Below are 72,089 nucleotides of genomic sequence, written 5' to 3'. Positions count from 1 at the left end.
ATGAAGTGTAGTTCAATTATAGACTTGATTTGTAGAAATGATATGGGTCAGTCTATTCATTTTTACTTCTTATCTTGTAGGTTAGACATGGTTTTATGAGGAAGTCCAGAGTTACAACTTACCATTTAAAGAATTATTAACAGAAAATTATAAGAATAGGAAAATCCTAGTTCTGTACTTCTACCCTCTAACATTGGTCATGAGAAGAAATATAATTTGTGCCATTACGTTTAGAAAATACTGCACGATTCCATCTCAGACTCATATGAAAATTAATGATCAACATAGATAGTATATCTGAGAGGGGATTTTGGATGTCCTCTGAAGACTCTTATGTTTACAAATATTTGCTTTAGAGAAAACTCACATGTTAGTTAATATAGTTGCCTAAATGATGTAGTCTGTAGTTCCACACAATTTTGTTTCTAGGTCCATGTCAATACTTTTATCCTTTTCTCATAGATCCGATTTCCTAATCATTTTCATTGACCTACTCTGGACACATTCCATGGTTTCCACACTCTCAGTAGTAGGAGCATATACACTAATAGTAATCTTTTTCTGAGCAAAGCTGAATGGAATCCCACTTGTTTTCCCCTTTAGTGCAAGGACTCTGTGGGACTGTCAAGGAGAAAATAAATATTTGTTACTTTTGGTAACAAAAAAAGTATGTATGACTCAGCAACACATGGGGAGCAGATGTGTTGAGTAAGAGCCCATTCCTATGCATCAAACCTGTCACCGAGTGAGGCTATAAAAAGAGAAAAATTAGAGAAGAATAAGCTATATCCCTGATTCTGTTCAGTCTCATTGAAACTGGAAATAGTAAAATTTGAGTTTTGAATGTAACAGTGATTCTGCTCTGTATAGATGGCTGGCCAACACATACTTACATGAGCCATTCAGCTGGAAAACAGCTGTTCCTTCACCACTCCCCCAACCATGCACAAAAGCATTCTGAACACTGAGGTTCCGCTGGATGTTAAAGCACAAAGAATTCAAACGGTGGACATCTTGCTATTGAAGTTGCCAGATTTGCTTTATTATGTTGACCATCACTGCTTTTTCCATTCTAGCAAGTGAGCTGAAATCTTATCATCCTCATCTCCGAGAAATTAAACTTGTTCTGGCACTTATCACTGTAGAGAGTACTGAGCTCCCAGTTCTCCAAGTTGACCAAATATTAAAGGAATGTTCTACTAGATAGAAATGATCCCTAGCAAATTGGTCCCATCTTTTCCCAGGCAAAATTATCCCATTTTGGGATTGACAAGAAATTTATATTTGAATTAATAACTCTAAGAATTCAAATGTGGAAAGTTAACTAAAGGCCTCTGCTTAGGCAGTTAGTACCCTTCTGCCAGGTGAGGATTCCCTAGAAATAATATATTTGTGATTTCACAATGTGACTTTATTCAAGCTCATATTAGTACATTGATTCTTTTATTAGGGAATTTTTTGGCATAACATTTGTAAAATTTAATAGGAAATATATGTTCTTATCTCTTTTTAATTTGCTGGATGTATGTTCTATAAATATTAGAACTGACTGTACAGAAGGAAGAGCAATTTGAAAGGTCATATGACAAAGGCCTATTATATTACTTGTCATCTTGAAGTCTTAGAGCCAGCTTTGGTCTTCTTTGTACATGACAGAATATTACTACATTGCTTGTAACATAATATACGCAGTGTATATTTGTCAAACAACATTAACAGTTCTCTCACAGATAGCCACTATTAGAAAGAAATTTTGAAGCTTTCTCCCAAAACCTAATTCAGGAGTGTTCTCTCTTCCAATCTATGTCTCAGTCACTTCCTGAGGAAGTTTTGTTCAGTTGTAGCCTAACAGGAAAAAATTGAGAAGGCTAAATATTAAAAAGGGTATTTTTTTGTTTATTTAAGCAGATTGCAAACTTTGTCTTTATCATTAAGTTAAAAATTTAACCTGTGACCTGATATCATATAGCATTTGTTCTGTTTCAAAGTTGAAAATAGAGCAATAGCTAAATGAAATAACCATGGTGATTATATTGTGTGATGGAACATATTTGCTTTTTGAAACCAATCAATAGCTGAGACATTGTTTTGATATCTGCAATGAAAATTTGATGAGGATTTTTTCTATATTTTGCAATTTAGAAAATGCTGATTAGGAGTTCCCGTCGTGGCACAGCAGAAATGAATCCAAGTAGGAACCCTGAGGTTGTGGGTTCAATCCCTGGCTTTACTCAGTGGTTTAAGGATCTGATATTGCCTTGAGATGTGGTGTTAGGTCACAGCACAGCTTGTATCTGGTGTTGCTGTGGCTGTGGTATAGGCTGGAAGCCGTAGCTCTGATTCGACCCCCAGCCTGGGAACCTCCGTATGCTGTGGGTGCGGTCCTAAAAAGCAAAAAAAAAAAAGAAAAAAGAAAAATGCTGATTAACTCATTTTATTTCAGTAGGTGTCTCAACTATAGGGTAGAATTGATTAGAGTGACATTTTTCCTTTTGCTCTCCCCTCCGTGCTTTTTCTTTTCCACTTGGTTGCCAAGACTGCTTATTCACTGAAAATTGCTAACACTTAGACCTCTTGTTTGAGAATGCCTTACTGATAGACATGGGAAGGACAGATAAGTAGCTGATGACCTAACTAAACTGCATTGTAAGGAAATCTAGCAGCCAACTTTGTCAACAGCAGATACCTGAATTATTATCCTAGAAAGAGGAGTTTTTGCTTCTGAGGCCCAAAGAAGGTAAGCATTTTATAAACTCTTTATCCAAATGCAATAAAGTTAAGGTCTGTAAACCTTCCGTTAAGCTACCACCAAGGAAATTTTTGTTTTATTATTTTTTTAGAGAAATCAAAACAACAAAACTCTTTACAAAAATAGGCTTTTCCTCCTATGTTTTTTTTTTAACCTGTTTTTATAGTCTTCAATTTTTTAGTTCCTTTTTAATATCTTTAGACATCCAACCTCTCTTCTCATTCATTTTTCCTCTCTCTTTTTATCTTAGGCACAAAAATCTCCAAAATTAATATCTCTCTCCCCTAATTTAATGTACCATTCCACTGGCCTTACAGATACTCCCCTTTTTTGACTATATGGAAAAGGAATGTACCTCTTGTTGCATACTGTAATACAAAATAATTGTCCTTGTACAAATTAATTACATACCTTGTAGAAACTGCTTATTGGCATAAATACCTGGTTCAAATCAGAAGTTTTACTTGCAATTTTAACGACTGTTTTCTTTTACTCTTAAGAATGGATACCCTTGATTTTTCACTGCCTCATTTTTAACTAAGTTTTATTGTGAGGGGTATATATTACTAAAACTTCCTGGTAAATTCACATGTGATTTCTTTTACTTTAATATTCTGTAGGGTATAATGTGTATTATCACCAGTTTCCCATTTGTCATCTGTCTTATCCCAAACCAAGTCTTGCCCATGTTAAAAATTCTATAACTGCCATCATCTTGGAAATGTCATGACATTCATGGATCAATAAAATCCTTTCCCAGAGAGGATGAGAAATATATGAAAAGAGCTTACTGAATTCAAAGGGTTTCTTTTAAAGGGTCGATGGATGAATAAGAGATTTGTATGAGGATGATTTCAGAGAGAGAGTGTTGGATGAGAGTAGGATGAAACTGACAAGGTAGGTTATCATAGTGGTAGAATAGGGGAGAGAGGAAGTTCAATTTGAGATGACTACAAGGTTTTTTCATCCTAGAGATTATTTTCTTTAGAGGAATGCAGGTGAAAGGATGAAGGACTGCAAGGTACAGAGGCTCCTCAGTAGCCATCACGTCTCTGCAGTTTACTAGGCCATACAAAGATATAATGAGGTGCTTTGTATGCACTGTGCATGAGAGAGAAAATCAGCTCACCAAATGACTTTTTTGGGGTGATGACTTACAGGCGGGGGCAGTTTTGTGAATTTGAGGGAATGTAAGATACTGGAAGGAGCACTGTGAGTCCAGGGAATTGAATAGAAAACAAAAAAGGATTTTGATGTCCTTGCCCTCAATGTCACCCTAGAGCAAATAAGGAAAGGGAAGAATAGTATGATAAGGCTGTGACATCAGAAGAATGAGCAAAGTAATTTTACAATTATTAGTTAGAAAATCATTAAAGTCTGATGTTTAATAGGTAACTGAAATGAAGAAGGTAAGCAGAATGTCAAGGTCCTTTTAAAGAGCTTAAAGATTATGAAACAAATCAAAGGTTCTGGCAGCTTCTCAGACACTTGCAGGCTGGAAAATTCACAAAGCAACAAGATGTATGGGATTTTTCTCTTTTTCTTTTCTTAAACAAAAGCAAATTTGAGCAAAAGGGTACAGTGCGTATGGTAGCAATGCTGCCAGATATGCATGATGAGAGTTTAAACTTACCCATTTTCTGAAATCAAATTTAAATATTTTGGTTTATTACTTTCCATGGATTTAAGTAGGAACAATTCAGATAATTACACTTTTTCAGATAAGTAAAAAAAGAGTCAAGGTCAACCAAAAACATAAGGTGGTCCTAAAATCCAACAAGATATTCTACAGGAGATAAAATTAATATTCTATAATTAAAAATTACAAAACACATTTTCTCCTCCTAACATATTATTGATTAATGATATTTTACAAATTAATTTCTATATTGTTGGAAGAATTTATAAATTTAAAAATTGAGTCAAAATTTTTAATTTTCCAAGATAACATAAATATAAACAGAAATTTTTCTTTTCTGCTATCCAGTAAGTTGGAGGTTATTTTTATTTCAGAAGCAAGCCTATTGTAAGACATGAAAGCAACTTCCTATCCTTTTGCTTCTTCATTAAAAATAAAGCTGTAGGAAATTTTGTTAGCGTTTTAATCCAATTTGAATCAATCTACATTATAAATGAAAAGTTACTTATTACTGTGTTATATACGGCAGAAGTATTTGACTTTAATAGGTACTGTAGTATGTTTTGCTTCTTAACTTAAGTTGGGAACTACATTTCCAGAATACCTTTCTGCATATGGGTCTGGTTCAGATATGATAGCAATAGGAAGCTATGCGAAGTTGGGAAGGTATATATGGAACAGTTGCCATTACTCTCTGAAAGTCATTTTGTGGTCATATGCCATTGCAGAAAGCTGTGAAGGTGCTCATTAGGTTGTAGTTTGTTTTTTCTTTCTGATTCCAGATGTCTAGCTCTTCTCAACTACTGTCCTCTTGACCAACAGTGGGTCCAGGTTTACCATCAAATGTATAACTGTGGGATAACTGAGGTGGCAGCTAAACACAATTTACAACATTACATAGATCACTCTATGAACTCTTCCTTGGTGGGCTCACTCTTAAGGTTAGAAGTGCTTGGCTTAGTAGGTTGGTAGATTGGTAACTCTTTATCTGAACATACATCTGCAATATCCAGCCTTAACTTCCCTAGTTCCTCTCATAGTTCCACATGTTATATTATAATCATATAATTAAACTCATTGGTAACTCTACTTCTCTGACTATTACAGACATTATACTATTGTTCCTTGTTGGAGATAACTATGCAGATTGCATTATTGCTTAAAATTATTTACCTCTTTCTGTATCCAAACACTTTTCCTATATTCGAAGCCACCATTACAAAGTGACTTTGTAATTACTCCCAATAGAGACAAAGCATTGTTCCCTACTTCATGTTGGGATTGGCCAGGTACTTTGTCAAATAAAATGGTGGTGGTCCTGAAAATGTGTGTTTCCAGTCTTGAGAATCCATGTGTTCCTCTTCACTCCTATTGCTGTTGCATTGAATAAAACATACTCTGGAAATATTCTCACATCCCAAAGGGTCAGTCCAGATGTTTTGCAGCACACAGCCTGAAGCAGAGCAAGAACAACTGAATCACAAATATCTGAGAATGTTAAAAAATGAAACTGAGCTTTTGTGGTTGTTATGCGGTAATAGCTAAGTAATACAACAAAGAGGAATATAAGTAGTAAATTCATTGGTTACTTTTCACAGATTTAAGACAGTTGATCATTGTGGCAGATTGTGTTTTCAAAAATGGCCATAGCAGTATTTCTGATTCTCTAGGCTCTTTCAGAATCTTACCATGCTCCTGCCAAGATTTGGAATGTATTTGCCCTTTCTTGATAGTGGGTGGCTACCACTGTAAATTATATGGGGTTGAAGGGTTGCTCTGTGATATCCAAGACTAGATCATAAAAAAATGGTGTGACTTCTACCTAGTCCTCTGACATTGAACTTTTCAGTTCAGCAACCATGTTCCGAGGAAGCCCTAACCACATGAAAGGCCATTTGTAGATGTTCTAATCAGTAGTACCAGCTAGTCTCAGCTGATAGCCAGAATCAACTTTTAAGCCTTTGCCAACGTGAGGCTTCTACCTGAAGCCACAGATACGCACAGAGAGAAGCCATCCTTGTGATATCTTCTTTGGTTTCCTGACCTACAGAATTTGTGAGCATAATAGAGTTATGCCACAAAGCTTTGAGGCATAATAACTGAAATAATAAAAAACTATAGGCATAACTGATATCAAGAATCTAGATTTGAAGATGTGACTATTCATGGCTTTGGTGGGAAGATTGATTATTCATGTTTTTCTATGTAAAATAAACAAGTATTAATTAACTCAGCTTTTCATAACTTTTTCCTAATTTACATAAAAATATTTTACTACAATATTTTGTAGCATAAACACACATAAATTATTTTCCAAAATATTTCAGGAAATTCATGCTATATTTTGTAATATGTATGGAGTTTTAATTATTTGACACTGAGCACCCGGTAGAAAAGCCATTATTTGCCACATCACTCTCATACTTTCATGACCTATTAAATAGAAGCATATTGGGATTATATTTGTGACAATAATTTTTTTTTCTGTAGAAAATCTATCCTTTTTTGTTTGTTAGCATTAGCATAGATCATTAAATCTTACATTGACTTCTTGTACTATTTTGTTTACATCTTTACTTCTTTTATTCATTTTAAAATAATTTTTCAAAAGGATTTTATTATTTACTAAATACCTGGGGAAAACACTAATATAGACCACACTTCCTGCTTTCTAGAATTTTTTAATGATTTTTATTTTTCCATTATAGTTTATTTACAGTGTTCTGTCAATTTCTACTGTATAGCAAAGTGACCCAGTCATACACACACATATATATGTGTTTGTATATATATATGTGTGTATATATATACATATACATATACACACAGATATATACTTTTTCTCACATTATCCTCCATCATGTTCCACCACAAATGACTGTATACAGTTCTCTGTTCTATACAGCAGGATCTCATTGCTTATCCACTCCAAATGCAATAGTTTACATCTGTTAACTCCAGACTTCAGTCCATCCCACTCCCTCCCCCCACCCCAGGTTTTTCTAACAAAGGGAACAATAGAATCATACTTAACTTTAATTGAAGATGCAGATGATTGTTACGAATTCATTTCCAAAGGATTTTACTTAAAATGATTTAATAAATGTATTTGTATTTATAATCTATATTTATCATTTATATATTTTTTTCTATGTATTGTATATCTGACACTATACTTGGATCATGTTAATTTCTGAGGTAGGAAAACAAATCTAATCACAGACTAAAGGCTTTATGAACTAGATATCATTAGATCTGTTATAAATGGTGATAGATAAGTGATATATGATCTCACATATGTGAAATCTAAAAAAATAAAGATTTTTTTTTTCTGATTCTAAAGTGGCCATTTTTGAACAAGAGAGTGACATGATCAAGAAGTATCATCAGCCTAATTTGGCAGAGTGTGTACAGTAGTTTGGAATAGAAGAAACTGAGACTTCAAAGACGGTTAAAAACCTAACAATTTCGAATAGATTTACATGGCGATCCTGCTGAATAGCATTGAGAACTATGTCTAGACACTCATATTGCAACAAAACAAAGGATGGGGAAAAATGTATACGTATAAGAGTAACTTGACCCCCATGCTGTACAGCGGGAAAAAAAAAATAAGTAAAAAACAAACAAACAAAAAACCTAACTAACTCTAGGTGATGACGAGAGGAAAGGGCATTTTACATGCAGGGAATAACAACAGCAAGCGTTAGGAATATATAGGTGATTTAGGGACAATTTTGATGAATAACTTGTTTGCTATAGCAAAAAAATCCAGAGGACCATGAGAGATCATACTTAAAAGTTAGTTTAGGCTAGACCACTAGGAACCTTTAATGATGTGGTACAGACTTCAGAATTGTGGTGGTAAGAGTATTGATGACTTTATAACCCTACTACAAGTCCTATATGCAAAGATTATGGGATTATCAATAGTTTGGGGAAAGCATTTAATATATATTTGTAGATCCTGAGATTTAAAAAATACAAAATTGTATATTTTATAGTGCTATGATGTAAAAAGATGAATAATGTTTTCCTAAGATGTTAATTATACAACTTTTAAACTAAAATTTTGCAGGGATTCAAAATCCTTTCTTTTATGAAGTTGAGTTTTTTTTCTGAGTTATTAGAAAGTTGGGAGAAAAATTTATAAGTACTGGTATTATGTACTTCTCCTGTTTCCCACCCTAACCTTCACAAGTTTACTTAAAGTCATGTGAAAATATTTGGTTCAAATAGCAAAATACTTGTTCTTCCATCACATCTTCACCCATCAGAAGTAATATGTTTTGCCTTTGACTTCTCAATCCTTTGCAATTCCTGTAACATTTCAATTTGCACCCTATTAATAGGTATTTTCTCATCATAAGGCAGATATTAAATACATAATCATTTAATTATTGCTGCATTTATTGAGAGGTCAACACCTCATTTGAAGAGTTTATTTTTCATTGATTTGTATTGACTAGTTTTTTATGCCTTGATAAAACTGAACCAGTGGGGTAATGCCCAATATAACATAATTTTTTTTCATTAATATCATCACTTATTTTTACCACTTTTAAAGTTATAAATATTTTCCAACAATTACAGAAGTATGAAGAATAATGTAATAAATATTATATACCTTTGTATTGCATATCATCTGTATATTGTCAAATCTTAACATTAACAACATTTGCATTGGCTAGGATTTTAAATAAATAAATGTTAAGTGTGGAGATATTAGATATTTTTTCTCTTTTTGACCTTATGTTTTTTGCTAGGTTTCTTGTGGTGTCCCCCATCATATTATGCAAAATTTAGAAGTATTCATTCACCCAGTGAGCCCAGAAGAATTTGCATTCAGGTTTTGGAGCTACTTTCCTTCTTTTCTAGAAGTTTGCTCTTCAAGTTGTAGTCAGTTTGATTGTCTCAAGTTCCAATCTGTATTTTCTTATCCCAGAAAAATCACTGTTTTCTTTTAAGACAATATTTTCTCCTGTGTTAGTTAACTGGAATATATCCTCAGGGGAAAAAAAAACGGATAAATATTGACCTCCTGTTGTGTCTGTGTTATGTCAGGATTAATAGTCCCTCCAGTTCCTGCCCATAAGAGTTCTTCAGTGATTTGAGCATATATATCATATAGCTTTAATAATTTTGGTTGGAGATCTATTCTAGTACTATCTATTATTCTGTAATGGCCAAAATCCAAGCTAAATAGCATCTATTTTAAAATTACATTTACCCATTGCTTGTTACCTGTTGATAGAAATTGAGTATATGAACTTTTTCATGAGTTGTTTATAGGAAAAATGAAGAACTTTCTTATTAGTTCCAATATTTTGCCTTTATGTCCTCTGGTATTTGTGTGTGTGCAACTCTTTTTTTTTTCCTATAAATAATGGCAGCTTTATGGTTCATTTATAGTCTTTTTACTTAAATGCATTTTCCTTTCTTACTAGTTTTCTAGGACGTCTCTTTTAATGTTGAGTAGATGAATACTATCACAAGTTTCTTCTCCACCTTATTTATGATTTTAAAGGTAATGCCAATCATCCATTTTCTGGCAAAGACAAAGCTTTTACAAAACTTAAAAGATTGAGCTAATACACATTATGCTCTATGACCATGATAGTTTTAAACTATAATAATAACAAAAATATAACTACAGAACCTCTCTAGAAATAATACACTTGTAAGTAATCCGTGAGTCAAAGAGGAATTCAAAGCCAAAATTTTAAATTATTTATATCAAAATATGAATAATGATACAATATATTAAATACACATTAAAGAGAGAACAGATAAATTTACTATATTACAGCTAGAAAAACATTAGTACTTCAAAAATAAAGTGAAAGAATAAATATAAGAGCAGAGGACAATCAAAGAAAAACAAATGTATAATACAGAATATCAACATATATGAAATCTAGGTCTTTGAAAAAATCAGTAAAATCAATCTAACAAGACTAAGAGTATAAACATAAATCACCAATATCAAGAATGAAAGAGGAAATAACCCCAATTCTTACATCAAAAAGATAATATTATTATGAATAACTATGCACTAGTAAATTTGACAGTTGCTTATTGAAATTCTAGAAGAAGAAATAAAAACACATCTGTATAGTCTGATATCTATGAAATAATTGTATTTATTAAAAATCTTTCAATGTTTTCAGGAGTAACTGGCTTTTATATATATAAGGAAAGAAATAACATTAATTTTGTACAATCTAAAAGATTAGAACAATATTGCGACCATATTAGCTTGATTCAAAAGTGTGACAGATTGTGAAATGAAAATTTTAGGGCAGTCATCTCTCATAAACATATACACACCTATTTGAAGATGGCATGATTGTGCGTGTATGGAGAAATTCCTAAATACTCTGTAACTAAAACTATTACAAATGTTAGGTGAATTTAGAAAGTTTGCCCAATACAAGTCAATGTAAAAAAATTCAATTTATTTCTATATTCTAGCAACAAGTAGAAAATAAAAATTCAAAATTGTAGCATTTACCATAACATAAATACATCAGATACCTGAAAATGAATATGACCAAAATACATTAAATTATAAATTTAAATTATAAATTTAATACATTAAATTATAATTTTGAAATTATACATTAAAAACTGTGAAACAACAAATGAGAAAAAATTAAGACATAAGAAAATAAAGGATGGACCAGGTTTATGTCTTGGGAGACATTATTGTAATGTTTTTTTTTTTTTTTCCTTTTTGCCTTTTCTAGGGCCACTCCCGCGGCATGTGGAGATTCTCAGGCTAGGGGTCTAATCGGAGCCGTAGCCACCGGCCTATGCCAGAGCCACAGCAATGCGGGATCTGAGCCACGTCTGCAACCTACACCACAGTTCATGGCAACGCCAGATCCTTAACCCACTGAGCAAGGCCAGGGATTGAACCCACAACCTCATGGTTCCTAGTCGGATTCGTTAACTACTGCACCACGACGGGAATTCCTATTGTAATGATTTTTAATTTGACTATAAAACCCTTTAGAATCAATGCAGTCTCTATTCTAGCGAAATTGACAGGCTGATTCTAAAATTTACATGCAAATGCAAGCTGGAAAAGTAACCATCAAAACTTGAAAAAAGAACAGTAAAACAGTAGGACTTACACTGTGGGATACAAAGACATATTTTAAAGCTATAATAATTTAAAAGATATGTTATGGGTAAATGATAGAGGAAATATATAATGAAATAGTAGAGTGCCTAGAATCAGTCTTGTACATATACCATTACTTGATTTATTACAAAATTAACTTTCCGATTCATTGATGTTATGTTAACCCTTCCTATATTTGCTTTCTTCAGCCTGATAATCATATAGGCTCAAGCACATTCTTAAAAAAAAAAAGTCTAGATTTTATTACTCTCCTTTCCACATTTTATGATTTTGTTGTCCTTCTTTACATCTTCATGTTTATCCTTTTGCTGTTCCTTGTGTTTATCATTGCTTTTAAAAATAGGCTTTTTTTTTTTTTTCTTTTTGATCTGTATACTGGCTTATTTAAGAGATTACTTTTGAGCTGTGATATCCTCCATCCTGTATTCTTCTTACTTCTTTGCTATTGAGAGGAGAACTTTCAGTATTTCTTTTAGAATGGGTTTAGTATCTCTGTATTGTTTTAGTTTTTGTCAGAGAAAGTATTTCTCCTTTTATTTTAAAATGGTAGTTTTTCTGGGTAGAGTATTCCAGTCTGCCAATTTTTTGCTTTTAGAACTTTGAATATATCTTGCCACTCTCTTCTGGCCTGTAGTGTTTCTCTGAACCTAAATTTTAAAAGTTGAAATAAGAAAGACAAACTTGCTTGAGAAATGTGCTGGAGTTTTTCAGGCTGTGGTGTCCTGGGCGGTCTGTGCTGCTCTCTCTCTGCTTTGCCTTCTTCTGTCAGGCTGCTACACTTTCCTCCATTTCTCCATCCCAGCTGGTCTCCCCATCAGTTATGGCACCTCCCAGGATGTGGATTCCTTTCCTCTTTCACAGTTCCTTCTCAGAAGTGCTAGTTCTGTCACAATTCCCTTATCTCTCTTTCTGTCTTTCCTATTGTTTTACCCAGTTATGTGGAGTTTGAGGTCTTCTGCTAGCATTCAGTAGCTATTTTGTGTAAATTGTTCTAAATGTAGATTTTTTTTAATATATTTGTGGGAAAAGATGAGTGCGATATCTTACTCCTCTACCATCTTCTTCACTGATGATGTGATAGTCTTTTTAGTAAGTGGTGCTATGTCAGTCAGTAGATATCTAGGAAATAATATATCTCAGTATATCTTTATCTCATACCAGACACAAAAGTTAATTCTCTATAGATTGCTAATCTAAGTGTAATCAGTAAAATAATACTTTTAGAGGAAAGCATAGAACACTTTGATGGCTTTACTGTTAACGAAGGTATCTTCAGCATGACAAAAACATTAACCATAAAAATTGGATAAATTATAAAATGTCACAATTAAAATTTTCTATTGTTTTAAAAGTACTATTAGAGGAGTTGAAAAGCAACCCATGTAGTAGGAGAAATTATTAGCAATAGGATATATGACATGTCTATTCAGAATAGATTTTTAAAAATTGGGGAGTTTCTATCATGGCACAGTAGAAAAGAATCCAACTAGGAACCATGAGGTTTCAGGTTCAATCCCTGGCCTTGCTCAGTGGGTTAAGGATCTGGCATTGCTGTGAGCTGTGGTGTAGGTTGCAGACACAGCTCAGATCTGGCATTGCTGTGGCTGTGACGTAGGCCGACAGCTACAGCTCCTATTAGACCCCTATCCTGGGAACCTCCATATGCTGTGGATGTGGCCCTAAAAGAAAGACAAAAAAGACGATAAAGTAAATAAATAAAAATGGAAATAAGAAAGACAAACAACTCTTGAGAAATGTAAAAGTTTTGAAGAGATATTTTATAAAAGAGGATGTCCACATGAAGATTATATTTGGAACTTCAGAATAAGAATTTATCAAGAGAATGCAAAATAAAATTCCCATCCATTAAGATTAGAAAAAAAGGACTAAAAACTATCAAATAATGAAGAAGTAGTGCACCTGGAATCCACACATCCTGCTAATGAAAACGTAAATTAGTATAACCACTTTAGAAAACTGTTAGGCTATATCTGCTAAAGTTCAATATGTCCATACATTATGGCTCAGCTACTTCTATGTATTTCAAAAGGAATACATACATATAATTCCCCCAAAATGTGTGCTACACATGTTCATATCATCACATATAATCATAATAAACATGTAAACTACTTAAGTACTCATTAACAGTAGAATTGACAAGTGATGCTATAGTTACACAATAGAACATTAATGATAATGAAAGGACTATGATTACACACAATATTAAAAAAAATTCCCAATTGATCAACTTGGTCACCCTGTGTTTCATATTAATTTTTATGTTATTTGTAGCCTAGTTATAAGTACTTTTTATCAGATTGAGAAATTCCATTTTATTCCCAATTATTTAAATTTGGGGGGTATGTTAACTTTTTTAAACAATTTTATTTATTTATAAGGTACATACAGCGAAGCACATTAATCATAGATGTGAAGCTCAAAATTTACACTTAGTTTAAAAAACTATATAAGTAATCCCTGATTATAGAAGCATAACATAATCAGGGCTCCAAAAGCTTCCCTTATGCCCTTTTTATTCCACTATCCACTACCCATCACTGCTATTCTCACTTCTAACATTGTATGCTAGTATAGTCTGTTTTTGAAATTAATATAAATGAAATAATACCATACTCATTTGTGTATGACTTCTTTTACTCAATATTATGTCTATGAGATGTATCCTCATTTTTTTATGTCAGTAGTAGTATTATGTGAGAAATTAAAATCATAATTTTTCTAATACCTATCCTTGAATTCCTAGAATACTCTTAATGCAGTTCAATGTACTTTGAACATTGAAAAAGTCCGTTTTCTAATCTTAAGAATTATTTTCATCTTAAGAAGTAATATCTACCTATATTCTTTCTCATTCTGCCCTTATATGTGTTTCACGTGCTGTAATGCCAATTGCATAAAGTAAATTCTCTTTTATTTGAGTCTCTGGGTCACATGTTTTAAAGGAGAGGTTACTGTTAATTTGTCCTTTTAGAGAGTTTGTATATAAAGTTGTTTTAGGTAGTAACATTTTGAGTGTGTGTGTGTAGACCAGTTTACACTAGTGGTTCCAGGGGTTCTTAATCAGGGAGTCATTGTTTCCCCAAGGGGACATTAAGGCAACATCTGGAGACACAATGGTTAAAACTCTGAGGGTGCTATAGGCATCTAGTATTTAGAGATCAACTATGCTGCTAAATATCCAGCAATGCGTAGGGCAGCCTCTTACAAATACTTTTTTGGTCAAAACTGTCAGTAGTATCAAGAATGAGAAACACTAATGTTAGACCAAGTTGATTATTTTAATGCTTATAAGTCTTTTAATGATCCAGGTTTGCAAGTTGTATTTTTTCTAGATATGTAGCCCTTCTTATTAAATGTTCATATCCATTGCCTAACTTTGTTCTTAGTTGTATCTTTATCTTACTGTTTTTAATCTCTGCTAGAATTATAGCTGTTTGCTTTTTTTTTTTTTTTCTTTTTAGGGCTAAACCTGTGGCGTATGGAGTTCCCGGGCTAGGAGTATAATCAGAGCTGCAGCTGCCAGCATACACCACCACCACAGCAACACCAGATTCAAGCCATGTCTGCAACTATAGCTACTGCAGCTTGTGGCCATTTATTGTTAATATTACCTATTTATGGACTTTTACATTGACTTACGCCATGTGCCAAAAGTATGTTAATCAAACTGGTGCTTTTATATTGATTTTGTAGCTTAACATTTATGGGATCATACAATTTGATAGTTCAATTTAGAACTTGAAGTCCATGTTAGTCTCAGGCCTATTTTAAATTCTTAGGTAAAGCTTACTTCATCCAAAGTCCAAAAGGAAACATAAGTTTATTTGTGGTCTCTTTTCCTATGTGTGTGGGTGTGTGTGTCTGTGTTATCTCCACTCTTTTACTGAGTGTGAGTGCTCAGCTTTATGATTGGTAGTGATCCCTTTTATCTCTCAGATAGAGAGCATTATCCTCATTTGAGCATTAAAATCAAAGATCCTTCATTTGTTATGGAAAGAAATGAATGGCCCCCCATTCCACCTAAGCCAAATTATCAGCTTCTGTATTTCCTCCTTTACTTTTAGTTCCTTTTCCAATTTGATCCCTGAGGATTTCTCATAATTATAATTTAAGCATTGGCTGTGTGGTTAAAAGTAGGCTTTAAAATTTTATTGCCTATCTATTTCTAGATATTTGGGATCAGGTGGATTTTCAGATTACTTAAATCATCATATTGCTGGAAACAGGAGTTATTCCACCATTTAAAAGAGATATTTGCATTTTGTAAGTTGTTTAAATTTCTCATTATTTTGACTCATTTTATATTTGGCTTATTACTGCCATTTTGACAGAATTTTTTATTTCATAATGTATAACTATAATAATGAAATAAAGGAAATAATATCTATGAAGTGTTTCTTGAAGTAGGAACAATTTTTTTAATATTCTGAGACAGAGTTATTGTCAGGGTTCATTTATTTTCTTATATCAAGTCAAGAATACATGTAAGTTATTTGATGTTGAGGCATTTCTTTTTTTCTTTTTCTTTTTCTTTTTTTTAACTCTTCTGGAGATGTTCTTACTGTAGTAGTCAACCCCCTCCTCAACATGAATTTCTGTCAGTCCTGGAAAATACAAACAATGCTAGATTTGTTACTAATTAACACATTTACTCAAATATTAAAAATGGAATTCTTAAAAGGGTCCAAGTTTTTTTTATTAATCACAAAAATCTAATTTCTAACAAGAATAAACGAATGAATTTAATGACTAGGCACAACTCATTAGAATATAGGGAAAATCTGGAGTTCCCGTTGTGGCGCAGTGGTTAACGAACCTGACTAGGAATCATGAGGTTGCTGGTTCGATCCCTGGCCTTGCTCAGGGGGTTAAGGATCTGGTGTTGCCGAGAGCTGTGGTATAGGTAGCAGACACGACTCGGATCCCGCATTACTATGGCTGTGGCGTAGGCCGGCAGCTATAGCTCCAATTCGACCCCTAGCCTGGGAACCTCCCTATGTCATGGGAGCGGCCGTAGAAAAGGCAAAAAGACAAAAAAAAAAAAAGAATATAGGAAAAATCTGAAGAAACAGGCCTTGAAAAATCAAGAAGCACAGCAATTTTAGGTATTTTGGTTTTAAGAATTATTGTTTTAACTGTAGAATTTCTAATTTTTGTTATTCAGCTTGAGTGAAATTCTTTGGGGCAAAAGACAAATTGGTATATCTTTGGTTATATGTTCGCCTCTTATCTAGTGTGGAAGCAAAGAATCTTTATGGAAAAATCTAACAAGGACTCACAAGGAAAAGACTTGTTTTCTGTATCAGTTAAGATACAGTGTCAACCATTTGGTATAACAAACCACTGAAAAAAAATCTCATTATTATATAACAATAAACAATTATTTCTTGTTTATGTCTTGGTTAGCTGGGGTTTGGTTGTTCTTGGCAGGGCTTACCTGGGCTTGGTGCCAGAACAAGTATTGTTTTTAACTCTGCCTCATGTGTCTCTTATTCTTCTGGAGTCTGTGCACTGCCTGGGGAACATCTCTTCTCAAGACAATTGCTGAAGGGCACAAAGAGTCCTGAAACAAGCACATTTGAAGCCTCTGTGTCATGTCTGCTAACATTCTGTTGACCAAAGCAAATAAAATAGCCAATCCCATGTCAGTGAGGTAGGGAAGGGATACTCTGCCGACTAGTGGAAGAAGCCCCAAGGATAAGATTGCGGGGGGGGGGGATATTGAGATTGAAAATACAATTCACTCCTGCTCCCTAAAGGGTAATTTGAGCGCTTTATCAAAGATCAGCAAAAAGATACATGTCTGGGAAAAACATCGTATGTACAACATAATATCTAAGATATGACTTTAAAAGTACACTGGATAAAGAAGTCAATGTGGGAGAAACTGGGAAAGCTAGTTTCCATTAACTATATGTTAAGAGAGGAAAAAGTTTTCTGTTAAGTGACGCATGATTTAACTTTATAATGTCAGCAGGTTCCAGTTTGTTTTTTTGGTGTGGGGAAATCTGATGATAAAATTTTCAAAGATAGGGCTGAATCTAGATATCAGAATACTTCTGTTTTACCCATACATTTCCTGTCCTTTGAAAACGCTTATCCTAAACAAACCAGATTAAAATGTACATGATTTCAAACATAGTGGGGAAAATTAATGTTATATATGGTGGGGAATTTTGTAGTACAATCTTGGATTCTCTTCACACACTAAATTTATTCACTAATTCTACACTATGTGTTAATTTTCTAATTCATAATGGTGTATATGAATATACATATATATCATTATGAATGAATATACATTCATATACACTATATTTATATATACAAACATAGAGCCATTGTAAAGAAACTGCTTGTGAAAAAATGGCAGGTTGCATTAAGGTACTGTGTGAGTACCTACATCTTAACAGAAGTATTTTCAAGAGTCCAGTCCTCCTATAAGCTGAAAGGAAAAAAGTTTAAGAGGAGGAGGAAGGAAGGAAGGTATAGGAAAACACTAGGGGCATATCCCTTCAAGGAGAAAGGAAAACCTTTAAATGCAACCCTTTTAAATTCACTTGAATGGTACCTTAATTGGCTGGACTCCATACGCTTGAGATCTGTTACCTAAAGTATTTCTATATTGTGCTTGCTGTCCACCGAACACCTGCTTACATACTCTTATGATGTGGTTCTTAAATATTTCTTTGTTTTCTCTCTGCTCAGTCCTCCAATATCTGGTATCTGGACCTAATGTCCAGGATAGTGTCTAGCACACTAAGTGCACTCCCTAAATTTTAAACACAGAGGGAAAGCCGAAAAGAAATTCTCCATTTTAAATGTACTCTGCCCATCTGTTGAAAACTTGGATTTTTCAAGGAGTATACAACACTATATATTGTTAGACAGTGGGAGCTTGGCAATAGATTTCCACTTTAGAGATCCAGAGTTCTTGTTTGTCATGATTGTCTCCTCTTGGGCTTGTCTGCCTCTTTGCTCTTCTAAGCATGAAAGTGATATCAGCTGAATTTGATTCCAACACTTCTGAAATTAGAAGCCTTGTATTTCCCCCTTGGCTCCAAGGATAAGATTTAAATGCTGTTTCAGCCTCTTGCTGTATGGGAACCAACAGGATAGATTCTGTCTTTGCTATGGGGAACAGGCCTCGCAACCATGTGGTAAAAAACCTAACGGGGTTGCTTGTACACTGGAATTGGCCAGTGCAGTGAGCAGCTTGCTTCAGCTCTTATTGCAAACATGTTAATTCAGGCTTAGTTATGCTAAAGCCTCGAAGGCCTGCCCTTTAAAAATTAAATCTGTTCTTTCTCATAATTATTGGCTGAATGTAAATTATATTGAGGTCCTAACTAAAGCTTTGCCACAGCTGCGAGAATAGTTAAGCACAAATTAGCTAGATTAGCCTGAAAAACTGCCCATGGCATGGGGTATGTAAAACTTTGTTCACATGTGTTTTGCTTTGCAGCATGTCAAATTGCTGGCATGGTAAAGGACTGTTTCTTGAATAATATTTCAGATCTCTGGATGACTGTAGTTTGGGGGTGATCCACCTGCAAAAGACTTATCAGAGAGATTTGGGGGTCCGAATCTGTAATTTATAGTGGTATAGAGTTATTTGTATGTTTGAACAAATATGATCTCCTTTGTTTGAATCTCCTCCTCTGTTTGAATTGGGGTTAACAATTTTAGTGATAAATTAATCATATGAAATTTTTATTATTCAACCATTTTTGATCTACAGAACTGACATTTTCACATGGTTCAACCTAATAGCTTTGATTTCTTAAACCACTTGATTTCTATTTTAGTGTCCTAGATATTTTAATCACTAATTTATTGATCACTTGAAGAATATGAAAAGTGGGGAAACAGGTTCATCTTGAATTCCCTTTTGAAGCCCTAAGGCTTTGGGCCACATTTTCTCTTTGATTGATGAAGTCCTTCAGAGAGGACAGGAGTCTTCATGCTGTTCTTTATATTTACTTGGCAGATGTCTTGAGGTTTAGGAACTATGTGTTTTTCCCTTTTGCTTTGTCTGGCTTCTCTCTTTCATAAAAAGTCCTCACTCTCTTTTCTCTTCTTAATAGGTTTGCACTAGATAAGGAAAAAAAAAAAATTCTTCTTCAACGTTTTACTTGGATGGAGTTCTGAAGAAGAACTTAGGCTTCTCCTTCCATAAGTCCTGGAAGCCAAAATAAGCTCAAGCAGCTGCTTCTTTCTTTTGAGGCAGTCTTCTTCCCTGGCAAGAACTGCTACTGAGTCAGACAGGGCCCTCTTTTTTACTAAGGGTGTAATATTGAATAAGTTACCTAACTTATTTGAGCATAAATTTCATCATTGGTAAATTGGGGTTAAATACCACCTACCTCACAGTACTAATAGAATTATTGAATTTGTAATGTATAAGCTATGAAGCATTGTTCTCTTTTCATAGTATGTATTTAGTAGACGTTAACTCCTTTCTATTGCTCTAGGTTCTTCAAACCCAAGGCAAATTTCAAGTGGAGGATTATGCAGCTGCAAACTTTCTTTCTCCTTATTTTTCTATAGCTAATGGAGGTAATTAAAGGGGAAATTACAAGTTTTATCTTATGCACTCCTTCCACTAAAGGGATTGTTCCTCTAGTAGTGCAACTCTGTTCTAAGATGGTTATGTTTTGTGGCTTTGTTGTCTTCAAGAAGATTTCCTGAAAGATTTAGAGTTGGTTGTTGTATGTTAGGGAAAAGGAAATGCCAACATGAGTTTCAAAACACAAGTTCAACATTCAAAAAGAATATGGGTGATTATGCATACCAGCTATATGAAAGCACTTTGCAATATAATAAATCATCCTATAAATTGGATCTGGTTGTAACATTCCCCAAATGTTAATTAACTCAATTGTAGATATATATGTATATTTTTTCTCTGTCATTCATTTTGAAATTCTTCTTGAGGATTATTAAAAGAGAAAGAGAACTGAAAAACTTCTAAACCAGTGACTCTGATTATAGAATGTATGAGAAGTGGGAATGGTTTTGATAAATTAATTTAGCGTTTTTAGAATATCTACTATCTACTAAGAGCCCAGCACTATGTTAGGAGTACAAAGTCTCTTGCTGTTCCTTACCCTTGTCTGTACTTGGTTGATTCCAGCCCTACTGAAAAATCTCTGAGAGACCTCTGTCAGCTTTCTGGAAAGTCTGCTCAGAAGCAGAGAGCTCTCTGTTGTACATCTTGGGAACAGAAGTGTGATAGTTGGTGGTTGAATCGGGTACAGACATAGCTATAGAGCTTAGTGAACTGCAAACTGGAAATAGATCCTTTGTAATTACAATGAACTTACTTATTTGATTGCCTTCAGCTACCAGTTTTGCTTTGGCCAAAGTCTATTCTCTTTGGAAATACAAGGTTAGAAAGGAGCCTTGGAATGCAAAATGTAGGGATAGACATATCAATGAATCTAGAACATTTATTATTGTCCAGATCATATATATATTTTTTTTCTGCAGGCTTTGGTATTCTCAGCCCATGAGAAGAATTGAAGAGAAATAAATTTTCAATTCAAGGTTTGAGAATACATTTTATACACATCATATGTAACATTACCAGAGGTGGGATTTAAACCCTCTTGGATTTTTGTAACTGGTGTCATGGTAAATGCAGTATAGGATGTCTGTGTAATTTCAAATTTTTTTTATTTATTTATTTTTCTCTGATAATGTTGGACTCTTGTTAAAAGTTTTCTTGTCAAATGAATCTTTCTATAGAATTATGCTTTCTCTCCAGACTTCCCCTAGAAAACATAGCAATTGTATCACTGTAGGAGTATGATAACCAATATATACATATTTCGTTGTTACTATTAAATATGAGACTATATCCCTTATAGTTTTCAAAAATAAATTGAGGATATCCATTTTTGTTGAACACAATTATTCAACAATTGAGCAATTGTATCACTGTAGGAGTATGATAACCAAATATATATATATATATATATATATTTCATTGTTACTACTGAGTATGAGACTATATCCCTTATATTTTTCAAAAATAGAGGATATCCATTTTTGTTGAACAAAATTGTTTTACAAACATGATTAACTAAATGAATGGCAAAGAAAGAAAACCTCACGTGAAAAGCAGGTGTGGGAGTTCCTGGTGTTGTATAGCAGAAACGAATCCGCCTAGTAACCATGAGGTTGCGGGTTCGACCCCTGGCCTCACTCAGTAGGTTAAGGATCCAGCATTGCCGTGAGCTGTGGTATAGGTCGCAGACAGGGTTTGGATCCCTAGTTGCTGTGGCTGTGGCATAGGCCAGCGGCTGCAGCTCCGATTCGACCCTTAGGTTGGGAACCTCCATATGCCATGGGTGTGGCCCTAAAAAGCAAAAAATAAATAAAATAAAAAAATAAATGCAGGTGTATATATTTTCAAGTAAAATCCTTTATACTTTAAAAGAGTTGTATCCTGGCCAAAAGATAATTCAAACAATTGCACTATTATTTAAATAACCAATTTGGTTTTTATTTTATTTTTTGTTTTTTAATAAATTTTATTGGTGTATAGGTGACTCATAATGTTGTGTTAGTTTCAGGTGTACAGCAAAGTGAATCGGCCATACGTATACATATATACCTATTCTTTTTCATATTTTTCCCCCATATAGGCTATCATAGCGTATTGAATAAATTGACTTGATCTATGTAGTAGGTTCTAGTTATTGATCGATTTTGTATGTGATAGTGTGTATATGCCAATCCCAACCTCCCAATCCATTCTGCCCCGCCAACATTTCCCCTTTGGTAAACATAAATTTGGTTTCAGAATTTTTGAGAACTTATACACAAATCTGTTTCTGCTTTGTGTATAAGTTCTTTTGTATCATTTTTATATCACATATTAGTGGTCTCATATGATATTTGTCTTTTCCTTCCTTAGTTCACTTGGTATAGTAATCTCTAGGTCCTTCCATGTTGCTGCAAGTGACATAATTTCAGTCTTTTTTATGGTTGAGTGATATTCCATTGCATATATGTAGCACATCTTCTTCCAGTCCTCCATTGATGGACATTTAGGTTGCTTCCATGTCTTGGCTATTGTAAATATTGCTGCAGTGACTATTGGGGTTCATGTATCCTTTCAAATTATGGTTTTCTTTGTGTATGTACCCAGGGGTAGGATTGTTGGATCATATGGTGATTCTACATTTAGTTTTTTAAAGAAATGCCATACTTCTCTCCATAGTGGTTGCACAAACCTTCATTCCCACAAACAGTGTAGGAGGGTTCCTTTTTCTCCACGCCCTCTCCGGTATTTATTGTTTGTAGAATTTTTTGTTTGCTTGTTTGAGGGCTGCACTCATGGCATATGGAGGTTCCCAGGGTAGGGGTCTAATCGAAGGTACAGCTGCTGGCCTACACCACAGCCATAGTAATGCCAGATCTGAGCCGCACCTGTGACCTACACCACAGCTCTGGCAATGCCAGATCCTTAACTCAATGAGCGAAGCCAGTGATCAAACCTGCAACCTCATGTTTCCTAGTCAGATTCGTTTCTGCTCTGCCACGACAGGAACCGCATGTTTGTAGAATTTTTGATGAGGGCCATTCTGACTGGTGTGAGGTGATGTCTCATGTAATTTGGATTTGCATTTTTCTATTAATTAATAATATTGAACATCTTGTGTTTTTTGCCCATCTGTGTGTCTTCTTTGGAGAAATGTCTCTTTATATCTTCTGACCATTTTTATTGTTTTTTGTATAAAGCTATATGAAATGTTTGCATATTTTAGATATTAATACTTTTCTGGTTGCTCAGCCTACACATATTTTCTCCCTTTCCTTGCATTGTCTTTTTTTTTTTCCTAATCGTTTTCTTTGCTTTTGCAAAAGCTTTGCAAAAGCTTCTAAGTTTATTTAGGTCTCATTTGTTTATTTTTATTTTCATTACTTTGGGAGATAGACCCAAAAAGATATTGCTGATATTTATGTCAAAGAGTGTTCTGCCTATGTTTTCCTCTAAGATCTTTATAGTATGTGGCCTTACATTCAGGTCTTTGTTCCTTTTTGAGTTTATTTTCATGTATGGTATAAGAAAATGTTCCGTATTTATTCTTTTACATGTAGCTATCCAGTTTTTCCAGCACCACTTACTGAAGAGTCTGTCTTTTTCCATTGTATATTTTTGCTCCTTTGTTGTAGATTGATTGAACATACATGTGTTGGTTTATTTCTAGGCTTCTATCTTATTCCACTAATCTGTATTTCTGTTTTTGTGCCAGTACCATACTATTTTGATGATAGTAGCTTTTTAGTAAAGTCTGAAGTTGGGTAGCCTGATTCCTTTTCCTTTCTCAGTAATGCTTTGGCCATTTGGGGTGTTTTGTGTTTCCATACCAATTTAAAACAGTTTATTCTAGTTCTGTGAAAAATACCATTGGTAGTTTGATAAGGATTGAGTTGAATCTCTAGATGGGTTGGATGGTATAGTCATTTGGACACTGTTGATTCCTCCAATCCAAGAGTATGGTATTTCTTTTCATCTATTTATGTACTCAGTTTCCTTCATCAGTGTCTTATAGTTTTCAGAGTATAGGTCTTTTGCCTCCTTAGGTATGTTTATTCCTAGGTGTTTTATTCTCTTTGATTTGATGGTAATGATTATTTCCTTTATTTCTCTTTCTTTCTTCCATTGTTATTGTAGAAGCATGCAAGAGGTTTATGTGTATTAATTTTGTATTCTGTAACTTTACTGAATTCGTTGATGAGCTCTAATAGTTTTCTGGTAGTATTTTTAGGATTTTCTGTGTATAGTATCATGTACTTGGCAAACAATGACAGTTTTACTTCTTTTCCAATTTGGATTCCTTTAATTTCTTCTTCTTTTCAGATTACTATGTCTAGGACTTCCAAAACTATGTTGAATAAAAGTGGTAAGAGTGGACATTCTTGTCTTGTTCCTTATCTTAGCAGAAATGCTTTCAGGTTTTCACCACTAAGAATGATGTTAGCTGTGGATTTTTCATATATGGAATTTATTATGTTGAGGTAGGTTCCCTCTGCAATTTTCTAAACAGTTTTTTTAATTTTAATTTTTTTATTATAGTTGATTTATAGTGTTCCGTCAATTTGTTTTTTCTTATATTATCTTCCATCATGTTCCATCACAAGTGACTGGATACAGTTCCCAATGCTATAGAGCAGAACCTAATTGCCTATCCACTCCAAAAGCAATAGTTTGCATCTACTAACTCCAAACTCCCAGTCTATCCCACTTCCCTTCCCTTTCCCCTGGGCAACCACAAATCTGTTCTCCATATCCATGAGTTTGTTTCTTTTATGTAGACAGGTTCATTTGTGTCATATATTACATTCCACATATAAGTGATATCATATGGTATTTGTCTTTCTCTTTTTTATTTCACTTAGTATAAGAATCTCTAGTCCATCCATGGTGCTACAAATGGCATTATTATGTTCTTTTTATAGCTGAGTAGTATTCCATTGTGTATATATACCACATATTCTTAATCCATTCATCTGTCAATGGATATTTAAGTTGTTTCTGTGTCTTGGCTATTGTGAATAGTGCTTCAGTAAACATACGGGTGCATGTATCTTTTTCAGAGACAGTGTTGTCTGGATAGCTGCCCAGGAGTGGGATTGCTGGAGCATATGGTAGTTCTATATTTAGTTTTCTGAGGTGCCTCCATGCTGTTTTCCATAGTGGTTGTACCAATTTGCATTCTCACTGACATTTTAGTAGGGTTCCCTTTTCTCCACACCCTCTCCAGCTTTTGTTATTATAGACATACAAATGATAGCTATTCTGACTGGTGTGAGGTGGTACCACATTTTAGTTTTGGTTTGCATTTCTCTACTAATTAGTGATGCTGAGCATTTTTTCATGTGCATATTTGTCATCCATATGTCTTCTTTGGAGAAATGTCTGTTTAGGTCTTCTGCCCATTTTTGAAATGGGTTGTTGGTTTTTTTGCTGTTGAGTGGTATGAGTTGTTTGTATATTTTGGTATGAGTTGTTTGTATATTTTGGAGATTAAACTCTTGTTGGTTGCATCATTTGCAACTATTTTAACTATTTTCTCCCATTCTGTAGGTTATCTTTTTAGTTTTTTTTAGTGGTTTCCTTTGTTGTGCAAAAGCTTTTGAGTTTGATTAGGTCTCATTTGTTTAATTTTGTTTTTATTTCTATTGCCTTGGAAGAATGACCTGAGAAATCATTTGTATGGTTGATGTCAGAGAATGTTTTGCCTATATTCTCTTCTAGGAATTTTAAGGTATCTTGGCTTATGTTTAAGTCTTTAAGCCATTTTAAGTTTTGTGTGTGTGTGTGTGTGTGTGCATGGTGTGAGGGTGTGTTCTAGCTTCATTGATTTCCATGCAGCTGTCCAGTTTTCCCAGCACTGCTTGCTGAGAAGACTGTATTTTTCCCATTTTATATTCTTGCCTCCTTTGTCAAAGGTTAATTGACCATACATGTCTGGGTTTATTTCTGGATTCTCTATTCTGTTCCATTGAAATGTATGTCTCTTTTGGTTCCAGTACCACACTCTCTTGATTACTGTAGTTTTGTAATATTGTCTGAAGTCTGGGAGAGTTAGGCCCCCTGTTTGATTCCCCCACCTCAGGATTGCTTTGGGAATTCCAGGTTTTTTATGGTTCCATATACATGTTTGTATTATTTGCTCTAGTTCTGTGAACAATATCAGGTTTATTCCTAGGTATTTAATTTTTGTGGGATGCAATTTTAAAAGGTATTGTATTTTTGTATTCCTTTTCTAATATTTCCTTGTTAGTATACAGAAATGCAACAGATTTCTGAATGTTAATCTTGTATCCTGCTACTTTGCTGAATTTGTTGATCAGTTCACGTAGTTTTTGTGTGGAGTCCTTAGGTTTTTCTCCGTATTGTATCGTGTTATCTGCATGGAGTGACAATGTAACCTCTTCTCTTCCAATTTGGACACCTTTTATTTCTCTTATTTGTCTGCTTTCTATGATGAGGACTTCCAATACTTTATCAAATAAAAGTGGTGAGAGTGAGCATCCTTGTGTTTTTTTCAGAGTTTAGCTTTCCTCTGTTGAGTATTACATTGACTATGGGTTTGTCATAAACGGCTTTATCTAGAGAATTTTTACTATATGTGGGTATTGAATTTTGTCAGAAGCTGTTTATGCATCTATTGAGATGATCATATGGTTTTTATTCTTCTGTTTGTTAATGTGGTCTATTACATTGTTTGCTTTGTGGATATTGAAAAATCCTTACATCCCTGAGATAATTCCCACTTGCTCATGGTACATCATCCTTACAATGTATTATTGAATTCAGTTTGCTAATACACACAACTCAGTGCCAATAAAATGGACAACCTAGAAGAAATTGACAGCTTCTTAAAAGGTACAAACTTCCAAGGCTGAAACTGGAAGAAATAGAAAATATGAATAGACCAAGTTCTGAAATTGAAATTGTGATTTTAAAAACTTCCAAAATACAAAAGTCAAAGACCATAAGTCTTCATAGCTGAATTCTATCAAACATTTAGAGAAGAGATAACACCCATCCTTCTTAAACTCTTCCAAAAAAATGCAGAGGAAAGAATACTCCCAAACTCAAACTATATGGCCACCATCAGCTTGATACCAAAACCAGACAAAGACACTACAAAAAAAACTATAGACCAATATCATTGATTAATATAGATGTAAAAATATGGAACAGAATGTTACCTGTCTGTTTGCTTAGATTGATCATTTTATGTATATCATCAAGTATTCCTTTGGAGAAATTTTTGTCAGTCACTCTGCAGAAATTCTTGTTACCATTGCTGATCCCACTTTGTGAATGCTGCACTAAATGTATACAGAGGCTTTTACATTAGATAATTTTTGCATAGTACATTTGTGAAACAGTCGTACTAGAATATTCACTGTAGTTCTATTACAGAAGTGTATATTTGGATTTCATATGATTTCTATGTTTAAATTCAATGCTGAGTTTCACAAATGAAATGACAATGAATACTTGTAAAGCATGAAAGGTAATCCATTATTATCACAGATTTAAAAAATAGCACTATAAGATAAATACATAAATAGCGTTAGGATTTCTAAATTTAGATTATTTTATTTCCTCAGATTTAGGCAGTAATGTAAGACCCATAGTAAACATATCTTGATAAATAAATGTCTATTTCTATACTAGAGCTCTCATAGATCCTCATAATTCTGAAAAGAGTTTATGTGCTTTTCTCTAAATTCAAAATTTGGACAAATCAGTAGTTTCAGAAAACTGTAGATGGAATCTCAATATCCTCAGCTTTTTTTAACAATACTGAAAGGCCAAAAGACACACCTCTTGTTGGATTTGCCTGTGGTTAACATGCTAACTCCCACCTAATCCTGAGAAAAACCAGTTTATAACATGTGTAACAACCAGAGTAATGACAATGCCATGTTCACAATGAGTTCTTAGTGAAGAGTTAATGATAAAAAAAATGGAGTTGTTAATGTAATACAGATTATATGGAGAGCCTGTGTTCTTGATGGCATTTATTTATTTAGGCAGTTGTAATCTAACCATTGCTTTTACAAATTATTAAATCTCCATCAGGAAAGAATTGTTAAAGTTTTTCTGCCAAAGGCTTTTTATTATGAGTATTCCAATTACATGAATTAGGGCTGAAAATCTAGAAACATATTTTGAATCACTTTTATAAATTAATGTACTTACATGGGTCAAATAATTCTTATTTCCTAAAAGTTCAGATTCATTATTTTAGATTGTATTTTTAAATTATTTTGTGCTAAAGCAGCTATCAAATGAACTCAATTATTTTCTTTTAGTGGATATTTGAAAATTATTGGTTGTCTCTTCAAGTAAAGTAGACATATATAGGCCATAATGATGTCAGTATCATTTTAGTATTTGCATGTTTCTACTCTGGATTGAGTATTGTTTAATAGTTTTCTGAAATCATGAATTCTGCACATGATCATCACAATCATTCATATTCATTAAATGTGTCTAATATAGCAGACTAACATCTATCTATCTATCATCATCTCTGTGTCTATACTATCTACAAACAATTATTAATAATATGATTATTAATAATTATTAATAATAATAATTATTATTATCATATGAAATATATCAAATTAATGTTGAGAGGTTACTCAAGACTAAGAACACTATCTGTGTATGATGACAACAGAGATTTCTCAGATTTCACATCCACTTCCTAAATAATTAATTCAAATAAAGGCATAAAAATCTTGACTTGATGAAGGAATAAGTTGCTCTTAATAGAGGATGATTAAATTAAGATCTATCTTATAAATTAATGTAAGTTTCAAAGAGATTCTGACCTACAAACAGATGATTACATAAAAGTAATTATTTTTTATTTTTTTTGTCTTTTTTTTGTTACTCAAATGACTTGATCACATCTGTAGTTGTATAATGATCATAACAAACTGATTTCACAGGATTTCCATCCCACAGCCCAAGCACATCCCCCCAATCCCCAAACTGTCTCCCCCGGAGACCATAAGTATTTCAATGTCTGTGAGTCAGCATCTGTTCTGCAAAGAAGTTCAGTCTGTCCTTCTCTCAGATTCCACATGTCAGTGGAAGCATTTGGTGTTGCTGTCTCATTGTATGACTGACTTCACTTAGCATGATGATTTCTAGGTCCATCCACGTTACTAAAAATGCCGGTATTTCGTTCTTTTTAATGGCTGGGTAATATTCCATTGTGTATATGTACCACATCTTCTGGATCCACTCCTCTGTCAGTGGACATTTAGGTTGTTTCCATGTCTTGGCTATTGCAAATAGTCCTGCAGTGAACATTGGAGTACATGTGTCTTTGTGAGTTGTGGTTTTCTCTGGATAGATGCCCAGGAGTGGGATTGCTGGATCAAAGGGTAGTTTCATTTCTAGTTTTCTGAGGACTCTCCATACTGCTTTCCACAGTGGTTGCACCAATTTACAATCCCACCCTCAGTGTGCTAGGGTTCCTTTTTCTCCATACCCTCTCCAGCACTTATTGTTTGTAGACTTTTTAATGATGGCCATTCTGGCTGGTGTAAGGTGGTACCTCAGAGGGGTTTTGATTTGCATTTCTCAAGTCATGAGTGATGCGGAACATCTTTTCATGTGTTTCTCGGCCATCTGTATGTCTTCTTTGGAGAACGGTCTGTTTAGATCTTCTGCCCATTTTTTGATGGCGTTGTTTGTTTTTTTGGTATGGAGCTGCAGAAGGTGTTTATATAAATCTTGGAGATTAATCCCTTGTCAGTCGATTCATTTGCAAAGATTATCTCCCACTCTGTGGATTGTCTTTTTGTTTTGTTTAGGGTTTCCTTTGCTGTGCAGAAACTTTTCAGTTTGATTAGGTCCATTTGTTTATTTTTGTTTTTATTGTCATTACTCTAAGAGGTGGATCTGAGAAGATGTTGCTGTCATTTATGTCAGAGAGTGTTTGGCCTATGTTTTCCTCTAAGAGTTTGATAGTGTCTGGTCTTATATGTAGGTCTTTCATCCATTTTGAGTTTATTTTTGTGTATAGTGTTAGGAAGTGTTCTAATTTCATTCTTTTCCATGTGGCTGTCCAGTTTTCCCAGCACCACTTACTGAACAAGCTGTCTTTTCTCCATTGTGTATCCTTGCCTCCTTTGTCATAGATGAGTTGGCTGTAGGTGCGTGGGGTTAATTCTGGGCTTTCTATACTGTTCCACTGATCTACATGTCTGTCTTTGTGCCAGTACCATACAGGTTTGATGATTGTTGCTTGTAGTATAGTCTGAAGCCTGATTCCTCCAGCTCCGTTTTTCTTTTTCAGGATGTCTTTGGCTATTCTGGGTCTTCTGTGCTTCCAAACAAACTTTAAAATATTTTGTTCGAGTTCTGTGAAAATATCCTTGGTCATTTGATAGGGATTGCATTGAATCTGTAGATTGCCTTAGGTAGTATAGTCATTTTGATATTAACTCTTCCAGTCCACAAGCATGGTACATCTTTCCATTTATTTGTGTCATCTTTGAATTCCTTTCATCAGTGTCTTATAGTTTTCAGAGTACAGGTCTTTTGTCTCTTTCGGGAGGTTTACTCTAAGGTATTTGATTCTTTTGGATGTGATGGTAAACAGGATAGCTTCCCTGATTTCTCTTTCTACTCTTTCATTTTTACTGTATAGAAATGCTGTCAATTTCTGTATATTGATTTTGTATCCTGCAACTTTGCCAAATTTGTGGATGAGCTCTAACAGTTTTCTGGTAGAGTCTTTAGGATTCTCTAGGTATAGTATCATGTCATCTGCAAAGAGTGATAGTTTTACTTCTTCCTTTCCAACTTGGATTCCTTTTATCTCTTTTACTTCTCTGATTGTTGTGCGTAGGACTTCCAAAACTACGTTGAAGATTAGTGGCAAGAGCGGACATCCTTGTCTTGTTTCTCATCTCAGTGGAAGTTCTTTCAGCTTTTCACCATTGAGAATGATGTTAGCTGTGGGTTTGTCATATATGGCCTTTATCATGTTGAGGTAGGTTCCCGCTATGCCCACTATCTGAAGGGTTTTTACTATAAATGCATGTTGGATTTTGTCAAAGGATTTTTCCTCATCTATTTTGAGGATCCTATGGTTTTTATTCTTCAGTTTGTTAATGTGGTGTATCACACTGATTGATTTGCAGATATTGAAGAACCCTTGCATCCCTGGATAAATCCCACTTGATCACCATGTGCAGTCCTTTTAATGTATTGTTGGATGCGGTTTGCTAGTATTTTGTTGAGGATTTTTGCATCTATATTCAACAGTGAAATTGGCCTGTAGTTTTCTTTTTTTTGTGGTATCTTTGCCTGGTTTTGGTACCAGGGTGACGGCGGCCTCATAGAATGAGTTTGGGAGTATCCCTTCCTCTGCAATTTCTTGAAATAGTTTCAGAAGGATAGGTGTTAGCTCTTCACTAAATGTTTGATAGAATTCGCTTGTGAAGCCATCTGGTCCTGGACTTTTGTTTGTTGGAAGTTTTTTAATCACAGTTTCAATTTCAGTTCTTGTGATGGGTCCATTCATCTTTTCTATTTCATCTTGGTTTAGTCTTGGAAGATTGTACTTTTCTAAGAATTTGTTCATTTCTTCTAGGTTTTCCATTTTATTGGAGTATAGTTGCATATGGTAGTCTCTTATGATCCTTTGTATTTCTGTGTTGTCCGTTGTTGCTTCTTTTTCATTTCTAACTTTACTGATTTGAGTCCTCTCTATTTTTTGCTTGATAAGTCTGGCTAGGGTTTTATCAGTTTTGTTTATCTTTTCAAAGAACCAGCTTTTCGTTTCATTGATCTTTTCTATGGTTTTCTTTGTTTCTATTTCATTGAATTCTGCTCTGATCATTATGATTTCATTCCTTCTACTACCTTTAGGTCTTGTCTGTCCTTCTCTTTCATTCTGCTTTAGTTTAAAGTTAGCTTGTTTATTTGAGCTTTTTCTTGTTTCCTGAGGTGGGCTTGTATTGCTATAAACTTTCCTGTTAGTATGGCTTTTGCTGCATCCCATAGGTTTTGGAGTATCATATCTTCATTGTCATTTGCTGCTAGGTATTTTTTAATTTCTTCTTTGATTTCTTCAGTGATCCATTGGTTGTTTAGTAGCATGTTGTTTAGTCTCCACGTGTTTGTGTTTTTTGCAGTTTTTTTCTTGTTGTTGATTTCCAGTTGTATAGCGTTGTGGTGGGAAAAGATGCTTGATATGATTTCAATTTTCTTGAAGTTACCGAGGTTGGACTTGTAGCCCACGATGTGATCAATCTTAGAGACTGCACTTGAGAAGAATGTGTATTCTGTTGCTTTTGGATGGAATGTCCTATAAATATCTACTAGGTCCACCTGGTTTAATGCTTTATTCAGGGCCTGTGTTTCCTTGTTGATTTTCTGTCTGGTTTATATGTCCATTGCTGTAAGTGGGGTGGTAACGTCTGCAACTATGATTGTGATATTTTCAATTTCTCTTTTTAAGGTGGTTAGCAGTTGCCTTATATGTTGTGGTGAACCTATGTTGGGTGTGTAGATATTTAAAATTGTTATATCTTCTTAGTGGATTGATCCTTTGATCATTATGTAATGTCCTTCTTTGTCCCTTAAAATATTCTTCATTTTAACGTCTCTTTTGTCTGATATGAGTATGGCTACTCCACCTTTCTTTTGATTCCCTGTTTGCATGAAATATTTTCTTCCATCCTCTCACTTTCAATTTGTATGTGTCCCTAGAAGTGAAGTGGGTCTCTTGAAGACAGCATATATATGGGTCTTGTTTTTGTATCCATTCAGCCAGTCTGTGTCTTTTGGTTGTGGCGTTCAGTCCATTAACATTTAAGGTAATTATTGATATGTATGTTCTTACTGCCATTTTATTAATTACATTGGATTTGTTTTTGTTGCTCTTTTTTCTTTCCTTCTTCTCTTGTTCTTTTCTGCCTAGAGAAGATCCTTTAGTATTTGTTGTAAGGCTGGTTTAGTGTTGCTGAATTCTTTCAGCTTTTGCTTATCTGTGAAGATTTTAATTTGTCCTTCAAATCTGAATGAGAGCCTTGCTGGGTAGAGTAATTTTGGTTGGAGGTTTTTTCCTTTCATCACATTAAGTATATCATACCACTCCCTTCTGGCCTGCAGAGTTTCTGTTGAAAAATCTGCTGATGGCCTTATCGGGGTTCCCTTGTATGTTATTTGTTTCTTTTCCCTGGCTGCTTTCAAGATTTTCTCTTTGTCTTTAATTTTGGTCAGTTTGATTAGTATGTGTCTTGGTGTATTCCTCCTTGGGTTTATTTTGTATGGTACTCGTTGTGCTTCCTGGATTTGAGTGAGTGGTCCCTTTCCCATGTTAGGGAAGTTTTTGGCTATTATCTCTTGGAATATTTTTTCTGTCTCCTTCTCTCTCTCTTCTCCTTCTGGCACCCCTATAATACGGATGTTGGTGCATTTCACGTTGTCCCAGAGTTCTCTGAGACTCTCTTCATTTGTTTTCAATCTTTTTTCTCTTTTCTGTTCCACTTCCGTAATTTCCACTAATCTGTCCCCCACCTTGCTTATTTGTTCTTCTGCCTCCTGTATTCTGCTGTTGGCTGCTTCTAGTGAACTTTTTATTTCCGTTATTGTATTTTGCATCTCTTCTTGTTTAAGTTTTATATCTTGCATCTCTTTGCTCAGTGTTTCCTGTAAGTTATCCATCTTTGCCTCCGGTTTATTTCCAATGTCTTGCATCATCTTCAGCATCATCAGTCTAAAGTCTTTTTCCCGGAGGCTGAGAATCTCCTCCTCGCTTAGCTGATTTTCTGGGGTTTTTCCTTTCTCCCTCATCTGAGTTGTAGTTCTCTGTCTTTTCATTTCTGTCGGTTTTTGGTGTGGGGACCTTTTTACAGGTAATAGAGTTGTATCCTCTCTTACTTCTGGTGTCTGCCCCCCTTTTGGCTGAAGTTGGTAAGGGGGCTTGCTGTAGGCTTCCTGATGGGAGGGACTGATGCCTGCCCCCTGGTAGGTGGAGCTGATTCCAATCCCTCTGGTGGGTGGGGCTTAGTCTCTGGATGGGATTAGAGGCAGCTGTGTGCCTGGGGGTCTCATTTAGCCTGTTTACTGAAGGGTAGGGCTATGATCCCACGTGGATTGTTGTTTGCCCTGGGGCTTCTCAGTACTGACTGATGGGTGGGGCCAGATTTTCCCAAAATGGCCACCTCCAGAGAAAGGCATGCTGCTGAATATTCCAGAGAGCTTTGCTTTCAATTTCTGTCCCTCACAACAAGCCACATTCACCCCTGTTTTCCCAGGATGTCCTGTAAGAACTGCGGTCAGGTTTGACCCAGGTTCCTATGGAGACTTTGCTTTGCCCTGGGTCCCAGTGCATGTGAAAGTCCATGTGCACTTTTTAAGAATGGAGTCTCCTTTTCCCCCAGTCCTGTGGAGCTCCTGTACAGAAACCTTCAATGCCTGATCCTCCAAGGGCTCTTTTTCCCAGTTCCAGATCCCCGCATGTGAGGTGTTGATGTGGGGTCAGAACTCTCACTCCTGTACGTTAGCCTCTGTGAACCAGTTAGTTTCCAGTCTGTGGAGCTTCCCACCCTGGAGTTATGGGTTTGTTTATATCGTGAAATCGCCCCTCCTACCTGTTGATGTGTCCTCCTCTTTTTCTTCTGGAGTAGGATATCTTTTTTAAGGTTTCCAGTCCATTTGGGTGAAGGATGCTCAGCTTTTAGTTGTGAATTTTGTTGTTTTTAGGAGAGAAGTTGAGCTCCTGTCCTTCTGTTCCACCATCTTAATCCTGTCCTGTTTTCTTTTCTTTTCTTTTTGAGCCACGCCTGTGGCATGCAGCAGTTCCTGTGTTCTGACCTTCATGGTCTCTCTACATAAAAGTAATTATAAGATAAGATCATTTCAAAAAATTTTAAAAGAGAAGAATAGTGGATCATTAAGGTCTATGAGTACTGGCCTACCAAATATTGGGTTCTTTCCTTGGGAGTTAGTAATTTTTTTTTTTTATTTTCACTGATAACTGGACAAAATAATGTGACCCAAATATGTGCATCAATTGATTAAAAAATTGTTTTTCACATCACTAGGAATAAAAGCAATGAAAATATGTGTTGAAAAGATTATAAAATGGAATATAATGCATAACCCCACATTTATAGAAATATTTCATACATATGTAAATATTAATTAAACAGACTTTCTTTTCCCTGGAAGATAATTACATTTAGATATTTGATGGCAGTTTATTATGTAATTTCCTTTTTTTTATTTTATATAGTTTCAGCAATGACTATCAATTTTATAATGATACAAAAAATAATGAACAATTAGTGATTTGTGTTTTACTGATACCATAAAATTTAAAGTAATTTTATATGCATACAATGGCATGAGTTAATACTTCTAGAAAACTTTATCTAATAGAGTATTTTAAATGATAATGTGGAAGAGATGAATTAAACCTGATTATTTTTTAATTACTTATTTTTAGTCAGTTACTTTTTAATATATAATTAAAGTGACATTTATTAAAGAAAGGTTTTTTGGGGTATTTATCATATATCCTTGTTTATAGAGAATGGTAATTGAGAGCAGTGTATCATGAAAATAGCCAAGGTGAGGTTTAAAATGGTATTACAATATAATTCATGCACTCAACATTATCTTAAAGAAGGAAAGCCCTCAAGATGTCAACAAGTTTATATAAAAAAAAATGTTGAAAGCAAGGCCAAAGTTAGATTTTGTTTGGTTTTAGGAGTCTTGGGAAAGTTTGTAAATACTAATGAACATTTGGGACATGAACATATCTCTTTATTTAACTTTAATAATTATTTTCACAGATTAATAATTAGATGAGATGTGCTTCATAGAATTTGCTATGAAGCAAATATGAAAAAAAATAAGAGGTACCAAATGTCTCTGCACTTTTGTCAAGAGCTTATTTCCAGTTATGGGCTGATTTAAGGCTTCATTAAAGCTGATTTGTCACCTGGTTGATGGTTTTTTACTAAATAGTAGGAAGCTCATCTTAGGAGAAAAGTTAATCATATGTACTGTCTGTAATTAAAATTGGATTGAGGAATCATAATGCCTTTGTTTTTGGAAGTTATATTGCAGTAGAAACTAAGATTATGTCCCAATCTTTATAGAAGTACTTTTTAATAAAAACTTTGTATGGTAAACATTTTTTACTCCAGATTTTCCTCAGAAGAGTTAAATAGAAGAAGTCATATGAGCTAAGTGTCCCAGAATCTATTTTGGTCCATGGAAATTGCATTTGTCACCCACTTTTCTCTTTCCAATACCCACCCACCACAGGCTGACTCAATAGGTGGAGCAGGTGTCACAAATTCCAGTAAGCTCATGAAACACTGAGTATTGTTCCCATTGCAAATTACTACTGAGCTTTTATTCTTCAATCCCTGTAGAAACTCAACATTGTGTGTCGACTAAAATTGAGTTGACTTACATAAGAATTTAAACAAAACTTATCTTGTTTTTTGCTTATTTCTTCTTGTTCTGATTAAGGTAAATGAATCAGAGGTTAAAGGAAATGGTGATATTTTTGAGTGAAGTTCAGATATAAAAAGTCTCTTAAATTTTATTTCTTTGTTATTTTGACCAAACATACACTTTCCATTTATTAGTCTTAGTAGATTCTAAAATTGAAAGCTGTTTCTTTATAATTATATCATATATTAAATTAGTCTTTCCTATATAAATTTCTAGGGAAGGATTGAGGAAAGTCTTTGAATATCTACTTATATTTGTAGAATATATATTTTAAATTGTCTATAATAAGTTGTGGTGAATTCAGAATTTGAAAACCATTGATTCTTTAATTTTTTTCCCACATCTTTGCTTAGTATTGTCAAGCTTTATTTTTACTCATTTTAGAGGATGTGTAGTAATGTCTCATTATGTGTTTCTTTAATTAAGTTGCAGTTGATTTGCAATATTGTGCCAATTTTTTGCTGCACAGCAAAATGACTTTGTTGCCTTTTTAGGGCTGCACCTGCAGCATATGGAACTTCCCAGGCTAGGGGTTAAATTGCAGCTGCAGCTACTGGCTTATGCCACAGCCATAGCAACTTGGGCTCCCATCTGCATCTGCAACCTACACCACAGCTCAGGGCAAAGCCAGATCCTTAACTCACTGAGTGAGGCCAGGGACCAAACCCATATCCTCATGAAAACTAGTCAGTTTCGTTACTGCTGAGCCACAGTGGAGCTCCCTGAATCTCCTCTTGCTTTAATCAGTCTCCTATGCTAGTGAATTATTATCTTTAGTGTGAATTAAGCATTATTATAAAACTGAATCGCATAGTTAAAAAAAAGTAAATTACAAATATCTGTGTGTGTAGGTAGTGCAGTTTTGCTGCTTATCTCTAAACTTGATTTTAATCCTTGATTCAAGCCTCATTTTATTAACTAAAATTACTGAGTTTACATTGATTGTGGAAACAGCCTGGTATAGTGGAGGAAATCTGGACTCTGGAGGAAAACTCCCCTAGTTTTAAGCCTCGCCTTCTAACTCTATCGCATATTAATAAGATATATCACTGGACAAATTAAGAACAGCTAAAAGGTTCAGATATCTCATCTACAAATGGGTAAAAAGATAAATAATGCATAGGAATATTTTGAGTATTTAATGAGGCAATATATTTTAAATGCTTAATATAATATTTAGTTCATGGTTGGTATATAACTATCTCTTCTGCTTCTAATTGTCCTTTGCTGAATGTTCTAAGCAACTGTGAAATAAATATCCCAAAGCCGGCAAAAAGAGAAGAAACATAGATAATTCACAGACAAAAAAGAAACAAACAAAAGTCTCTGGATGATTAACTACAGCTGTAGTAGTTGAGACAGATACTGTCTCCTCAATCTTTTGCAAATGAGTTTGGGAGAATTATCGATGGTTCAGAAATATGTTCACCTTCAAGTGAGTGTTCCATGGTATCTGGGGTTTATATAAATGTCCAAACTCATCAAATTGTACTTATTAATATGGGTAGTTTTTATGTGTAAACAATATCTCAGTAAAGCTAAAAAACCCAGTAAATAAATATTTGGAAAAAAATGTGGTGAAACAACGTGTTATCCAGATTGTAGAACTTATTGTTAACTCATTTTGTTGTACCAAATTTAACTAAATTTCACAGTTCTCAGTATTTATCAAAGTAGAGCAACGTCTCATGTTAAAATACAGAAAAAATACTCTTCAAAATTATATTTAGTTAAGTACTTTAAAATTATAATTGTTCACAGAAACCAACTGAAACAGAGACTGCTGTGAATCTTTATCAGTTACTTACTTCTATAACAGTGATATGTAACAAAGAGCCCCACACTCCCTTCAACTCAGTAGCTCATAGCAAGCTTATTTCCACATAAAATTGCACGCCAGTTTCTATTCAGCTGATCTAGTCTGAGCTAAACTGAGTAGCTCTCTTTCAGGCTGGGGGTTGGCTAGGTTTGGTTTCAGACTCATCATATATGCTCAGGTTTTGGTCTACTTAACACATCTCTCATCCTCCTTGGGCCATGACATTCTCAAAGTTAAGGAAAGAATACCAGGGTAAACCAAAACTCCCCAAGCCCATTTAAAACTTTTACTTTTTTCACTTCCACTAACATTCCTTTGAACAAAGAAAGTCATATGGCCAAAGAAAAGAAGAGTAAGTTGGAAAAATATACCCTGCTCACTCTCCCGAGAAATGTACAGCAAAGTCATGTGACAAAGGTATGGATACGCAAAGAGAGTGAAAATGTGGTTGAAAGTGATGAATGCTGGCTCAGGCTTGGGCCCATATAAAACCTCTCATATTATCCTCCATGCTCTTTATTCACCTGATGGCTGAATGCAGAGGAGACCTAGGCCTAGAATGATATCCCTGAGTTATGTAATAGAAGGAATCTGAACTCTCATTTTATATAATAGTCTCTAAGTAACATCACATTGGTTTATAACATCAGGGAAAAAAAAAACACTTTTATTGTGTGAATCCTCTCAGGTTTTCAGCAATGTTGGTGATATAATATTTGACTCTACAGCTTTTAAAAATCTATTTTAAATATTCAAGTACTTAAAATTATTTTACTCATGACTCAAATAAGAGAAAGTAATCATTCTTAACAGATCCATCAAAAATGAGGTAGATGAGGTAGGGCATATATCCAGAGGCCCTTCATTTGGCAGATTGAAGGTAGAGTGTAGTTTACAGACTTAGAAGGCTGTTATTCATAATGATAGGATGGATTTCAGTGGATGTTTATGAGTATTTAAAGTTATTTCATTACACCAACATATTTGAGATAAGTGGTTGGTTAAACATTTGAAGAGCTGTAAGTGAATTTTATTTTTAATGTAATTACTCCCCCAACCAAAATTAATACATATACATGGCAAAACATTCAAATTGCTTGGAAGGATATTAAAAGCTGTCTCTTTGTCTTCATTCCAGGTATAACCAGGCTAATTATTTCCTACGTAAATTCTCAAAATATTTTTCTGTGTATATACCTTGCATATGTCTTACAATTTTTTAATGCTAATATGAATACTAATCCCTATACATTTAAGAATTGAATGATGGACCTACAACTTTTTCATCCACCGCTGTGTGACTAATGCCAGATGGTACCTTGACAATATCTGAGGTGATGCTGTGTGACAGTACCTATTGTGGCAATCAGAATTTATGCTCCAAAGATTTTATGACTTGCAGAAGATGCCAGATTTCCATCTAACCAAAAATATTGTGTTCACTCTAAATGCAATGTTAAAATATTCAACTTTATTTTGATTTATTTCTACTTGGGAATACAATCTAGAATTTAGGGAATTGATGTTTTCTGTAGCAAAATGATACATGATTACAGTGAAATTATGTGATATCTATGAGTAGAACAAAGATGTACAATCTGAATCTAAGCTTTTCCATTCATTTTTCTGCAAGCATGTTGGGTAAGGGCATATTTCCCTTCAAGTTACAGGGTATTTTGTACTCCTGTACTTTTGCCCTAGGAACCATTTAGGGGCCTGAGAGTCAAGTTTCCTGAAGCTGAAAAACTATACTTTGTGTGAGGAGGAATTGTGAGAGGTCATTTTACCACTGAAGTCCAGATGGCTTTAAAATTTTGAAGAAGCTTGGTGTGGAGGCTGTTTGGAATCAAGGGCAGATTTGAAACCATATGGGTCTGTTTTAGTCCAGAAAAGTTAAAATTTATAAAGATGAATGATTAAAAATAAACCCACTCTTGGGCAGTGGCTCAAGGAAGAGTAATTCCTCAGAGTTTGGAATACTGAGTTCTTGGCTTTTTGTATAAAAATGTGCATCCCACCTCCCTCCTTCACTGTCTTTGGCCTCCTGTGACCCTCCATTTGACTGTTTCCTGCTTGCTTTTTCTGGATGAGGACTTTATAATTTTATTGTTTACTGTCTGTGATGCTGGGACTGTTACTGTCAGGTCTGTTGAAAGACTGCAATGAAAAGGGTCAGTGTAGTCATTTGTTTTTTATGGAACATCTTCTCTATGCCAGCAAAGCCCTAAATCATACCCTTATTCTACTAGACAAAGTGATAGGCAAAATGGGTATTTAAAACATCACTCAAAATTCCTAACAGAATTGTTTGTTTTACTCTCACCTTTAATCACAAGTAGAATTATTCTTTATTAACAAATACAGTGAATCTAAGCTTTTAGCTGAGCATTTAGTGGAACATCTACCCAGTAAGCTTTGCTTATGTTGCAGACAGCCACCCTGAGGAGTGATTTGAATTTAAATGTGATTCCCTTATTAGTTTCTGCTAACTGCAAATATCCCAGGCACTTAATTAAGTGGCTGAGTGATGTATGAATGCTCACTTCTGCTTGTCATGCAGAACAAAGTGATGTATTTATATTCCATGCACAATATGAAATTTAATGACACGGGCAACAGTAATTTAGAAAACCTTTGTTTTTATTGTCCTTGTTTTTGCTTAGGCAATTTCTCCGCTTTGTCATAGTTTGGCTAGGACAATGATATAAGACTTTGTCCAAATGTTAGGTGCTAGCAGGTGACATTTTCTAATAAACCAGAGGTTCTTCTGTGCCATCTAATGACTTAAAACTGGTGGGTTTTCATTAATAGGTTATTTTTTTTTGTTCCTTACCCTAATTTTTAATTTACTAGCTGAGAACAATTACTTTGCATGGCTGTTTAGTCCTTGCAACACAAAGGAAAAGGTAGCTTCTGGTAGGATTTGAAATAATATATTGGGTCTCAAAGTAAACAAATAAAAAATCACCGTACTGATTTTTTTGAGCACTAGATTATGGTGAGTAAAAAATGGAGGTCAAGCCTCATGATAAGTGTTTCAGGGAACGTTTTTCACCTCTGTAGATTTTCCAAAATTATATATATATATTTTTTTTTGTTTCAGGAATCCAAAAAGCCAAGGGATTTTTTTTTTTTTTTTAAGAATTCCAGGTCAGTCCCAAAGTCAGAATCCCAGTTTCCCTATATCACAATTTCTCTGAATATCCCTTAAGCTTACATAAAACTTCAAATATCTATAAATTAAAAGTTTATGTTTTGTCATTTTAAACTAGGCTATACATATGTGTGGTCATTTGGACAGCTGTTTGACTAGTCAGATGGTGCTCTTGTGGTGCAAGGCAGAGGGAATTCATATTCTCTCTTTTTCAGCTCCTTTTTCTCCATGTGTGGGGTTGGAAGACTCCTTTAATTAGAGTCTGAACTCTTGCTTGTGGTTCTGGAAATCTTAACCTCAATTAGTCTACTCTCCTTATTTAGATACTTTCGTCTGTTTCCTAAGGAAGTTAGGTGGTGGTGAATTGGGTCAAAGTTGCAGCATATTAGTCTTGGTGTAAATTTTATTTTATATCCTGAATTCTGTGCCACAGGAAAGCAGCAGTGTTCATGTGAACTATAAGTCCTGACTAGATGGGGAATTGTGTGTAAATTATGTACTCCAGCTTTTACATACCTGCACCGTCTCTTTCCTGTCAGCTCCAGTAAAAAACTACTGATGCTCACCCTAACCAAAGCGGAATGACGTCAGGCTGCTGGGAGAAAGCTGCCGTACAGTCCTGTCAGAGAAGCCCTACTGCATGTTAAATTCTTGGCAATGCTATTCCTCGGTGTCTCAATAATCATAAACTATTCTGTGTAAAATGATTATTCCACTCTGAAAAATTCATATTTTTATTTGAAATTATCTCAGTCTTCATTTTCTGCCCCTTTCTTATCAAACCCCCAATTTTAGGGGTGCTGACAGTTCACTGAGCAAGGGAGTAGGGAAATACTGGCAGCAAAAATGCCAGGAGTTGTTCTGATCTCCTAATTTCTGTGCACCTGCTTATGATGGGCTTTCTCTTACTAGCTCTGAAATCAAATCAGTCTAAGCCCCTTCAGCTACTCTGACCTCACCATATGTCCCTGACTGGAGGGAAGCCCAGATTGGCTGTTTGTGATCAGAGTACACATATGTTGAGGGGAAGGACCCCGGAAGGTGGCTGACAGTAATCCTCTAGCCAGTTATCCCTCTAGGGAGAAGAAAGGTACTCCCTTGTGCCTGCTTTTATGTTACAGATTGTAGTTAAACCTCAGCTAAAAGTGACCAGTGCTAGTGACAGCAATTTACTGTTACTCTCCAACTTTAGGATTCATTCAGCTGGTGGATCTCATCCATCTTGGTAGAGAAATATCCTCATTTTTTTCTTTCTTTCTTTTTTTATTTTCCTTCATTGTATGAAGAACAGTGTCTCTCAATATTCAACTAATCAGCAGTGACAAGTCCCGTTTGACTGCTCACTTCTCTGGTGAGGCTTCCAGCTTTTAAGCATCAAGATTAGTGAGGCTCTCTTCTGGGTGGGCCAGTTTGTTTCTCAGTGACATACGAGCATTGCCTGGGGTGTGTACTTGGTGAGGCTTGTCAGTCAAGATATAATTTTGCTCTTTTGATGGATTTTTCCAACTATTTACAATAAGCTGAATAGACTGGAAATATATATTCTGTTAGATCTCTCCTCCTAACCATATTGGATTCTTTTTTATTTGGACATCTGAGCATACATAAGAGCGGAACATCAGCATTGGAAAGATGCTTAAATGTTCAGTCCATACATCCATCTGGTGCTTAAATCCTAGCCATAGTACCTCCCTAAATGTCATGTAGTATAGGTTTGAATACTTTTAGAACCAGGAGACTCATATTCTTCAAAGGCAAACTGTTGTATTTTTGGATAATGGTGTAATTAGGATGACCCTACTCCATCACACACACACACACACACACACACACACACACACACACACACACACACACACTCTGAGCTCTTGCCACTAATAATCTCTTTTCTTTCCTTGAGTTGTGTAGTGGAGTTTGGAGCGTAGACGTAAAATAAACAAGTACTAATTCTTGCTACAGCTCAGTGTCAGCTTCTCATGCCAACCTATCAAGATTTTTTTATCCTAATATGATATCCAAGATATTTATTCTCTCTGATTTGTCATCTGCAAGTATAATTCACACATGTATACCAAGAGGCAGTAGAGATTAATACTTATGTGGCAGTGGGGGTGTCAAAAGTCTGGGTTCTAAGCCATATATATCAAACAAAAGTTAAAATACACTAGAGGGGTTCTACTTCTGGGTGATGTAGAAGATGAATCAGCAGACTGGAAGACAAAGCAATGGAACTCAACCAACAGAAGAGCAAATCAAAAAATAATTTTAAGAAATGAAGGGACCTTTGGGGCGTCAAGCAGAATAAAGTGTACATTATAAGGATCCAAGAAGGAGAAGAGAGAAAGGGCCAGAACAATTATTTCAAAAAATAGTGGCTAAAAACTTTCCTAATCTGGTGAAAAAAAACAGATATCCAGCCCCTTTGCTGTATATCTCTAGAAAATTGTCCATTTTTTCTAGCTTGTCAGCATATAATTGTTCACAATATTCTTTAGTGGTTTTTGTATTTCCACCGGGTCCATTGAGATTTTTCCTCTTTCATTTCTTATTTTGTTTGAGTTCTTTCTCTCTTCTTGGTGAGTCTGGCCAGAGGTTTGTCAATTTTGTTTATGCATTCAAAGAAACAGCTCATTGTTTTATGGATTTTTTATACTTATTTTTATTTTTATTTTTGGCTTTTTAGGGAAGCACCCATGGCACATGGAAGTTCCCAGGCTAGGGGTCAAATCAGAGCCACAGCTACCAGACTGCACCACACCTACAGCAACACAGGGTCTGAGCTGCAATTATGACCTACTCCACAGATCACAGCAATGCCAGATCCTTAACCCACTGAGCAAGGCCAGGGATTGGACCTGCATCCTCATGGATACTAGTCAGATTTGTTATTACTGAGCCACGATGGGAACTCTTGTACTGCTTTTTTTAATCTCTGTTTTTTATTTCTTCTCTAATTTTTATTACTTCTTTCCTTCTGCTGACTTTAGGTTTTGTTTGTTCTTTTTCTAATTCTTTTAAGTGGTAATTTAAGTTGTTGATTTTATATATATATATAGAATGATTTTTATTGTTTTTCCATTAGAGCTGGTTTAGAGTGTTCTGTCAATTTTATGCTGTACAGCATGGTGACCCAGTTACATATACATATATACATTCTTTTTTTCTCACATTATCATGCTCCATCGTAAGTGACTAGACATAGTTCCCATTGCTACCATTTCAAGTATCTTCTCTGACCACAATGGCATGAAACTAGAACTCAACCACAGGAAAAGAAATGAGAAAAAACTGACTACTTGGAGAGTAAACAACACCCATTGAATTTAAGGTAATTATTGACAAATACATATTTATTGTCATTTTAAACCTTGTTTTCCAGTTGATTCTGTGTTTCTCCTTTGTTCCTTTCTGCTTTTTGTTGGATGACTTTCTTTTATTTTATGCTTTTTTTTTTATGTTTTGTGAATGACTTGTTTGGTTTTGACTTGTTGTTGCCCTATTTTTCAAGTATGATAACCCCTTCCTATATCTGCTTGCTTTAGCCTGATAGTCATATAGCCTCAAACACATTCTCAAAAGAAAAAAAAAGCCAAGATTTTCTTACTCTCGTTCCCCACATTTTATGATTTTGATGTCCTTTTTTAACATCTTCATGTTTATCCTTTTGCTGTTCCTTTTGTTTATCATCGCTTTTGAAATAGGTTTTTTTTTTCTTTCTTTCAGATATGTATACTGGGTTATTTAAGTGGTTGCTTTCCAATTGTGATTTCCTCCATCCTATGTATTCTTGCTTCTTTCCTATTTAGAGGAAATTTTTAGAAATTCTTTTAGAATGGGTTTGGTATTGCTGTACATTTCCAACTTTGTTGGAGAAATTTTTTATTTCTCCTTCTAGTTTAAATGATTTTCTTGCTGGGTAGAGAATATTAGGCTGCAAATTTTACTTTTCTAGAACTTTGAATATATCTTGCCACTCTCTTCTGGCCTGTGGTATTTCTGTAGAGAAGTCAGCTGATAGTCTTATGGGGTTGCCCTTATAATGAACTGTTTATTTTTCTCTTACTGCCTTTAGAATCCTCTCCTTATCTTTAACTTTTGAATTTTTATTATAATATTTCATGGTGTGGGTCTGTTTCTGTGCAACTTCTTTGGGGACATCCTGTGCTTCCTATATATTTATATCTCTTTCTTTAGATTTGGAAAGTTTTCAACCATAATTTTCTTACTTTTTCCTTCTTGAATCCCTATCATGCATAGATTAGCTTGATTTATGTTACCCAGTAGATCCCTTATATTGCCTTATTTTTTTTTCATTTTATTTTCTTCCTGTTGTCCAACATACACAAATCAGTCTTCATATACCACATTAACAAAAGAAAAGTAAAAAAAACACAATCATTTCAGTAGATGCAGAAAAAGCATATGACAAAATCCAACATCCACTCATAATAAAAACTCTTACCAAAGTGGTATAGAGGGAAAAATAACATAATAAGAGCCATTTATGACAAACCCATAACCAATATATACTCAATGGAGAAAAGCTAGAACTTTCCTGCTAAAATATGAAACAAGACAAGGATGCCCACTCTCACAACTTTTATTTAACAAAGTACTGTAAGCCCTAACCACAGCAGTCAGGCAAATAAAAGAAATAAAAGTTATCCACATTTGAAGAGTGGTGGTAAAACTGTCACTTTATGTAGATGACGTATTATATATTGAAGAACCTAAGGACACCACACAAAGACTACTCAAATGATCAGCAAATTCAGCAAATAGCAGGATACAAGATTAACATTCAGAAATCAGTTGCATTTCTGTATACTAACAATGAAATATTAGAAAAGGAATATAAAAATATAATGCCTTTTAAAATTGTACCCCCCCCAATTTAAATACCTAGGAATAAACCTGACCAAGGAGGTGAAAGATTAATATTGTGAGAACTGTAAAACATAAGGAAATAGAAGAAGATTCAAAAAAAGTAACAATTTTCCATGATCCTGGGTTGGAAGAATTAATATTGTTAAAATGGCCGTACTGCCCAAAGCAGTCTATAGATTTAATGCAATCCCTATCAAATTATCCATGACATTTTTCACAGAACTAGAACAAATAATCCAAAAATGTATATGAGACCATAAAAAATCCAGAATTGCAAAAGCAATCCAAAAGGGGAAAAAAGTCAAGTGGGAGCATAACTCTTCCAGATTTTAGACAATGTTACAAAGCTACATTAATCAAGACAGTGTTTTACTGGTACAAAAACAAACATAAAGACCACTGGAACAAAATAGAAAGCCCAGAAATAAACCCAGACACCTGTGGTCAATTTATCTTTGACAAAGGAGACAAGGATATGAAATGAGAAAAAGACAGTGTTTTCAGCAAGTGGTGCTGGGAAAACTGGACAGCTGCATGGAAATCAGTGAAACTAGAAAACACCCTGACACCATGCAACAGAATAAACTCAAAATGGTTAAAGACTTAAACATAAGAAAAGTCACCATCAAATTCCTAGGAGAGAACACAGGCAAAACATTCTCTGACATCAACCTTACAAATGTTTTCTTAGGTCAGTCTCCCAAAGCAATAGAACTAAAAACAAAATAAACCAATGGGACCTCACTGAACTAAAAACAAAATAAACCAATGGGACCTCATCGAACTTACAAGCTTTTGCACAGCAAAGGAAACCAAGAAGAAAAAATAAGACAACCTTGGGAATGGGAGAAAATAGTTTCAGACAACGCAACCAACAAGGGCTTAATCTCCAAAATATGCAAACAACTCACACAACTCAACAGGAAAAAAACAAGCAACTGAATTGAAAAATGGGCAAAAGACTTGAAGAGACATTTCTCCAAAGAAGATATACAGATGGCCAATAGGCATATGAAAAAATGCTCAGCATCTCTAAATATTAGAGAAATGTCAATCAAAACTACAGTGAGGTACCACCTCATACCAATCAGAATGGCCGTCATTAACAAGTCAACAAATAATAAATACTAGAGAGGGTGTGGAGAAAAGGGAACATTCCTACACTCTTGGTGGGAAGGTAAATTGGCACAACCACTTTGGAAAACAATATGGATGTACCTCAGAAAACTAAAAATAGAACTATCATATGATCCAGCAATCCCACTCCTGGGCAGCTATCCGGCAACATTTTCTTTGAAGAAGATGCATAATCCGTATGCTCATTGCAGCAGTATTCACAATAGCCAAGACATGGAAACAACCTAAATACCCATTGACAGATGAATGGATTAAGATATGGTACATGTATACAATGGACTACTACTCAACTTAAAAAGAATAAGATAATGCCATTTGTAGCAACATGGATGGAACTAGAGACTCTCATACTAAGTGAGGTATGTTAGAACGAGAAAGACAAATACCATATGATATCACTTATATATGACACAAAGAACATATCTATGGAAAATAAACAAACTCATGGACATGAAGAACAGACTGTGGTTGCCAAGGAGGGTGGGAGAGAGTGGGATGGACTGGGAGTTTGGGGTTTGATAGATGCAAACTACCACATTTGGAGTGGATAGGCAATGAGATCCTATTGTATAGCACAAGGAACTGCATCTAGTCGCTTGTGATAGAACATGATAGAAGATAATGTGAGAAAAAGAATGTATGTATATGTATAGCTGAGTCACTTGCTGTACAGCAGAAATTGACAGAACATTTTAAATCAACTGATAAAAATTTTAAAAAAAATTGAAGGGGAGATTAAGAGTTTTTCAGTTAGCAAAAGCTGAAGAAGTTTGGCTCACAAAACCAGCCCTGTTTAAAATTATAAGGACTTCTTTAAGCTGAAAAATTAGTAATTAGCAATTAGTAATTAGTCACTAATTAGTAATAGAAAAGACTACATCAAAGAAATTTTTGCACAGCAAAGGCAAACCATTTTCAAAACAAAGAGGCAGAGTTCCCGTCGTGGCGCAGTGGTTAACGAATCCGACTAGGAACCATGAGGTTGCGGGTTCGGTCCCTGCCCTTGCTCAGTGGGTTAACGATTCGGCGTTGCCGTGAGCTGTGGTGTAGGTTGCAGACGCGGCTCAGATCCTGTGTTGCTGTGGCTCTGGCGTAGGCCGGTGGCTACAGCTCCGATTGGACCCCTAGCCTGGGAACCTCCATATGCCATGGGAGCGGCCCAAGAAATAGCAAAAAAAAAAAAAAAAAAGAATTGTAAAAAACAAAGAGGCAACCTATTGAATGAAAGAAGATATTTGCAGTTCATATATCAAAAAAAGTGGATAATGTCCAAAATATAGAGAGAGATCATACAGGTCAACAACAACAACATAAAAACAAACATCCAAGGAGTTCCCGTCGGGGCACAGCGGAAATGAATCCAACTAGGAAACATGAGGTTGAGGATTCCATCCCTGGCCTCGCACAGTGGCTTAAGGGTCTGGTGTTGCCGTGAGGTGTAGTATATAGGTCACAGGTACGGCTTGGATTTGGCAGTGCTGTGGCTCTGGCATAGGCTGGCAGCTGTAGCTCCAATTCGACCCCAAGCCTGGGAACCTCCATATGCCACAGGTGCAGCCCTCAAAATACAAAAAGACAAAAACAAACAAACAACCAAAAATCCAGATTTAAAAGTGGGCACAGAATTTGAAGGGACATTTTTCCAAAGAAGATATTGTATGTATGTAAGTACATACATATAACGGGATATTAGTCAGACACAAAATAGAATGAAATTCTGCCATTTGTGGCACATAAATGGATCTTGAAGGTTTTATGCAGGGAAGGAAAAATACTAGACAATTTCACTCACATGGAACTATAAATAAGTGGGTAAATAGGTAAATAAATAGAAGAAACTCATTACAAATACAGAGAATAGATTTACCAAAAGGTAAGGGAGTCAGGATGGTAAAATTGGTGAAGGAAGTTAACTGTATAGTGATGGATGGTAATTTCACTTGTGATGGTGATCACTCTGTAGTGTATACATGTATTGAACCCTCTTGGTGTACATCTTTAAGTTATGTAATAAAAAGTACACTAGTAAAATATACTGTTATTATTTGTATACCTATATGATCAGGATTTGCTTCTTATTTTATTATAAGTATTCCTTTTATTAAGTTCCCTGTAAGTATTTTCCAGGATATATTTTAAGCAGTGTCTACCTATTTTTCATTTTTGTAAATGGTAAGTCTACTGCCAGTCTTCCTTTTTCTGTCATTATTGGTACCTTTCTGTGGTCACCTACCATGCCAATAATCTGTTTTGCAATTGCTTTTCTTACTCCAGTAGACATTCCTTAACCTTTTCTTCATGAATATTGTTTTAGGATTATAATAGTTCAGAGTTGTTAAACTAACTTGACATTGTTAAATGATGAGAGGACAGGTATAACAATTTTATCTCAAGACCCAGACTTCATGTCTCTTTGGAACCTAAGATTAAGAGATGTGATTCAGTAAAACAAATATTCAGAAACGGAAAACATATTTATGGTAGCTCAGGACACACAGGTTCAAGTACTTACTTGTGAAGTATGTTCATTAACCATTGGGATGTAAAACAAAGTAAGGAAACTTTATTGAACACTATGTGCCAGGTATTGCTTGAGCCTATTTCGTAAAACTTATTTTGCCTGCTTTTTAAAATAGCCTCATGATGTAGAATTAAATTATTGGCCTTTTATACAGAAACAAACTAAAGTCCAGAGAGATTGAAGGAACTTGCCCAAGACATTTATTTTAGTTAAGTAGGTACCAGAGTCTAGATTCAAAGTAAGGTCTCCCACATGTCTTTTGTATGTTACAGACTTGGCAAAATTATGTGCATTTTATAAATGAATCAAATACTGTATGCATGTAGAAATTTTGTATTTCATAAATTCGTATCCGTTGTTAATTTCATTTCTATTAAATGCTCTAGGAAGAAGCATACTTAACGTGAAAGATTGCAGGTAGAAGCTACTTAGAATCTAATATAAATATACCATAAATTGGTTCTCCTTTCCTGGCTTTTTAAGATAACTCTGACTTGGGAAATTAAAATAGTGGTGGTAGCAGTAGTAGTGATAATGGTGGTTGTAAATGTTTTAAAAGAAAACCATGTATATCAGAGTTTACAAGTTTAAATCCACTTTCAGTTTATTGAAACCAACTAGACTAAACATGGTAAAAGTAAGATTGTTTAGCCTTGTGCTAATTCATAAGGTGAATGACCTTATTTTAAAGTCCATCTTCTTTGAGAGAACAGATCAAATTCAAAATTATGAATGCCTTAAAACTAAGTACAGAAGGAAATTTATCTAAGAAGGCTGAACCTTCACTAATCTAAACTTTTTGTCTGTTGGAGAGAGAAATATGTTAAAAGGTTATCCCATCTACTAGTTCAAGTATACTTTATACCTCTCACAAGTTTCTGCAGACATGTCACTAATTGATATTGGCTAAAGAAAAAGCAATACTTACAATTATGTTTCTTTTCCTCTCTTCTCATGATGAAAAACTTCATTTCTAGGAGCATGTCTGGATGTAATCCAACTGTCTAGTCTTAGTTAACATTTATATTTATATTTAATTATTTCATAATTTATATTTATATTTAATTATTTCATAATTATTTTAATATACAAGATTAAAGTTGCTAGTATGTATCTGGTGTTAGCAAACTAGTATGACCCTAATACATTTTTACATGGTACAGGAATAGCCTTATCTTACTCTAGGGAAGCAAGAGCTTGCTTCTCAAGATGTGGAAGAGGCTGTGGATTTTTAAATGAATTTTGTTGTTCTCCTTGCAAAGTGAAGTACCCTTGGTGTTTCAAATTCAGTCAAATTCCAAATAAAGGCCTGTGTTATTAAAACATAAACTAGGTACATTAAATTTTTGAAAAGTTGATTTGAGCAATCATCCCTTGAAATTGTGCCGTGGTTTGGAGCACTTCCAGCAAAACAGGATCCAGGAGAAGTTTTTATAGAGCAGACAGGGAAGCAAAGCAAGGAAATTATTTGATTGGCTATAGCTTAAACAGTTACCTTATTTGGGGAAGCCTAGTTGACTATTTGTGACTGTTTGTTCTTCAGTTTTGTATTCTCGTGTACAAGGGCATTGACTTGCCTTAAGTTTAGTTTTGCTTGCATAGGTTACCAAGGCATTAGAGCCATCCAAGTTTTATGGTCTCCTTGTTAAATTACTTTAGCAGTGTGAGTCTCTGGGAAGTAGACGAGGAAAGCCTAATTTCTGCTTTACACAGCTTTCTTCTTTCACTAAGAATAATGGGAGAAGGCTAGTCAACTTATACACTTTATATTTCTTTCATAAGCGTTTCAAAGTTGTTTAAACTCTAGTTTAATAGAAATGTGCTATAGGGATGTCCTGGTCCCTGCCTTGGTCAAAGTGTCTGCATTTTGTGTGCCTATGCCATGACCAAAGAGCTGAGCTAAAGACCAGCCTCATCTTCTAAATGGAGTTTAGAGTTCTGATCCAGTGATTTCATTGCCTACCTCCATGGCTACCAATCCTGACTGACATCAGAAATACTTGTGAACCTTTCCTTTCAAAACTGAATTCAGATTCCTATTTCTTTGAGTTTATTCTGGTACTTTGTATTTTAAAGAAAAAAATTCAGTTGGTTTTGTGAGTAGACACATTTTCAACCACTATCATTGTCAGAGTTGGAAGATACCATCTCCCTCTCTAACTCTCTCTCTTTCTATCCATAAATAATTTTAAACACTTATTGTACACCAGGTACCATAATGTGAAGACTAATAAGACTCTCTCCTGACCTCAAATAAGTTATAGTCTCTTTTATACCATGTGTATTATCAACCTCTCGAAGAACTTATTTTCAGCCCTTCTGAATCTGTACTGAAAGTGACCAATAGGACATACCATTTTTATGTCAGTCAAGTCCCACCACATTCCAGTTGCTCTTTTACCAAAAACAAAAGCTCTATTGAACTTTTTAAAAGAGCTCTTTCTCAACCCTTTTATCATCTTACAGTTCTCTTTATAACCATTACTGATAAGTGTGTCCATTATGTATGTTTATAATTTTATTTTTACTTTTAAAGCATAATCAACTAGAGCAGTATTAGTACATCCCCTCCATCTAAGTCACTTCATATCTGCTTTGTACTTATTTACCATGGTTATCTTTTTTCAAATTATTTCTCTGTTGTCCATTATATATTCAAAATCTTATTGTAAACCAACACCCACCATTTCTCATACACCACAGAGTAACTGCTATCATTAACTTAACATGTCTAGTACCTATTAGGTACTCAATTAGGCATCATGCTAGTGAGTGGAGGAATGTGTTAATGAGATGTTGCATGTACAGCATGGATCAGAGTATGTCAAACATGAAGTAGATTTTATAGATTAATATCACTAATAATATAAACAATTCTGTACTTCAAAATATGTTTCAAATTATACTTAGTACCTATATTATACTTGGGAAAATTATCGGAGTGTTAATTTTCTTTTGACTCATAGCTAATAATTGTTCCTCTGTAATTTGAATCCAGTCTCAGGAATTCCAAGGCCTGAGTAGCTAAATGATATATCATCTTATCATATGACTAACAATTATGACAATTATCTGCTTTTAGATTCCTTGAATTCTTGGCAGCTTTTTAATACCTAGAATTGCTTTCACATCTTTGCATTGTATTAAAAAAAGACAAAAAAGGACAACTTAGGATCTAGCCATGGTTGTACCTTATGAAGTAGCAAATGAAGTAGTGATTTCTTGAAGAAATAGGGGAAATCATATAAAGATGGGAGATGTTTTCTTATTTTTAATACTGTTTATTTAACAGTGTTCATTCTTCTCTTTATTTAAAAAATATTTCTCAGTGTGTATAATAAACAATGTTATACAATGAAGTCAGTAAAGTTACTTTTTCTTTGGAAATGCATGAACCCAAACTACCTTTCTTAAACTCTTAGCATACTTATTATCAAATTATTATACTGGAAATATTTATGATTAGTCAAGTGTTGTATGAATAAAATATATACATCTTTAGGTCTGTGGCCTGCTCTCTACTACCTTGTTAACTTTTCTCATATTGAGTAGATACCTACATATGTTTTTAATATAATTTGAAATAGTAAAGGAAGGCCAAATATTCCTCTCCAAAATTTTTTAGAAAAGAGCAGGATAGCTATCTTCTTTTAATCATTTATGAGCAAATCTACCTGCCAAGAGGAGATGAAATGAAAACTTTTACTGACATCATTTTCAGCCTAGGTATTATACTGCTGAACCTATTCATAATGCCCATTGCTAAAGCTCAACAGATAATCAAACATACAGGCCAGTCTGGAAACATATATTAAAATTATCATGACCTGATTATCCAATTTTCCTCATAGTCAAATGCACACACACAAATATGCACCCTTATACACATTCTCTCTCTCCGTATGTACACCCCCGCCATGCTATAAAGTAATTTGCAACACAGCTCTTGCAAAGATTGGTGGAACTCACACTCTGAATAGATTTTAATGAAATATTTTATACATAGTTACATGTTTCTTCTTAACCAATTAAGAATGCCACAGTATATTCTCTACTTCATAATTCTTCCTCAGGACAACTTGTGTCCTGAAAAGCATTCGTTTTTACCATAAATTAATTTTCTACCCTATCTTATCAAGGTGTGGCTGGCTGTAACAGAACTGCTTGATAATTCATGTGACCATTTTCATTCCTGATGTAGAACACCAAATATAATATTGAATAATTTTATTTTTGCTGATTTACTGTCACCCATATTTGAGAAGTGGTATATTTGGTGTGCCTTTAGAAATAAAACTAGCTCTCTAGCACTTATTTTATTCCATAAGAACTGAAAGATTTCTGAATATTGACTTGTAAATAGATGTTCAATTTCCCTTCACTCCCACCACTCCCTCCCTTTTTCTGTATCTTCCTCTCTTTCCCTCTCCTCCTCTTTGTCTTTTCTACCCATCCCTCACAACCTCTCAGTTCTGATTTTCTTAACTATCAAAAGTAATTTGATTATCTTGAGGGAGACTTTATCAGTCAAAATATGCTTTAATTTAAAACATCAAAATCTCAAAGTTATAATTGAAAGAGTATTTCCATAATTATTAACTGCTTTTCTCACAGTAAATAAAAATACAAATATAGCTTTTAAATTAACAAACAAAAGAACAGCTTCATGCTCAAAGACTGTTCTGTTTTCATTAAGGTTTTCAAAAACACTTGTGAAAGATGTGGTTCTAAATTTTATTTTCTAAGGAGATATATATATATATATATATATATATAGTCTCATTTTTCCTTGGCTAAAAATAAGAGTATATGTGTGGGAGTGTTGAAATGTAAGCTTTTCTACTCTATTTCTAGAGAATAGAGAAATAAGTATAAACTTTGGGTAAGATTCTCTTTATTTATTTATTTTTATTTTTTAAAATTTTAATAAATTGTTATTTCCCTAATACATTTTTTTTCCTACTTTACAGCATGGTGACCCAGTTACACATACATGTATACATTCTTTTTTCTCACACTTTCATGCTCCATCACAAGTGACTAGACATAGTTCCCAGTGCTACACAGCAGGATCTTATTGCTAATCCATTCCAAAGGCAAATAGTCTGCATCTATTGACCCCAAGCTCCCAATCCATCCCACTCCCTCCCCCTCCCCCTTGGCAACCATAAGTCTATTCTCCAAGTCCATGCTTTTCAAACCTTTCCACGGAAAAGGTTCTCTTTTAAATAAGGTTAGTTTTCTTTACAGTAAGTTTATTTTATTTAGTTTTCCTGTTTAACTCATGGCTCAAAGGTAATCATGTAGGGAGTATTTAATCAGATGTCTTGTTTTTTGTTCTCCTGGAACTGAAAGTATAAATGAAGAGCTTTCTCCTGGTAATTTCTCACTGGATATTTGAGTTCTCATGAAGGAATATTCTACGTTCATTTTTTTTTTTTGCCTTAGAAATAGTTCAGTATAACTTTTCATTGACCCTCCAGACCAAGCAGCAGTTTTCTCATACCATTTTCAATGATTGTTTTCCCTAATTAAATTCATATTTCTTTTTCCTGTGGAGAGATTTTATAAAATGAGTCAAAAACCTTCATAAATATTTATCATTTTTTTATGTTAGCAAATATGAACTTATTTGAATATATTTTATTCTTATTCTATTTTACCTCTTGTGTCATCTTTGAGCTATTCCACGCACTGTTTAATACTCATTCTGGCTGTGTCATCTCATCACCCAAAAGCAATTGCAAGTCTTCCTCCTTTGGGAAGGCATCTCTTCCCATTCTAGCTCTCTTTGTCTCTCCTCTTTCTTTGTATCCCTTTTGTACTAGCATTCTGAAATACAGATTTTAGTTATTTTGTGTTGTTAATGTAACTCTTGAAGTAAATATTATGATTCTGAAGGACTGAATTTCCTTCCATGTTTCTCTGATCAGGGAAGCATGTGCAAAAGAATATAAACACACATGGTGATTTGAGTGTTGCTACTTTTTAAAATTTGTAATAGTGCCTCATATAGCTAGATATATAGAAATTTTGTTATTCTGCATTATAAAATTATTTGGAATATAATTCCTTCAATTTCATAGAGGGAGGATAATTGGGCCATGGAGGAACTGATTGTTAAAATTCCTTACTTTCTCTGATTACTGCCATGCTTTTTATAATACCTATTTACTTTTAAATTGTATCTTCAAATTTTGTATTTTACATCAGTTCCAATATATCTAAAGGCTTTGCTATTTTGAAAAGTAGTTGCTGCCTGGGAGTCATTACATGTAAATAAAAAGTATTTTTCCTTACATAAAATTAAAGTTACCATATACCAAGTTAAGTATGCTAACTGTAAGTTAAGTATAACTGTAAGTTAAGCATGCTATACTATAATAAATCTTGAGAGTCTTCTTTATTCAGATTCAGGAGTTTTATGGAGTAAGTTGAAATCCTATTATGAGTAATAAAATATATTTATTAATTATTTCTTCTTCCACCTCTCCACATAAAACTACACAATTTAACAGTTGGAATTAAGACATAGTTTCTTGGATCTTTTAGTGTCATCTATGTCAGATGAAGTTTCAGAGAAAAGGTCCTAAATTAGATAACCATTCTTAACTTTACTCAAATTTAGACTTTTCTGAAAATTACTTCAAAAAAGTTAGCAGTGTCCTTGTAGTCACATGATATTCTGTATGTGTGCTAGTGTAAAATGAAAGATAGTACACATCCAATTTACTAACTAATTAAAACATTGTGATACTAAGTAGTAATAATGAGAATATTTTCTTTTTAAAAACAGTTGTTTTTTGGATCTTCACTTTTTTTTTGATCTTCACATTTAATAAGAATATATAAGAAATCTCAGTTTCTGTAAGCTCTTATTCTTTAATTTATCTAGCTCCAACCTGAATTGGATCTGTATTAAGGAGAAAGAAGATGATTTTTTATGTGCAGTCTTTGCCTATCTTACTCAGACACCAAAAGGAAGGAAGTCTTGCATGTATAGAAATTTTTACCTCTAAAAATTCACTTTTCCAGATTATTTTATTTATTAAGATATTATGGGGTTGTGCAAAATCACCTACCTGAGACTGAAAAGGCTGTTGTTATGGTTTTGTCACCGTACTAATATTAAGGCCAAGGTAAAATCTTTTTAAGACTCAGGTTCATAACTATACAAGATCAATTTGAAAATTCTGTCAGAGAACATGTGTTTAGTTGTTGTGTCTGATATGATAGGGACTTGGAGCCAGGTGATCTAAAACATGCCATTTATCAATAGCAGATATATATATTTCGAAATCAGTTTTCTCTGTCTTGGAAAAAGTTCCAATACTATACTGGTATGAATGGAAATTAATTTGGTGGGAAAATAGGAGGCAAAAAATCTTTTCTAATGCATCCTCAGTTAAATCTATGTTTCAGAGAGCTTTATATCATTTTTAAAAAATAGGACATTTTCTGCTTTTTATTGTTTCCCAATAGCCAACATGATAAGACTGAAGCCAGGGTAAATAAATTTTAAATACATAAGATAGAAGAGGCAGTGAAGAGAAATTATAACAGCAAAAATGTTGGATTGTTGCCTGATATTGTGACAGAGTTAACTGAAATATCTTCTAGATACTAATCTTCTGCAGTATAGGATTTACAGGGTTATTACTCAAAGGAACATCCCTGTTCATTTTCTATTGACAAAATCTTTCTCTTACTTTTTATTATGGAAATTTTCAATTTCACAAACGTAGAGAGAATAGTTCAACAAACCTTCATATGTAGTGTAATAGAATATTGATTTGTTAAAACATAAAGGCATTTTGGTATCATATTAACTTTTCATTCTGCAAACTCAGTGTGCATCTAGATTTTAAATTGTACCTACATAAAATCAACCAATGAAACCAGGCCAATATAAGCTTTAGTAATATTTTTATTGTAGGATAGTCTCATGTTATAGGACATAGATTGCACTGAACTATATCTAGAACTACTATTATTAATTGTTAGTTTATTACCATCACTCATTTTCTTACTAATTAACAAAAGAGAATGATTAAAAGACACAAGAGCTGAAGGTTTATTAAATGAAGCTTAGAGGATGAAAAAGTATATAGAAAAATGTAAAAGAATTTTGCTTCTGGGAAGATGGAGTAGATATAGTCTTTCCCATTACTTTCTCTGAGTATAACTAAAAACTCTGCATATTACATATTAGAAAATATAAGACTAAGAAGAGGAGAAGAAGGAAGGCTGGCTGGGAACATAGGATCCATAATAGGTTCTCTCTGTTCTTTTGCCTCATATATCCCAGACTTGGAACAGAGGAGCTGGCAAATTGGAAACACCAATGATTATTGGCCACAAGAGAAGTGTCCCAGTGAACAAAACCCTGTTCTCTCTAGCCAAAGGGCCATGAAAATGACAACCTAGAACAGAAAAGCCATGGGCCTCATTCTCCTCAACTCTGTGCTAACAAAGGCCATGTGGGAGTCGAGACTTCCAGTCTTATGAGCTTGTAAAGAGATATCCAGCAGTACACCAGGGTGGTGTCAGAGAAAGTCAAGAGTGAGATGAGATGTAAATAGCTGGTGTTATTTCCTTTATGTTCAGTAATGAGGCTTCCTCTTCCCCTCAGTGAAGAGTCAAGGTGGTGAGCTTGAATATCCACACCACCCAGCAATAATGAGAGTGACGCTTCCTGGGGTGGGGTCAGAAGAGGCCTAATGGTGAATCTTATGCCATCATGCAGGGATAATAGGCCATCTCTACCATGGAGTCAGTGGAGATCATTCGAGGGACTTAAATGTCCCTCCCTCACCCAGTAGTAAAGAGGAACAGCTCTTTTTCAAGTGTCAGTGAATGCTGAGTAGGAAAATCAGACTTCTACCCTAACCTGGTACTAATTATATGCCTCTCTGCTTCCTTCTGTGAGAGTAGTATACAAGAAAGTCAGTTTTATAAGGGTTATATAAGATACAGAATCTTATAAGACCAAAACGTCTGGGTTTCAGTAAGAAAGTAATTCTTTGTAGCAAGAACCAGGAATATCTCAAACTGAATGGAAAAAAAAAAGATAATCCGTAGATATCAACTCCGATAGGAAAAAATTGTTAAAATTATCTGACAAAGATTTTAAAGCAACTGTGATAAAAATGTGTCAATGAGTAATTGAAAACACACTAGAAATAAATTTAAAAAAAATAAAGCCTCAGCAAAGAAATAGAAATTTTCAATGCTGAAAGATAAAACAGAAAGAACCAAATGGAAATTTTAGAAGTGAAAAGTAAAATAAATGAAAAGCTAAATGAATGGGTTCAGTGGAGGACTGGAGGGGACAAAGGAGAAAATCAATGAACTGGATGATAGAAAAAATAAAATGACCCAATTTTGAAAGACAGAGAGAAAATGAACTGAACAAAACATGAGAGCATGAGGAATATTAGGAACCATTAAAAAAAAAGAAGAAAGAAAAAAAGAAGGAAAGAAAGAAGAAATCATGCTATCTGAATCCCAGAAAGAGAGAAGAGGAGGACATGGTTTTAAAAAGTACTGAAAGAAAAAATAGCTGAAAAATTTCTATACTGGGCAAGAGGTATAAACCTAAAAAATCAAAGAGTTAAGCAAACCCTGAAGATTATCCCAAACAAATCCATGCAAGACATATATATAAACTTCTGAAAACCAAACACAAAAATCTTGAAAACAGTCAGAGAAAAACAAGATGTTACCTATAGAGAAAAATCAATTAGAATGACAATTGGAGGATAGTGAAGGGAATGTAAAAGGAGGTAGGTTTTCTTAACTTCATATGAACTGGTGAAATGATGAGCTATTTTATACGTGTATGTGTATATATATACACACATGTAAATATATATTTCGGTATACATAAGCATATGTATACCAACATGTATGCATATGCATACCAAAATGTGTGTTTTGGAATTTTTAGTCAATGTTATAGAGCTCTCTCACCATGCTGAATACTACTGGATTCTAAAGTCTTTCCAAATGTATGGTATTTCCATGGCTTTAATAATCTTAAGTTGTTTTAAAATTTTATGTATAAGATATTGATGGATTATGTTACATATTCATAACTTGATAAATGGAATATTTAACTCAAAAGTGAAAGAAAAGACAGCATTTTTTAAAAAAATTGAAACTGCATTTACATCTTTATTCTGAACCTGGAACAATGAGTTTTATTGAACTATGTTTTCAAACTTTAGATCAGCCATTAGATACCATTAGAGAATTATTATGTGAATTGTCTGCTGCTTTTTCGTTTGTCTTGTTTTTGGAAGCAAGGAGTTAGGTACTATCAAAAAATGGAATCTTGAAGCAGAAGTTTGTTAAATTAATAATATTTTGCCTTCATAAGAAAAACAAAATATATTATTTTTCTAAAATTGATTCTATAGGTTCATTTATTTAGCACAGTTTTAGTCCTATTTGATTGTATATTTAAAGTTTTTAAAATGAAGTTGTCTATAAAATATATAACTCATTATAGAAAATGTGAAAAGTTCAGAAAAGTTTAAAGAAGCAAACCATCTTCCATATTTTCAACGTCTAGAGACAGCTAATATTAGTTAATGCTTTGGCATTTTTTTTAGAAGTCTTACAATGTTATACAAAAGTGGGTTATTTATAATTATGGATTTGGGATTTGCTAGAGATTTTTTTTTTCTTAAATCCATCTAAGCTGAGACTTGCTTTTGCCCCAGAATATGGCCTCTTTTGGTATATATTTAGTGTGCACTTGAAAAAGTATGTATTTTGCTGTTGTTGAGTGGTATTTTGTGAATGTCTATTTGTTGAAGTTGGTCCATAGTCTTCCATATTCTTGGTCAAGTCTTCCATATTCTTATTGATTTTATGTTAGCTTGTTCTATAAATTATTAAGAGAGGGGTATAGAAATATCCAGTTATAATTGTGGATTTGCCCATTCCTTTTTATAGTTCTGTCAGTTTTTGCTTCATGTGTTTGAAACTTTGTTATTAGATGCGTAAAGCTTTGTGATTCTTATGTCCTCTTAAAAATCATCTTCTTTATTACTATTAAGTGATTTTCCTTATATATGGTAATCTTTTTTGCCCTGAAATTTACTTAGTCTGCTATTAATACAGCCTCTCTGGTTTCTAGTGCTAGCTAGATATTATGGGCTGAATTATAAGTTTATGTTATATTTAATATGTTCCTTTAAATTAATATGCTAAAATTCCAAGTCCCAATAATTCAGAACAACCCTGTATTTGTAGGTGGGACCTTTACAGAGGTAATTAAGTAAAAATGAGGTCACTAGGTAGACTCTACTCTAGTATGACTTGTGCCTTTATAAGAAGAGAAAATTTGGACACACATGGGTACAGAAGTAAACCATGTGAAGACACAAGGAGAAGATGACAATACACAAGATAAAGAGAGAGAACTCAGACACCTTGATCCTGGACAGCTATCCTCCAAAACTGTGAGAAAATATTTCTTTATTTTAGGCCATTTGGTCTGTAGTCCATTAGGCCATTTGTCTTAAAAACTAATATGCAAGGTATATCATTTTCTAACTTTTAACTTTTTGACCTATTTGTGTATTTATATTTTGGTAGATAACATACAGTTAAAGATTGCTTTTTAACCAATCTTATAATCTCACCTTTTAATGGATGTTTAGCTCATCTACCTTTATGTGATTATTTATGTGGTTTGGCTGAAATCTGTCATGCTGTTACTTTTATATTTGTCACATTTTTTGTTTTTGCTTCTTTCTTCTTTCTTCATTTGGATTGAAAATTTGTATGATTTCATTTTTTCCTTGTTGGTTTTCATGTGACTTATTTTAATGTTTGCTCTAGGTTTTGTAGTATCTTTAACTTATTAAAGTCTAGTTTCAAGTGCTGTGACTTCACAGATAATATGTCTCTTACAAAAATATACTTTCATCTTCTCCTTTATGTTCATTATAATTTTGTCATACATTTTACTTTTTCAGATTTATAAAATCATACCACACTTTAATTTTTAAAGTCAGTGATGTTTTAAAAGGTTTCTACATAACAAGTAAAATTCGTGTATGTTTACCTATGCACTTAACATTTTAAGTGCTCCTCATTACTTTGTGTAGATTCATTTCTTAGTGTTACTGTTTTCCTTCACCTGAAGGTCTTTTTTTTTAAGTGTAGGTTCCATTGAGATGAATTCTTTCATCTTTTGTATGCCTAAAAGAATGAATTATTTTTTCATTTTCGTTTTTGAAAAGTTTATTTTCGTTGTTTAATATAGGTTTCCTAACAATATTCTGAGGTGTTGCTGTCTTCTTTTTAAAAATTTTCATTAGCGTTGATTTACAATGTTCTGTCAATTTCTGCTGTACAGCAAATTGACCCAGTTATACATCATATACATTTTTTTTCACATTATCCTCTTTTATTGCATTCTTCTGGCAAGAAATCCGCTACCATCCCTATCTTCGACCCTCTATATGTTTCTCTGGCTGCATTTAAGATTTCTTCTTTTACATTGTGGTAAAATATACGTAATGTAAAATTAACCATTTTAACCAACTTTATTTTTATTTTAATTTATTTTTCATTATACTTTATTACAGAATATTGAATATAATTCCTTGTGCATTACAGTAGGACTTTGTTGTTTCTTTTATTTATTTTTTTTGTATCTGTGAGTTGGATTCTTTTTTTTTATTGAGGGATAGTTGATGTACAGTAGTATATGTTTCAGGTGTACAATATAGTGATTCACAATATTTGAAGGTTATACTCCTCTTATAGTTATCGTAAACTATCGGCTATGTTCCCTGTGCTAACTGGTATATCCTTATAGTGTACTTATTTTATACATACTAGTTTGTACCTTTTAATCCTCTACCCTTATCTTGCTCCTCCTTCTTCCCTCTCTCCACTGATATGCACTACTTTTATTTTTATATCTCTGAGTCTGTTTCTTTTTTGTTATATTTCCTGGTTTGTTTTATATTTTAGATTCCACGTAAGCTATATCATACAGTGTTTGTCTTTCTCTGTCTGACTTACTTCATTTAGCATAATACCATCCAAGTCCAGGTCCATCCCTGTTGCTGCAAATGGCAAAATTTCCATTCTTTTTTATGGCAGAATAGTATTTTATTATATATATGTACCACATCTTCTTTATCCATTCATCTATCAGTGACACTTAGGTTGCTTCCATATCTTGACTCTTGTAAACAGTGCTGCCAAAGTACATGTAGCCTTTCAAATTCATTTTATTTTCTTTGTATATTATGCAGGAGTGAGATTTCTGGGTATGATAGTTCTATAAAAACTAATTTGTGGGAGTTTCCATCATGGCTCAGCAGAAACCAATCTAACTAGTATCCATGAAGACACAGGTTCATTCCCTGTCTTCACTCAGTGGGTTAAGGATCCGGTGTTGCCGTGAACTGTGCTGTAGGTTGCAGTTGTGGCTCAGATCCTGCATTGCTGTGACTGTGACATAGGCTGGCAGCTACAGCTCCAATTAGACCCCTGGCCAGGGAACTTCCATATGTCACGGTTGTGGCCCTAAAAGGCAAAAAAAAAAAAAAGAAAAAGAAAAACAAAACTAATTTGCATCTGCTAATCCATACTCCTAATTTGTATCTTCCCCATTTCTTTTCCCTTTTGATAACCATAAATTTGTTTTCTATGAGTCTGTTTCTACTTTGTAAATAAGTTCATTTGTGTATATCTTTGTGTGTATAAGCATCTTCTTCATTCATCTTCCAGGGGACATTTAGGTTTCTTCCATGTCTTAGCTATTGTAAATAGTGCTGCTGTGAACTTTAGGGCTCATATATCTTTTTGAATTAGAGTTTTTCTGAATATATGCCCAGGTGTACAATAGCTGGATCATGTAGAAATTTTATGTATTGATTTTACTAAGGAACAACCTCCATACTATTTTCCACAGGGGCAGCACCCATTTACATTCCCACCAACAATGTGGGAATGTTCCTTTTTCTCCACAATCTCTCCAACATTTGTTACATAGTAGATATTTTGATCATGACCATCCTGACCAGTGTTTGGTGATAACTCATTGTAGTTTTATTTTACACTGCCCCAATAACCAGCAGTGTTGAGCATCTTTTTATGTTTCATTTGGCCATCTGTATGTCTTCTGTGAAGACATGTCTATTTAGGTCTCCTGTGCATTTTTTGATTTGGTTGTTTGTTTTATTTGCTATATGCAGTGTTTTTCTATTTTGGAAATTAAGCCCTTGTCATTTGCATCATTTGCAAATATTTCCTACCAGTTCATAGATTGTCTTTTTGTTTTGTTTACAGTTGCCTTTGCTGTGAAAAAGCTTAAAGGTTTGATTAGGTCCCATTTGTTTATTTTTGCTTTTATTTCTATTCCCTTGGGAGACTGATCTAAGAAAACATTGCTTTGACTTATGTCAGAGAATGTTTTGCCTGTGTTCTCTTCTAGGAATTGTGTGATGTCCTGTCTTATATTTTAAGTTTTTAAGTCATCTGGAGCTTATTTTTGTTTTTTGTTTTTTTTTTTAATGATTTAATTTTTTTCCATTATAGTGGGTTTACAGTGTTCTGTCAGTTTTCTACTGTTCAGCAAAGTGATATATTTTCTTTTTCTCTCATTATCCTCCATTGTGTTCCATCACAAGTGACTGGGTATAGTTCCCAGTGCTCTACAGCAGGGTCTTACTGCTTATTCACTCCAAATGCAATAGTTTGAATCTGTTAACCCCAAGCTTCCAGCCCATCCCACTCCCTCCCCCTTGGAAACCACAAGCCTTTTCTTCAAGTCCATGCATTTCTTTTCTGTGGAAAGATTCATTTGTGTTCTATATAAGATTCCAGATATAAGTGATATCATATGGTATTTGTCGTTCTCTTTCTGACTTACCTCACTTAGTATGAGAGTCTTTAGATCCTTCCATTGCTCCAAATGGCATTATTTTATCCCTTTTAATGGCTGAGTAGTATTTCATTGTGTATATATAGCACATCTTAATCCATTCATCTGTTGATGGACATTTGGGTTGTTTCCATGTCTTGGCTATTGTGAATAGTGCTGCAATGAACATGCGAGTACATGTGTCTTTTTCAAGGAAAGTTTTGTCCAGATATATGCCCAAGAGTGGGATTGCTAGGTCATGTGGTAGTTCTACGTATAATTTTCTGAGGTACCGCCATACTGTTTTCTGTAGTGCTTGTACCAACTTACATTACCACCAACAGTGTACACTTTTCTCCACACCCTCTCCAGCATTTATTTGTTGACTTGTTAATGATGGCCATTCTGACTGATGTGAGGTGGTACCTCATAGCAGATTTGATTTGCATTTCTCTAATAATTAGAAATGTTGAGCATTTTTTCATGTGCCTGTTGGCTATGTATATATCTTCTTTGGAGAAATGTGTATTCAGGTCTTTTGCCCATTTTTCCTTTGGGTTGTTGGTTTTTTTGCTGTTGAGTTGTATAAGTTGTTTGTATATTTCAAAGATTGAGCCCTTGTCAGTTGCAACTATTTTCTCCAGTTTGAAAATATTTTCTCCCATTCCACAGGTTGTCTTTTTTTTTATGGTTTCCTTTGCTTTGCAAAAGCTTGTCAGTTTGTTTAGTTTCCATTGGTTTACTTTTGCTTTTATTTCTGTTGCCTCGAGAGAGTGACCTAAGAAAACATTTATACACGTTGATGTTAGAGAATGTTTTGCCTATGTTCTTTTTAGGAGTTTGTATGTATATTGTGTGAGGGAGTGTTCTAACTTCATTGATTTACATGAGGCTGTCCATCTTTCCCAGTACCACTTCCTGAAGAGACTGTTTTCTCTCCATTGTATATTCTTGCATCCTTTGTGGAAGATTAATTTACCTTAGATATTACTGACCTTAGGTATTAATTGATCTTAGGTTTATTTATGGGCTCTCTATTTCATTCCATTGATCTATGTCTATTTTTGTGCCAGTATCATGGGGTTTTTATTTGTTTCGCTTTGTAGTATTATCTGAAGTCTGAGAGGGTTATGCTTCCACCTATATTCGTTTTCCTCAGGATTTCTTTGGCAATTCTGGGTCTTTTTAAATTCCATATAAATTTTAGGATTATTTGTTCTATTGTGAAAAATTTTATGGGTAATTTTATAGGGAGCACATTAAATATGGTATTGGGGTGTTATGGCTGTTTTAACAATATTAATTCTCCAGTCCAAGAGCATGGTATAGCTTTCCCTTTGTTTGAATCATCTTCATTTTCCTTTTTATTGCTAAGTATATAAGCATTTTACCTCCTTTGTCAGATTTGTTCCTAAGTAATTTTTGGTATGATTTTAAAAAGGATTTTTTACTTTCCCTTTCTGATATTTCATTGTTGATGTAAATAATTGAAACAGATTTCTGTATATTAATCTGAATGTTAATCTTCTACGTTGCTATCAGTTCTAGTAGTTTTTATGTGGAGTCTTTAGGGTTTTCCATATGTAGTATCATGCCATCTGCATTTAGTGATAATTTTACTGCCTGTCCAATTTGAATACTTCTTTATTTCTCTCTCTTCCCTGATTGCTGTGGCTAGGAATTCCAATACTATGTTGAGTAGAATTAATGAGATTGGGCAACCTTGTCTTCCTTAAGATTTTAGTGAGAGGACTTTAAACTTTTCACTACTGAGTATTATATTGGCTGTGGATATGAATAGCTTTTACTATGTTGAGTTATGTTCCCTCTGTACCTACTTTGGTAAGAGTTTTTTCTTTTTTTAAAGTCATGAACCAGTGTTGAATTTTATTAAATGCTTTTTTATGCCTCTTTTGAGATGATCATGTAGTTTTTGTCTTTGGTTGATATGATGTATCACACTAATGATTTGCAGACATTGAACAATCCTTGTGACCTTAGGATGAATCACACTTGGCCGTGGCGTATGTTCTTTTTTATATGTTGTTGGATTTCGTTTGCTGCTATTTTGATGAGAATTTTTCCATCTATATTCATCAAAGATATTGGCCTGTAATTTGCTCTTTTGGTACTGTCTTTGATTTTGGTATTGGAATGATCATGGCTTCATAGAGTAAATCATCCTATCCTCTTCAGTGTTTGGGAAGAGTTTGAGAAGGGTCAATACAAGTTCCTTGTATATATGGTGGAAATATCCAGTGAAGCCATATGGTCCTATACTTTTATTTTTAGGGTATCAGTTGTTATTTATTCTCTTTAACTGCCTATTTTATTTATTTGAGGCCTCTCTCCTTTCTTATGGATGAGCATGATTTGTCAATTTTGTTTACTTCTTCAAAGAACTTGCTCTTAGTTTGATTTTTTCTATTTTTAGAAAATCTCTTATTTATTTTTTTCTCTGGTCTTTTTAATTGCTTTCCTTCTGTTGACTTTAGGGGTTTTTCTTTTGTTTTTCCTTTTCTAATTCTTTTAAGTGTTAGCTTAGGTTGTTTATTTGGCATTTTTTCTTATTTTTTGAGGAAGGCCTGTATTGGTATGAACTTCCTCTAAAGGACTGCTTTTATTGCATCTTGTTGATTTTTGTATGGTTATATATTAATTGTCATTTGTGTAAGGTATTTTAAAATTTTCTCTTTGATTTTCATTGACCCATTGGTTTTTAATTAGAATGTTATTTAGTCTCCATTTTTTCTCATTTATCTTTATGTGATTGATTTCTAGTTTCCTGCTTCTCTGGTCAGAGAAGGTGCTCAAAATAATTTCTGTCCTTTTAAATTTATTCAGGATTGTTCCATGCCCTAGTATGTGATTTATCCTAGAAAATGTTCTGTATACTCTTGAAAAGAATGTGTTTTCTCATTTTTTGTATGTGACATCCTGAAATGTCAATTAAGTCTAACTAAAGATCATTTAGGATCTTTATTGCCTTACTGAATTTCTGCCTGGAACATTTGCTACTGATGTACTGACGTGACTATAGTTTTAAGTTCTCCTAATATTATTATTTTCCCTTCCATTTCTCCTTTTACTGTATCTGTTAAGATATTTTTATGTATTTAGGTCCTTCTATATTGGGTGCATATATGTTAATAAGTTTAATATCCTCTTCCTTTATTGATCCTTTCATCATTATATAGTGTCATTTATCTTACTCTGTGGCCTTTGTTTTAAAACCTAGTTTGTCTGATATCAGTATTGTTACCTCTGTTTTCTTGTTATTTCCATTTGCATGAAATATCTTTTTACCACCCCCTAAAGTGGGTATCTTGTAGGCATTATATTGTAAGGCTCTTGTTTTCTTATCCAATCTGCTACTCTATGTTTTTTATTTTTATTTTTGAAATTTTATTTTATTTTTTTAAAGAATAAATTACATATATTTAAACACAATTACATTCACACAGATTATTTTATCATGGATCTTAAGAAAGAGATTAAGTGACTCCCTCTGGAGAAGTGGAATGTAAAATATGCTGAGACAAATAGGAAATTTATTCTATATTTTATCCCATTTTGTATGGCTTTCATCTTTACTATTTAGTATTATCTATTACATTTCAAATTTTCTTTAAAAATTAGCATTATATTAAAATTGTGTACATTATGCAACTAAAATTTATAAAGAAAGCCTTATATACCATTAAATATTTTTTATAGCATAATAAAAAGAATAACTTAACTGTTAAGAATAACAAAAATAATACACCCTCTGAATATAAGTAAAATATAAAATGCATAAATTGGTTAAAAAACAGTGTAACTATATAAATATGTCCTCACAATTTGTTACATTGTATTGATTCTTCAATAGAGGCATTACACCATTCTAGGTGATGTGATAAGACATTATAGACCTTACATTGTACCATGAAGAGAAAGGGTTATTAATAATACAATTGTAGAACTGTATTATTTAATTGTACAGTTGCATTATTTAATTATAATTATCATAAGTTCTTTGATGGAGAGGAAATCAGAATCAGACGTAAGACTTCAGCATTCCAAGAATGATGTCAAATGACCCCCTTCATGATGGATTATGCACTTATTTACTATGAGGTATATTTCTTATCCAGAGATTCCTTGTTTGTGTATCAATTGTAGATTTTTGGTTTGCAGTTATTCTGAAGTTTTTATGTAAGAGTCTATGTGTATATGAGATTGTTTTAAGGTGTTGGTCTCTTAATTGCAAGTTCATCTCCAGTGCCCTGCATTTGTACCCACCTCTTCACATGACTTCTGATTTTGGTGGTATACTTGTGCATGGATGATTTCGTATCTTTACTGTATATGTACCTTTACTGGTGAGCCTTGTCATTTGTGGAATTTTTGTTTCCTGTTGTTGTCTTGTGTTTTCTGCCTAGAGAAGATCCTTTAGTATTTGTTGTAAGGCTGGTTTAGTGTTGCTGAATTCTTTCAGCTTTTGCTTATCTGTGAAGATTTTAATTTGTCCTTCAAATCTGAATGAGAGCCTTGCTGGGTAGAGTAATTTTGGTTGGAGGTTTTTTCCTTTCATCACATTAAGTATATCATACCACTCCCTTCTGGCCTGCAGAGTTTCTGTTGAAAAATCTGCTGATGGCCTTATCGGGGTTCCCTTGTATGTTATTTGTTTCTTTTCCCTGGCTGCTTTCAAGATTTTCTCTTTGTCTTTAATTTTGGTCAGTTTGATTAGTATGTGTCTTGGTGTATTCCTCCTTGGGTTTATTTTGTATGGTACTCGTTGTGCTTCCTGGATTTGAGTGAGTGGTCCCTTTCCCATGTTAGGGAAGTTTTTGGCTATTATCTCTTGGAATATTTTTTCTGTCTCCTTCTCTCTCTCTTCTCCTTCTGGCACCCCTATAATACGGATGTTGGTGCATTTCACGTTGTCCCAGAGTTCTCTGAGACTCTCTTCATTTGTTTTCAATCTTTTTTCTCTTTTCTGTTCCACTTCCGTAATTTCCACTAATCTGTCCCCCACCTTGCTTATTTGTTCTTCTGCCTCCTGTATTCTGCTGTTGGCTGCTTCTAGTGAACTTTTTATTTCCGTTATTGTATTTTGCATCTCTTCTTGTTTAAGTTTTATATCTTGCATCTCTTTGCTCAGTGTTTCCTGTAAGTTATCCATCTTTGCCTCCGGTTTATTTCCAATGTCTTGCATCATCTTCAGCATCATCAGTCTAAAGTCTTTTTCCCGGAGGCTGAGAATCTCCTCCTCGCTTAGCTGATTTTCTGGGGTTTTTCCTTTCTCCCTCATCTGAGTTGTAGTTCTCTGTCTTTTCATTTCTGTCGGTTTTTGGTGTGGGGACCTTTTTACAGGTAATAGAGTTGTATCCTCTCTTACTTCTGGTGTCTGCCCCCCTTTTGGCTGAAGTTGGTAAGGGGGCTTGCTGTAGGCTTCCTGATGGGAGGGACTGATGCCTGCCCCCTGGTAGGTGGAGCTGATTCCAATCCCTCTGGTGGGTGGGGCTTAGTCTCTGGATGGGATTAGAGGCAGCTGTATGCCTGGGGGTCTCATTTAGCCTGTTTACTGAAGGGTAGGGCTATGATCCCACGTGGATTGTTGTTTGCCCTGGGGCTTCTCAGTACTGACTGATGGGTGGGGCCAGATTTTCCCAAAATGGCCACCTCCAGAGAAAGGCATGCTGCTGAATATTCCAGAGAGCTTTGCTTTCAATTTCTGTCCCTCACAACAAGCCACATTCACCCCTGTTTTCCCAGGATGTCCTGTAAGAACTGCGGTCAGGTTTGACCCAGGTTCCTATGGAGACTTTGCTTTGCCCTGGGTCCCAGTGCATGTGAAATCCATGTGCACCTTTTAAGAATGGGGTCTCCATTTTACCCATCCCATGGAGTTCTTGTGCACAAGCCCCACTGGCCTTCAGTGCCAGATGCTCCAAGGGCTCTTTCTCCCAGTGCCACATCCCCACACATGGGAATTTGATGTCGGGCTCAGAACTCTCACTCCTGTAGGTGAGTCTCTGTGAACCAGTTAGTTTCCAGTCTGTGGGGCTTCCCACCCTGGAGGTATGGGGTTGTTTATATCGTGAAATCACCCCTCTTGCCTCTTGATGTGTCCTCCTCTTTTTCTTCTGGAGTAGGATATCTTTTTTAAGGTTTCCGGTCCATTTGGTTGAAGGTTGCTCAGCCTTTAGTTGTGATGTTTGTTGTTTTTAGGAGAGAAGTTGAGCTCCTGTACTTCTATTCCGCCATCTTAATCCTCTCTCCCTACTCCATGTTTTTTAAATGGAGCATTTAGTCCATTGACATTTAAGGTAATTATCAACGGATATTAATTTATTGCAAATTAAATCTTGTTTTCCAATTAATTTTTTTTCTTCTTTGTTCATTTCTTTTTAGTTTTTCTTTTTGTGGTTTAATGGTTTTCTTTTGTTTTGTGCTTGTGTTCTCTTAGTTTTGATTTTGTGAATCTATTGTATGTTTTTGATTTGTGTCATCCTGTTTTTCAACTATGTTAACCCTTTCCTATTTCTACTTGCTTTAGACCTGTAATCATATAGGCCAAACATATTGTAAAAATAAATCTACATTTTTTTCCTCTCTCCCACATTTTATGATTTTGATGTCTTCTTTTACATCTTCATATTTATCATTTTGCTCTTTTTTATAGTTATCATGGCTTTCACATGAGTTTTTTTTTTCATCTTTAAAATTTTTATTGAAGTATAGTTGATTGTGATATTTTCTTCTTTACAACATGGAGATTCAGTTTTACATATAAACATAATAATTATTTTTTCAGGTACTTTTCCCATATAGGTTATCACAGAATATTGAGTAGAGTTCTCAGTGCTATACAGTTTGTCCCCTTTGACCATGTATTCCATTCCATATACAATAGTGTATTATCTGCATACTGTTTTATATAAGGTAATTACTCTGCAGTTTTGATTAATGCTTCTTTCCATTTGAGAAAACATTTCAGTATCTGTTTTAGGGTAGGTTTAATATTGTGGCTTTTTGCTTTTTGCTTGTCTGAGAAACTTTTCTCTCTCATTTTATTCTAAA

The sequence above is a fragment of the Phacochoerus africanus genome, chromosome 9, assembly GCF_016906955.1.
Source record: "Phacochoerus africanus isolate WHEZ1 chromosome 9, ROS_Pafr_v1, whole genome shotgun sequence".
Classification (NCBI taxonomy): Eukaryota; Metazoa; Chordata; class Mammalia; order Artiodactyla; family Suidae; genus Phacochoerus; species Phacochoerus africanus.
Note: the sequence above shows the minus strand (reverse complement) of the source record.